This window comes from Stegostoma tigrinum, chromosome 10 (genome assembly GCF_030684315.1).
Source record: "Stegostoma tigrinum isolate sSteTig4 chromosome 10, sSteTig4.hap1, whole genome shotgun sequence".
Taxonomy (NCBI): Eukaryota; Metazoa; Chordata; class Chondrichthyes; order Orectolobiformes; family Stegostomatidae; genus Stegostoma; species Stegostoma tigrinum.
In genome coordinates, this window is record NC_081363.1 from 93,865,639 (window position 1) to 93,937,727 (window position 72,089).

Below are 72,089 nucleotides of genomic sequence, written 5' to 3' on the forward strand. Positions count from 1 at the left end.
AGGCAAGCTCTCATTCGACTGATTCTGGTAGATCCAGAGTGCGTGTTCTGTGCATAACCAGGAATTTACTTCATTCCTACAGTTAACAGGAAGAGATATAAATCATCATTTCCTGACTGGGAATTGTACCCCCGCCTGAGCGATGCAAACCCTGAAAGCCAACCAGCTTACATGACACTAATCCTTGCGACCTGACTTGTACACACTCCCGTGCCTGTTCCTACACCAGAAGCACCTTCACCAGTGAAGAGTCTCTCTCCAAGTTTCAAAATGATTCATATTATTGCCCTGTGTTTCAACATGGAGAAAGCTGGGCTGTGAGAAGTGTCTCGGTCTGAAACGTCAGCTTTTGTGCTCCTGAGATGCTGCTTGGCCTGCTGTGTTCATCCAGCTTCACAATTTGTTATCTTGGATTCTCCAGCATCTGCAGTTCCCATCATCTCTGTGATAAACTGATGTTGTTAAGTAGATATATTGCAGAAAGGCTGCTGTTAACAGGACATAGCAAGAACTGCAGATCCTTTTTTCATACGAAGGATGAGGGCGATATTTGGAGAGGCCAACATCTATCAGCCATTTCCAATTTCCAGAGAGGGCTGAAAAGAGTCAACCACATTGCTGTGGGTCTTGAGTCACATATAAGCCATACCAGGTAAAGATGGCAGTTTCCTTCCTGAAAAGATATCAGTGAACCAGGTAGGTTTTTCCCAACCATTGACTTGACTCCCAAAATGACTAAATGTCTGTCTATCTCAGCCTTGAACATACCTACGCCTTGACAGAACACAACCGGCCAAGCAGCATCAGAGGAACAGGAAACCTTGATGTTTCACGTCGGGACCCTTCTTCACAAATGGGGGAGGGGAAGGGGATTCTGAAATAAATAGGGAGACGGGGGAAGCAGATAGAAGATGGAGAAAAGAGATGATAGGGTGAGAGGAGACTGACAGGTCAAAGAGGCGGGGTGAGAGCCAGTGAAGGTGAATGTAGGTGGGGAGTTAAGGGGGGGAAATAGGTCAGTCCAGGGAGGATGGACAGGTCAGGGGGGCGGGATAAGGTTAGTGGGTAGGGGATGGGGTTGGGGCTTGAGGTGGGAAGAATGGTTAGGGAGGCAGGGACTAGCTGGGGTGGTTTTGGCGACATGTCCATCCTGGGCCTTCTGCAGTGCCACAATGACGCCACCCGAAAGATGCAGAAACAGCATCTCATAGTTCGTTAGGGAACTCTGCAGCCCAAGGGTATCAATATGGATTTCACAAGCTTCAAAATCTCCCCTCCCCTGACCACATGCCAGAATGTTCTGGGAACTGGAATCACAAGAGAATGAAGAGTGAACTTTCTGATTGAGCACAAACAGTCCAGACACTTGCCACTTCTTTCAGAGGCCGGGACATTGACTCGGGTGTTATTGGGACATGAACTGAGCTGAGACATGGAAAGAATTCTTGTTCCTGCACATCAGGAATTCAAATCTCATCTCAGCTTCGGGACAATGAGAAAACTGAGAAATAGACACGACACTGAAAGGGTCAAAGGGAGACGGGCCCGGTTGTAGAAGATCTGGTTCCCAGTGATGTGGATGGGTCTGCAGAGAGTAGGATCAGTCTGATCCCATGCCTCCTCAATGAATGTCCCAGGTTTTATGTTGGAAAAGTACAGCTGATACAAGACAATTGTCATTCCAAGCGAGGCAGTTAGAAGTTTGAATTCACTACAAGCCCGCTTTAAGGGCTGCAGCAAGAGCTCGCCATTTTCTGTGGTGCAATTTGCTGGTGCTTTCGACTGTGAAATGTGAAGTTGGTGGTTTGAGGCCACTGAGAAAGGAACAAGTGCTGTTCTCCCTCTACCAGTTCCCTTTTTAGTATACAGTTACTGGTTTTAATGCAGTCAGGAAAATGTTCACCAAATGGAAATCTTGTCTGGTGAGTGACCATAAAGTTATTTCCATGTTGCTTTAATAGTTTACAATAAAGAGCTGGGAATGCTTGGAATCAGAATCAAAAACCTAAACTGCATTACAGAAAGGAGAAAACAGAGTTCTGAAGAAGTTCTGAAATGTTGACTCAAATTCTCTGCCCACAGATGCTCCCAGATATGCTGAGGATTTTTTTCCCCGCAATGTATATTTTCATTTGCAAATGAACGTTTATTTTATCTATTGGAATTAAACAACCAGAATCACCATGTATTACGTTAAACACTTTTGAAATCTGTGAAGTGATTGGATTCAAACAAACCCAGCAATAATTCATCCACAGCGTGACTGGCCATGGAAAGTGACCTGAAAAGACAGACAGCAGAGCATTTCTCTCAGTCGGCATGGCCGAGTGGTCAAGGTGATGGATTTGAAATCCATTGCGTTACTCCAGCGCAGGTTCGAATCCTGCTGACTATGGATAAAAGCTGAGTACAAACTTAAAGGCTGTTTATGACAGGAGTCAAAGCAGGGCCAGCAAGGCGTTTTACTGAGATTGCCAATGGTAGGAAAAGGCAACTCTCTGCCGGTCATGTTCAAAGAAACCAAACCTTCATAAAAGTTGTGATCAGAGATAATGGGAACTGCGGATGCTGGAAAATCCAAGATAACAAAGTGTGAAGCTGGATGAACACAGCAGGCCAAGCAGCATCTCAGGAGCACAGAAGCTGACATTTTGGATCTGGACCCTTCATCAGAGAGTGGGATGGAAAAGGGTCTGGCTCCCCCTCTCTCCCTATTTATTTCAGAATCCTCTCCCCATCCCCCTCTCTGATGAAGGGTCTAGGCCCAAACATCAGCTTTTGTGCTCCTGAGATGCTGCTTGGCCTGCTGTGTTCATTCAGCTTCACACTTGGTTATCTTCATAAAAGTTAACGTGTTTTCGGATATAAACTTGCAGGGACAACCATGGTGACACGGTGAGCCATTTGCTGGAACTCCAGGCTAAACATTATCATGGCGTTGAAAGTGAAATAAGCTTTGAATTCTTGATCTGCAGGCAACGAAAGTCCTTTGAAGGTCTCACCGAGAACAGCAAAGGGGAGGGGAAGCTGAAATAGTCTGCAAGCTGCTCATGGGCATGTGCCAATTTACGAACCCCACTGTATCAGCGCCGCCTCTTGCTCCCCAGAGGAGCTCGAACAGTTCATCCACTTCACCAACACCTTCCACCCCAACCTTCAGTTCACCTGGGCCATCTCCAAAACATCCCGCACCTTCCTGGACCTCTCAGCATCCATCTCAGGCAACCAGCTTGTAACTGATGTCCATTTCAAGCCCAACGACTCCCACAGCTGCCTAGAATACACCTCCTCCCACCCACCTTCCTGCAAAAATTCCATCCCCTTTTCCCAATTCCTCCGCCTCCGCTGCATCTACTCCCAGGATGAGGCATTCCACTCCCGCACATCCCAGATGTCCAAGTTCTTCAAGGACTGCAACTTTCCCCCCACAGTGGTCGAGAACGCACTTGACCGCGTCTCACGCATTTCCCACAACACATCCCTCACACCCCACCCCCGCCAAAACCGCCCAAAGACGATCCCCCTCCTACTCACACATCACCGCACCAGCCTCCGGATACAACACATCATCCTCCGACACTTCCGCCATCTACAATCCGACCCCACCACCCAAGGCATTTTTCCATCCCCACACTTGTCTGCTTTCCAGAGAAACCACTCTCTCCGTGACTCCCTTGTTCGCTCCACACTGCCCTACAACCCCACCACACCCGACACCTTCCCCTGCAACGGCAAGAAGTGCTACACTTGCCCCCACACCTCCTCCCTCACCCCGATCCCAGGCCCCAAGATGACTTTCCATATTAAGCAGAGGTTCACCTGCACATCTGCCAATGTGGTATACTGTATCCATTGCACCTGGTGTGGCCTCCTCTACATTGGGGAAACCAAGTGGAGGCTTGGAGACCGCTTTGCAGAACACCTCCGCTCGGTTCGCAATAAACAACTGCAGCTCCCAGTCATGAACCATTTCCACTCCCCCTCCCATTCTTTAGATGACATGTCCATCATGGGCCTCCTGCAGTGCCACAATGATGCCACCCGAAGGTTGCAGGAACAGCAACTCACATTCCGCTTGGGAACCCTGCAGCCCAATGGTATCAATGTGGACTTCACCAGCTTAAAAATCTCCCCTTCCCCCACCCCATCCCAAAACCAGCCCAGTTCGTCCCCTCCCCCAACTGCATCACACAACCAGCTCAGCTCATCCCCTCCCCCCCACTGCATCCCAAAACAAGCCCAGCCTGTCTCTGCCTCCCTAACCTGTTCTTCCTCTCAACCACGCCTTCCTCCCACCCCAAGCCGCACCTCCATTTCCTACCTACTAACCTCATCCTGCCTCCTTGATCTGTCCATCTTCCCTGGACTGACCTATTCCCTCCCTACCTCCCCACCCATACTCTCCTCTCCACCTATCTTCTTTTCTCTCCATCTTCGATCCGCCTCCCCCTCTCTCCCTGTTTATTCCAGAACCCTCACCCCATCCCCCTGTCTGATGAAGGGTCCAGGCCCAAAATGTCAGCTTTTGTGCTCCTGAGATGCTGCTTGGCCTGCTGTGTTCATCCAGCTACACATTTTATTATTATGAACTTTGTCAACAATATCTGTTTTGTTTCTGATATACAACATCCACAGTTCTTTCAGCGCTTATTTTATACAGCTAAAGACCAGTGGAATGTGATGATTGTTTTCACCTCTCCCACATTTCCAGGCTGTGAGTTTCAGATTCCCACTATCTGAGTGAAAAAAAATCCTCACATCTCATCTAAAGTGTCTGTCCTTGTCCCCGCGATATTGCTCCCACCGCCAAGCACAAAGATTCATCTTGTTTACTCTGTCTGTTTCCCTCATAAATGTATACATCACACCCACTTCCTCACCACCCTCCCCTCTCCCCCGTCACTCGGTGTATAACAAAAACAGAAGTTTCTAGAAAATCTCAGCAGGTCTGGCTGCATCTGTGAAGAAGAAAAAAGTGTTAACCTTTTGTGGCTGGTGACCCTTGCTCAGTCTATTCTGCTCGAAAGAATCTAACCCCAGTCTCTGAGGGTGGAGAGATTCCCTGCTGATAGATTAGATTCTGCCCTGCTGGGTGTCTCTCACATTCACTTTTAGTCTTTCAGATTTGAACCATCAGCAGTGTTCTTTCATTCTGTCATCCTAACACATGGATGATACATGATCAATAATTCAATTCACGATTCTATATGTGTTTTGTAGTTTGCTTGAAACTGTGATAAATATTTGAGGCCTTTCTCAGTTGGGAGAGAGTTTAAATGTAGTTTCAATGTAACCAGCTCCCCCCGATTCGATCAGTTGCCGGCTCTGCAGACCTCCGATGCACTGGCTGATGTAAGCAGTAAAATTGGCGACAGTTCCTTAAACAGTGAAACCTCCAGTTGTACAAAGTCTCTTCAGATCTTCGCTGAGACCCTGCACGCAGAACAGACAAAGTGTTGATCGTGTCTCGTCAGCCAAATGAGAATTCCTTACGATCTGTAACAGAAATGACTGGGTTTATTGAAGCAATTTCCCAGATTTATTCAGCGTCTGACAGAGCAGTTAGCAGTCAGGTGGGCTGCTCAAGGATGAGGGCAATAACTTTAAAATATTCATTTAAAATCCTGGAATAAGTGCTCAAAATTGGTGTTAAAGTTCTGCAGGAAAAACAAAGTCATTTTGTTTCTCTCCAGCACCGTCTTTTTTTAATTTTCTTGTAATTATCTCTCTTCCTCCTCTACTTGGATTATAGGTCATCCCTTCCCTTGCTATTCAGCTGTAAACATTTTACTCACACCATCTAACACTTTTTGATCACCGACAGACTTATTTTTGGACAGAGCCTCACCAGTTCCGATGTGCCACAGCGAAAACCCACAATGGCCTCCTCAGAAGACAGACACAGGATGCGACCTATAGAGTACCCTTCATCATAAAGTAATTCCCCAGAGCGGAGAGACTGCACCATGTTCTCCACAGCCTTCAACATGTCATTGATGATGACCAGCATCTCACCAAGATGATCCGTACACCTCCACTTCTCACCTTCAAACAACCTTCAAACCTCAATCAGGCTGTTGTTCGCAGCGAGCTACCCAACCTTCAGGACAACATCGACCACAACACCACACAACCCTGTCACTGGTGCCTCTGAAAGGTGTCAGATCATTGACACATATACTACCATCACATATGGGCACATCACCCATCACGTAAAGGGAGATACTTATGTGGCTCGGCCAACACTATCGATCTCACACAGTGCAGGCAAGAATGCCCCAGGCATGGTACTTTAGTGAGATCATGACAACAAATGAATTGACTCTGTGCAACAATTGCCAGATAAGAATGTTCCCTCCCAGTTGGGGAACACTTCAGCAGAAAAGTACATTAAGCTTCTGATCTTTGGGTCAGCATGCAAGGTGGCCTTTGAGACACACAACAAAGCAGAATCACTGAACAGAAACTGATAGCCAAATTCCATGCCCATGAAGACAGCCTCAATCATGATCTTAAGTTCATGTCTACATGTGATCCCACTGTACTGTTCTGTATCTATAAAATCTTCCTTATTGTCCTATTTCGACACCATCACCTTGATAAATTGTTATGACCTCTCTCTCGATTAGTTTGTACAGTTTTGGATTATTTATTACTTTGTTTAGACTATCAGCAAGCGATTCTTATACCTATCACATAATTCCAGCCATAACAAGGTGTGGAGCTGGATGAACACAGCAGGCCAAGCAGCATCTTAGGAGCAGGAAAGCTGATGTTTCGGGCCTAGGCCCTTCATCAAAAATTGGTTTGTGCCGAGCACGACCTTATTTTTAGTTTGTTTTTGTAATTATCTCTCTGCCTCATTTAATTGGATTAAAGGTCATCCCTTCACCTGTTATTCAGCTGTTGACACTTTACTCACACCGTTTAACACTTTAGGTCACCTGCAGAGACTGTTTATTGGAGACTGCACTCAAACCATTTGTACGATCTTTTGATTTCTCTGTCCTTGATCTCTCTGCCCATAAAATCTGTCAATGGTGATTGGAGAGCGAGGTCAAACCCTGCTGCTTGTCCCAGTCTCACTCCGCGTGGAGCTGGGGAAGAGAGAATCATTGATGGATGTGTTTTGAATCCAATCTTGTTGTAGCTTTTTCATGGGTTAAATGCAGGTCAGTGGTCACTCAAATTGCTTGATCCAAAATAAATAAAGTTGTGTGCCTGGATGGTCTCAAACACCCAACTTTTCAGTTTACCACCTAATGCTGACCGGTTGAGCCATACAAACCGGCATCAACAAGCTATGCAAAATCCGCTAAAGCAGGGTGTTAGCGGAGTTCTGAAGGGCCGTTGTGAAGCCAGAGCTCTTGTTGTTTTCGGAGTCTGTTGCCCATTTTCCCACTTTCAGCACCGACAGTATCAGAGGCCCAAGGAGCCTCAATCACCCAGAAAAGGTGTAAACGTTGCAAACTTGAAGTTGCCCAGCTCCTTCGATGTGACTGCCTGAGGTAGATCACTCATGATTTTGGTTACCAGTAGGATTCAAACCCATGCCTCGACAGAGACTAGAGTTTAAATGCAGCGATTTTGTCTGCTCAGTCAAACTATCTACAAACAATTACTGCAGCCTGGCTGTGCAATCCCTTTCATATAGCTTCTTCATCAGATCCTCCTTGTCGATCTTGTCCAAAATCTTAAAGTTGTTTTTCATGGCCCGTTTTCCCTCAAATACTGTGAACTTATTGCTTTTATTTGCTTTACCTAAACCAATTATGAGCCTATAAGACCTGTCAGATCTCCCTCTAACTCCAGTTGGTCCATCACATCACAAATCCCTCAGTCCTGAAACTTTCTGGTTTATGAATGAATCTATATCCTCTGACGATCCTCCCCTCCTTCACAATGTATGATAATCTCTGTTCTGAGTATACCTGGTCATCCTCAGCCAGCAGGAGGGATGTTGTGAATTCCTGAAATAAAAGAGAGGTGTTAGAGCACCCAGTACGACTGAAAACCTCTAGGGAGAGAGAAACAGTGTCAATGTTTTGAACCAGTTATTATACTTTTATCTCTGCACTGATAGTGATGGATTTTTGAAGCTTCTTTCACTGAGGCTCATATGAGGACATACATATAAAATATTAAATCAAACAAAGGGAATAATTTGTGTGTCTGATTTCTAACCTAGACTGACACTGTCCTTACTAAACTTCTTTTACAGATTATATAAAAGAAATCACAGACAGGAAACTTGAAACAAACATCAAATCAAAATTTGGGATGATCAATCGATTATTCAGAAACTGGACATTGTTGGCCTTTTGAGTGGAAATACTGAGGTCCCTGTCATTACCGCTCACTGCATGTAATTTTTCCATTGTTACCTTCATGTTGATCTAAATCTGACATCTGTATCCCATGATCCATTTCTTTGCTGTGAATGTGAATCCCTTGTTTTGCCGACATTGCCTAAACCAACAGTAAACAGTACAGCTCTGCCAAATCTCCCTTCGGCTTCCGTTAATCCTGACATCCTAAATCTTTCAATGTTTAACCTTTCTGGCAAAGGAACAGGTCTGCTCCATCTCAGCGACCCTCTGTCCTTCCCAATGCGTGGGTGATCTCTGGTTTGCACAAACCCAGATGCTCTGTGTTCCCGTGTGTGATGTCATCATGCAGCAACAGTAGCACTGTGACATAACCTGTTCCTTAGGGATTTCCTCAACTGAGAGATTTTTATCAAACTCCAGTATTTCTGATATCTTTCCAGCTGCAGGTGCAACAGGAGAATCTCAAATTGTCAACAGTGACGTGGTTGAGTATTTTTGACCATTTGTCAATGTTGAGTTTTAGTGCTATGCCTGTTACCTGTGAGAGGTTCTGTAGCTCTAGGGCTGGTGTGTCTCCTTTAGTATGGATCTGAATCCATTTCAGCATATTGCTCTGTTTCACTTCTGCCTTCCCTCTGTCTCTAATAATGCGTGAGTACCTTTCTGTTTAATGCTTCTGTCACTCTATCAGATTACATCTAGATGAGGTATCCACCACATTCCTTTGATCAAACCCTATGGATTTAGCTCTGTCTTCCCAAAGTATGTTTCATAGTCAGGAATTATTCGTAATGCAGTCCTTTTCTGTTCTGTTTCTGAGCTTATATTACCCAATAAGTTCTGCACCATGTCATTCATTCAACATTTCCTGATGCATGAACTTTGGATCACTCTCCACAGCTATCGGTAACTATTGCCAATCCTCAATTACAACTGGAGAGTTTGATGTTTGGCATTTCTGAACCATTGCAGTCCGTGCGGTGAAGTCACACTTACAATGATATTAGGTAAGGAGTTACCAGATGATTGTGAAGGATTAGTGACGTTTTCCAAAAGAACAATTTAAATGTTTTCACATTTTTGATTCAATCCAACGATCTTTCATATTACACAAGGTTGTCACAAAACAATATTTAATACCAGGCACATATGAACATATGACAAGTGACCCAAAACTGGCCAAAGAACTAGGTTTCAAGGAATATCCTGAACAAACAAAGGGAATTTGAAAACCAGGGATGTTTAGGAGTAAATTCAAGAGCTTATGGCCTTGGAAACTGAAAACATGAAAAAGGTGGGAGAGTTAAAACCAGAAATCTACTGGAGGTTGGAAGTCAGGGAGAACAAATGTCTTGAAGGAAAAAGCAAAAGAACAGTAGATGCTTGAAAGTAGTAACATAAGCAGAAATTGATGAAAAACTCAGCTTAACTGGCAGTGCTAGTGGAGAGAGAGCAGCATTATTGTTTTGTGTCCAGAGAGCTTTCTTCAGATATATCTCAGAGGGTTTTGCAGCTGGAGGCACTATCAAAAGAAGGAGGTGTGATGACAAAATTTCAAAATAAGGATATGAATTTCAATACCTTGGTGCTTTGCCACCCAGAAAATGTGTATATTAATGAGCACAGGATGGCAAAACTTGAAGATGTCAAAATGGGTGGGTCTTTAAACACATGGGCAGCAGATTTTTGGATCATCTCAAGATTTCAGGGAAGTAGAATTAAGAAGCCAGCCGGGAGTGTGTTTGGGCGGGGGGGGGGGGGGTTAAGTCGAGAGGTAACAAAGGAATGGATGAGAGTTTCAGCAGCAGATGAACTGAGATGTTGTCGATGTTGAAATTGTATGTGGTCTTTGTGGTAATGGGCGTGGGGGTGAGTAATGTGGTTGAAAGCTCATCTTGAGGTGAAATATTGCACCATGACAGTGAGCAGTGTCTTACCAGCCAGTTACCAGGGGCAAGGATCAGTCAATTGTGACAGAGTGGAGTTTGGCTGCCAGCCTGGATTGACATTTAGCGTTGTTTATTTAAAGGTGATCTACACTCCTTTTCAAACAGGAATGGACTTGGCAGCAGAACTAATTTATGAAAAAACTGTCAGCTTTATTGATGCAAAGTGTGGAGAAGGTTATCTGTTAAGTAAACTACAGTGACAAACTCAGACAGCTATTTCCAGTTGAATGTGGATTATACTGCTTATGTCATGAAACAACTTATTGGAGTTTTTGCAGCCCCGTTCTTCAAACTGTTTCCTCCGTCTTGGGCTTTTATCTTCTGATTCTCATTGCTTTCCATTGCACAGACCTTTCTTGAGAATCTCTTTTCTGCTTGTTCTTTTTGATTAACCTCCCTCTCTGCCCAATCACAGTTCATATGAACAACACTCACCTCACTTCACCACGTGATGTTCTTCATATTCATAATTACTTCCTTTACATCTTACCTGAGGACTGCTAGACCTGTATTTATTACCCTTATTTCACCGCCATTTCTCTATTCGTTGACAGAGCGGTATCAAGAGCTATCTTTAGCTTTGAGCTGCAGGAAGCCCTTTCAATCGCGACTCATTAAAAAATAACAAAAGAACTGGGATGTTGTAAATCAGGAACATAAACAAAGTTGCTGGAAAAGCTCAGCAGGTCTGGCAGCATCTGTGAAGGTAAAAAGACAGAGTTAACGTTTCGGGTGCAGTGCCCCTTCCTCAGAGCGACTTATTAAAGCCCGAGGGTCGCTAATGTAACAATCTTTCTCATCCAGTTCTCAGTCTCATTTGTCTCAAAATGCAACATTGCGACGACGATCATTAGCTTCGAACAACGACAACACAAAGCACTGCGCATGCTCCAGCTCACAATGGTGTTCGGATGATTGATGTCAGCGCGGGACCAATAGGGGCACAGAGATAATAAAATGTGAGGCTGGATGAACACAGCAGGCCAAGCAGCATCTCAGGAGCACAAAAGCTGACGTTTCGGGCCTAGACCCTTCATCAGAGAGGGGGATGGGGGGAGGGAACTGGAATAAATAGGGAGAGAGGGGGAGGCGGACCGAAGATGGAGAGTAAAGAAGATAGGTGGAGAGAGTGTAGGTGGGGAGGTAGGGAGGGGATAGGTCAGTCCAGGGAAGACGGACAGGTCAAGGAGGTGGGATGAGGTTAGTAGGTAGCGGGGGGTGCGGCTTGGGGTGGGAGGAAGGGATGGGTGAGAGGAAGAACCGGTTAGGGAGGCAGAGACCGGTTGGACTGGTTTTGGGATGCAGTGGGTGGGGGGGGAAGAGCTGGGCTGGTTGTGTGGTGCAGTGGGGGGAGGGGACGAACTGGGCTGGTTGAGGGATGCAGTAGGGGAAGGGGAGATTTTGAAACTGGTGAAGTCCACATTGATACCATATGGCTGCAGGGTTCCCAGGCGGAATATGAGTTGCTGTTCCTGCAACCTTCGGGTGGCATCATGGTGGCAGTGCAGGAGGCCCATGATGGACATGTCATCAAGAGAATGGGAGGGGGAGTGGAAATGGTTTGCGACTGGGAGGTGCAGTTGTTTTTTGCGAACTGAGCGGAGGTGTTCTGCAAAGCGGTCCCCAAGCCTCCGCTTGGTTTCCCCAATGTAGAGGAAGCCGCACCGGGTACAGTGGATGCAGTATACCACATTGGTGGATGTGCAGGTGAACCTCTGCTTGATGTGGAATGTCATCTTGGGGCCTGGGATGGGGGTGAGGGAGGAGGTGTGGGGACAAGTGTAGCATTTCCTGCGGTTGCAGGGGAAGGTGCCGGGTGTGGTGGGGTTGGAGGGCAGTGTGGAGCGAACAAGGGAGTCGCGGAGAGAGTGGTCTCTCCGGAAAGCAGACAGGGGAGGGGATGGAAAAATGTCTTGGGTGGTGGGGTCGGATTGTAAATGGCGGAAGTGTCGGAGGATAATGCGTTGTATCCGGAGGTTGGTAGGGTGGTGTGTGAGAACGAGGGGGATCCTCTTGGGGCGGTTGTGGCGGGGGCGGGGTGTGAGGGATGTGTCGCGGGAAATGCGGGAGACGCGGTCAAGGGCGTTCTCGATCACCGTGGGGGGAAAGTTGCGGTCCTTAAAGAACTTGGACATCTGGGATGTGCGGGAGTGGAATGTCTTGTCGTGGGAGCAGATGCGGCGGAGGCGGAGGAATTGGGAATAGGGGATGGAATTTTTGCAGGAGGGTGGGTGGGAGGAGGTGTATTCTAGGTAGCTGTGGGAGTCGGTGGGCTTGAAGTGGACATCAGTTACAAGCTGGTTGCCTGAGATGGAGACTGAGAGGTCCAGGAAGGTGAGGGATGTGCTGGAGATGGCCCAGGTGAACTGAAGGTTGGGGTGGAAGGTGTTGGTGAAGTGGATGAACTGTTCGAGCTCCTCTGGGGAGCAAGAGGCGGCGCCGATACAGTCATCAATGTACCGGAGGAAGAGGTGGGGTTTGGGGCCTGTGTAGGTGCGGAAGAGGGACTGTTCCACGTAACCTACAAAGAGGCAGGCATAGCTGGGGCCCATGCGGGTGCCCATGGCCACCCCCTTAGTCTGTAGGAAGTGGGAGGAGTCAAAAGAGAAGTTGTTGAGTGTGAGGACGAGTTCAGCTAGGCGGATGAGAGTGTCGGTGGAGGGGGACTGGTCGGGCCTGCGGGACAGGAAGAAGCGGAGGGCCTTGAGGCCATCTCCATGCGGAATGCAGGTGTACAGGGACTGGACGTCCATGGTGAATATGAGGTGTTGGGGGCCAGGGAATTGGAAGTCCTGGAGGAGGTGGAGGGCGTGGGTGGTGTCACGGACGTAGGTGGGGAGTTCCTGGACCAAAGGGGAGAAAATGGAGTCCAGATAGGTGGAGATGAGTTCGGTGGGGCAGGAGCAGGCTGAGACGATGGGTCGACCAGGGCAGGCAGGTTTGTGGATTTTGGGAAGGAGATAGAAACAGGCCGTGCGGGGTTGGGGAACAATGAGGTTGGAGGCTGTGGGTGGGAGGTCCCCTGAGGTGATGAGGTCGTGAATGGTGTTGGAGATGATGGTTTGGTGCTCGGGTGTGGGGTCATGATCGAGGAGGCGGTAGGAGGTGGTGTCGGAGAGTTGGCGTCTGGCCTCGGCGATGTAGAGGTCAGTGCGCCATACTACCACTGCGCCACCCTTGTCTGCGGGTTTGATGGTGAGGTTGGGGTTGGAGCGGAGGGCTGCCCGTTCTGCGGGGGAGAGGTTGGAGAGGGTGAGAGGGGTGGAGAGGTTGAGGCGGTTGATGTCTCGACGGCAGTTGGAGATGAAGAGGTCGAGGGAGGGTAGGAGGCCTGGGGGTGGTGTCCAGGAGGAGGACTTGTGTTGGAAGCGGGTGAAGGGGTCAGTGGAAGGAGGGTTGGGTTCCCGGTTGAAGAAGTAGGCATGCAGGCGAAGACGGCGGAAAAACTGCTCTATGTCCGTCCGTGACTGGTATTCGTTGATGTGTGGTTGTAGGGCACAGAGATGCCATGCAAGACCGGGCGGAAGCCGCTGCCGTTCTAACAAATCAGAATGAGGAGGGGGCGGGATCGGTGAAAACCACGTGATCATCCCATAAAGGCGTACAGGGTCACTAAGGGAATACGAACCGCAGATGCTGGAGAATTCGAGATAACACGGTGTGCAGCTGGATGAACACAGCAGGTAAGCTGACGTTTCGGGCCTAGATCCTGCGCTCAGACCAAGATTTGTGCAATTGAGGTAAGAGCAGGACACGGTAAAGAAAGCAAAACGGCAGGAAGCCTGAGGGAAAAGATATGCGTATGGGTTTGGGAGTTTTAAAAACACTTACCGCACGTCGAAAAACACACAATTTGAATCTCCCAGACTCACGGTTGAAGAAAACAAATCAATGCTTCCGAGAGCGATAGGCGCGTGTGACCGCCACCATCTTTATTGGGGGCAATGGTCCGCGGGGCGCATGCGCGCTAGTTTTGAAACTTAAAAAGGCCATGTGAAGCTGCGCGCATGCGCAGGCGTCTTTGGCGGAAAGTGAGAGGACGAGATGTGGATAATAAAATGTGAGGCAGGATGAACACAGCAGGCCCAGCAGCATCTCAGGAGCACAAAAGCTGACGTTTCGGGCCTCGACACAAGATGTGGAGCTGGAGGAACACAACAGGCCAGGCAACATCAGAGGAGCAGGAAAGCTGACCTTTTCGGGCCCAGACCCTTCAGAAATGGGGGAGGGGGAGGGGAAGGGGATACTGAAATAAACAGGGAGAGAGGGGGAGACAGGTAGAGAGGAGACAGACAAGTTAAAGAGGTGGGGATGGAGCAGGTAAAGGTGAGTGTAGGTGGGGACGTAGGGAGAGGATAGGTCAGTCTAGGGAGGACGAACAGGTCAAGGGGTTGGGATGAAGTTAGCAGGTAGGAAATGGAGGTGCAGCTTGAGATGAGAGGAGGGGAAAGGTGAGAGGAAGAACAGGTTAGGGAGGTGGGGGATGAGCAGTTGTTTATTGCGAACTGAGTGTAGATGTTCTGTAAAGTGGCCCCAACCCTTTGCTTGGTTTCTGCGATGTAGAGGAGGCCTCAACGGGTACAGTGGATGCAGTATACCACATTAGCACCTGCATTCCCCACACAGATGGCCTAAATGCCCTACGCTATTTCCTGTCCTGTAGGTCTGATCAGTTCCCCTCCACTGACCCCCCATTATGTGCTTAGGTGAACTCATCCTCTCCCTCAACAACTTCTCTATCAACTCCTCCCACACCTGACAGACAAAGAGGGTGGCCATGGGTACCCGCATGGGCCCAAGCTATGCCTGCCTCTTTGTTGGAACAATCCCTTTTCCGTACCTACACTGGCCCTGAACCCCCCCTCTTCGTCCAGTACTTGGATTGCTGTATCAGCGTTGCCTTGTGCTCCCATGAGGAGCTCGAACAGTTCGTCCACTTCGCCAACACCTACCACCCCAACCTTAAATTCACCTGGACCATCTCTAACACCTCTCTCACCTTCCTGGATCTCTGTTTCCGTCTTGGGCAACTGTCTAGAAACCGATATCCATTTCAGGCCCACTGACTCCCACAGCTACCTAGAATACACCTCCTCCTGCCCACTGTCCTGCAAAAATGCCATCTCCTATTCCCAAATCCTTCACCTCCGCCGCATCTGCTCCCAGGATACCACTCTCGTACATCTCAGATGTCCTTGTTTTTCAAGGACCCAGCTTGTCTCTCTTCTCCTCTCCCCCCGCCCGCAGTGGTCGAGATCGCTCTTGACCGTGTCTCCTGCATTTCCCACAATTCCTCCCTCGCACCCCGCCCCTGCAATAACAACCGAAAAAGAATCCCCCCTCATCCTCACATACCACTGCACCAATGTCTGGATCCAAGGCATCATCCTCTGACACTTCTGCTATCAGCCATCCGACCCACCATCAAAGACATTTTCCCCTCCCTACCCTTGCCTGTTTTCTGGAGGGACCGCTCTCTCCGTGACTCCCTTGTCTGCTCCACACTCCCCTCCAGCCCCAGCGCACCCGGCACTTTTCCCAGCAACCGCAGGAAGTGCTACACTTGCCCCCACACCACCTCCCTCACCCCCATCCCAGGCCCCAAGTAGTCTTTTCACATCAAGCAGATGTTCACCTGCACATCTGCCAATGTGGTATACTGCATCTGCTGTTCCTGTTGTCGCCTCCTCTACATCGGGGGAACCAAGCAGAAGCTTGGGGACCGCTTTGCAGGACACCTACTCTCGGTTTGCAATAAACAACTGCACCTCCCAGTCGCGAACCATTTCAACTCCCTGTCCTGTTCCTCAGACGCATGTCTATTCTGGGCCACCTGCAGTGCCACAACGATGCCACCCAAGGGCTGCAGGAACAACAACTCACATTCCGCTTGGGAACCCTGCAGCCCAACGGTGTCAATGTGGATTTCACAAGCTTCAAAATCTCCCCTCCCCCAGCCGCATCCCAAAACTAGCCCAGCTTGTCCCTGCCTCCCTAACCTGTTCTTCCTCTCTCCTATCCCCTCCTCCCACCTCAAGTTGCGCCCCTATTTCCTGCCTCCTAACCTCATCCCACCCCAAAGACCTGTCCGTCCTCCCTGGACTGACCCATCACCTCCCTACCTACCCACCGATACTCGCCTTTACCTGCTCCATGCCCGCCTCTTTAACTTGTCTGTCTCCTCTCCACCTATCTTCTCTCTCCATCTTTTATCTGTCTCCCCCTCTCTCCCTATTTAGTTCAGAATCCTCTTGCCCTCCCCCATTCCAGGCCCGAAACGTCAGCTTTCCTGCTCCTAAGATGCTCCTTGGCCTGCTGTGTTCATCCAGCTCCACACCTTGTTATCTCGGATTCTCCAGCATCTACAGTTCCTATTATCACTTATCCAAGAAAAATGTTTGTTTCTTCTGGCATTTCTTTCCCAGAGTGTGGGATCATTGCAGCATGCACTGGTCATACTCATTTCTGTAATCCTTGATCACTTTTGTCGGTGTTTAATCTCTTCAGTCTCGAATGATGGATATATTTGATCTCTGTAGTATTTTACAGTTAGTTCCTTTTACCTTTTCTGTAAATAAATTTTCCACTGCTGTCCACACCCGACCATGTGCTGCTCTCTTACCAGATTAATTTTTGAATGGTATCTTTCACAGCCAGGAAATATTTTCCCAGAAAGAGACTGCATTTCTCTTCCATTTCAGACCACCAAATTCGACAGCATTTTTATTCTGTGTCATTCATTTTGCACTTCTGTAACATTTACTCTGTTTCTCCTTCCACAGATACCAGCGATCGTTGTCAAAGCCCTGTTGCCTGTGGAGAAGGTGTTGTTTAACTTTCGTGTCCTGCTGCAGTTTGTATGATGAAGGTGCTCCCACAATGCGGTCATTTGAGAAGTTACAGATCGTTCATCTGGCGATACTGAAGAGCTAATGGTGTATGTCCAAATCAACAAACAATTTGTATTTTTATCATGTTTTATAATTTCACAAAAATATTATCAAAACTTTTGGCATAAGGCCATATTAGGTCAGGTGACCAGAAAGTTACCAAATTTGCAGGTTTTCCTGACTCTCTCAAGGAAGGAAGGCAAACCTAAGAGGTTTATCATGGGAATTCCAGACCAGGTTGCCTGGCAACTGTAGAAACAGCCTCCCAAAGTGAAGCAATGATTAAACACACTGTTGGAGCCTGGAACTAAATGAGTTATTGAAGTCTTGAAGGTTGTGTGGTGCAGGGAGATAGGGCTCATCACAGCCAGGAATTAAATCAAGGGTGGGAATTTTAAATCGTTGCTTACAAATAGGAGCCTTTGTGGGTCAGGGAGCACAGCAGTGATGGGTGAACAGGTCTTGGTACAAATGAACTTGTGTGCAGCAGAATTTCAGGTTTTCTTGAGGTTTCAGGGATGTTGAATGTGGGAGGCCGACTGGCAGTGAGTTTGGATAGTTAAGTCTAGAGGTAACACAGGAATAGATGAGAGGTTCAGCGGATGAGCTGATACTAAGGTGTCACTGTCGGGTCATTGTCACTGAAGTGGAAATAAGTGGTTTTTGTGCAGGGCTCTGCTGTTTACCCTCACTTCACCTCAGGGATTCAGCTGCTTGTGAATTTGCGGATCAAGTCTGTAATAAGATCAGGAACCGAATGCCCGCCGTGGCCCAAACTGGATGTCGCTGAGCTGGTTACTGCTGAGTAAGTGCTGCTTAATAGTGCTGTTGACAACACCTTCCATCAGTTTACTGACGATAGAGAGTAGACTGCTTGAGGGGAAATTGGTTGGGTTGGATTTGCTGTGTTTTTGTGCTGAACAGACCTGGGCCATTTTCCAAATTGTCAGTAGATGCCAGCGCTGCAGCAGGACGAAACAGTTTGGCTTGGTGGCTAGCAAGCTCTAGAGCACTAGTCATCGGTACTATTGCCAGTGTTGTCTGGACCCATAACCTTTGCACAATTCTTCCATTTATTGATATTATTTGAAATGAATCAAATTGGATGAAAACTCACATCTCTGATGTTGGGGACCTCTGGAGAAGGCTGAGATGGATCATCCAGTTGACACTTATGGCTTAAGATTGCTGCACTCTTATCTTTTGCATGGATAGGTTGGGCTCCTCTCAGTAAGGATGGGGATTTTTGGCATGCTTCCTCCAGTGAGTTGTTTAATTGTTCATCACCGTTCACGACTGGGTGTGACAGAACTGCAGAGCTTGCATCTGATCTATTGGTTATGGGGTGGCTTAGCTCTAACTCTTGCTGCTTATGCTATTTGGCATGCAGATAGTCCTGTTTGCTAGTTTTACCAGGTTGGCACCTTATTTTTAAGTCTGCCTTGTACTGTTCTTGGCATGTACTCCGATACTATTCCATTCAACCAGTGTTTGTCTCCTGGGTCAATGGCAATGGCTGACTCTTGGGTATGCTGGGCCATGAGGTTACAGATTGTGCTGGAGAAGGTCTGCTACTGTTGTAGTCTCTCTCAAAGCCTCATAGATATCTGGTTTTGAGTTCGTGCGTCTGTTCCATGTCTGTTCCTTTCAGCCGAAGTTTGTGCCACCCAACGCAATGGAGGGTATTCTCAAGTTTAAGATGAGGCTTTGGCTCCACAGGACTGTGCAGCGGTTGCTGTTATCAATCCTGTCACGGACAGATGCCTCTGCAGCTGGGAAATTGGTGATGATGAGATCAGCTATGTTTTCCCTGTTTGGTGCATCACCACCTGCTGCAGTCCCAGCCAGGCAGCTTTGTCCTTTAGGACCCGACCAGCTTGATTGGCAATCCTCCTGCAAACTACTCCTGAAGGTGGGCATTGAGTACATTTAGTGCTATTCACACTCTCAGTGCTTTCTCCAAGAGCTGTTCAACATGGAGGAGTTTTTTTGTTGATTAAAATTCACTCTTGGGATGTGGAAATTGCTGGCTGGACCAGCATTTATTACTTGGAAGGCAATAAAGAGTCAACCACATCGCTATGTTTTGGAGTCACATGTCATCCAGACCAGGTAACGATGGCAAATTTCCTGAAAGGACATAAGTGAACCAGATGGGTCTTTCCTGATAATTGGCAATGGTTTCATGGTCATCATTAGACTCTTAATTTCAGATCATTATTTAATTCAATTTTCACCATCTGCCATGGCAGGATTCGAACCCAGGTCCCCAGAATGTTATCTCGGTCTTTGGATCAATAATCTAGCGATAATACTGATGCCTATTTATCAACAGAGGGAGATGGTACATCGTAATCAGCAGGAGCCATGAGACTTCCAGGCGTCAGAGTCAATGTTGAGTACTCCCAGGTCAAGTAATCTGGTCGGAATAGCACTGTGCTGCCACGTCTGCTGGGACAGGCCTTCACTAATGACAGTGGTGGTGACGTGTATCATTGTTTGTAAGGTGTTTCCATGAGCCTGACACTGTTTCTTGACTCGTCTTTGAGTCGGCTCTCCAAATTTTGCCACTAGCCCCCAGGTATTAGTAAGGAGGAGTTTGGGGAGTCGATCGGGCTGATTCTGCAGTTGTCTTTCCTAGTTCCTTGGTCGATGCCAAGTGCTCCACCCAGTTTCATTCCTTTGTTGAGACTTTGCAGTGATTTGCAACTGAGTGGCTTGCTGAGGTTGGCAAATTTCTTTCCCTGAAGGACATTAGATTTTTTTGTTTTATGCCATTAGCAATAGTTCCATGGCAACAGTTGATTCTTAATTCCATTTTTTTTCATTAAATTCGAATTCCACCTGCTGATTTCATGAATTCAAATTTCATCTGCTGAGATGGGATTCGAGGCCTGACTTCTGTTGTTCGTTTTAATATTCTGGATAAAAGTTTAATTCAGCAGGTTTGTTCACTCATTTTTAAATATCACTAACACTGGCATTTTTTGCAAAACACGCCCGTCATCCTGTCTCCTCCATCCTCCCCTCCAACAGCAAGTGAGGGAGACACATGGAGTTTCTATGTCACTAACATTGAGACAATCCAATCAGCTGCCTCCGTTGCTTCCCTCTCTTCCACGAGCCCACCAAACCAAATTGCCTGGCACGTTGCTCCTCATTTTAGGCTTAAACTTGCTTCTTTGTCCAGTCTGACGTCAAGCCTTATCAAAGTTCATCATAACCCTTTGCCCTATTCTCACTAAACTACAAATATTCCACCTCTTATTTCTCCTCCTCCTCCTTGCCTCTTCCCCCATGCCAGTTCACAGATATTGTTACTTGTTCTGTTTGTTTCTCTTTTCTGGTTATGTCCTTCTCACCTATTCTGTTTAAAACCAATGTTTGACCTCACCATCATTGGAAAATCCCACTCCATCTCCACTCTGTCTCTCTCTTTCCTGTCTGAAATCCATGTAGTCGATGTCCCTCAAGGATCTATCCCTGGCCCATGCTGTTTCTCACCAACATCCTGCCAGGAGGTGAGGTCTTCCACAAGCACTGTGTTAACTTTCACATGTATACTACAATGTTCAGATTTAACTCGTCTCCATCACTTTGCTCCACTGTTACTCAATTATAAAACTGCTTATCATGCTTCCACTACTTGATTAGTTGAAATTTCCTCCAATAACACTTTGTGATCTTTAAACACATTGCCTTCAGTTATTATTACAAATTATTTTTCCTTACTACTGTACTGAATCCATCCCTCTCATTGAGAGCTGTCTGAGGCTGAACTGCACCCTTCTCAACAATGCTCTCATATCTGCGCTCAAGATGAACATCTTAGCATACATTTCAATCACAAATGCCAGAAATGTCAATCTCTAAAATGCTCCTTCTGTCCACCTCATTTGCGACTGAAACCCCTTACCCATGTCTGTGTTGCCTTAAATTTGACTATTCCAAAAGAGAACGCTCTCTTCTCTGCCTTATCAAGAATCTGCTCCCACGATGAGAAATATTCCCTCAGCATTTATCCTGTCACTTGAGAATCCTGTATTTTTAATTAGATCATCTCTCATTCTTCAAAACAATCTAGTTAGTATATTCCAGTCCCGTTTAGTCTTAGCTTAAAAGATAATCCCTCCAAACCAGTGATCATCCTAGTCCATCTTTGAAATGCCTCCAGTGAAGTGATATACTTGCTCGAATAAGTGGACCAAAAAAAGCTGCTCGCATTCCTCCAGATGTGGTCTTGCCAGCAATTCGTACATTTTTCCTAAGACATGTATTCCAAACTCTTCTACTGCAAACACCTTGACATAAGGGATAACATCCCATGACCCTTCCCGATTACCTGTTGCAACTGTGTGCTTGCTTCATGCTTCCTGCACAATTATGCCTGAATCCCTTTGTGTCGCAGTTTTCCACAGTTTTTACATTTTTTAAATAACACTGTTCTTTGGTCATCTCGTCAAAAATAAACAACTTCACCTTTTCCCATATTATACTTCATTTGTCAACTTGTCGCCCATTTATCAATGTCTCTCCATAAACTCTAACCCTCATGGAACTTGACTGTTATCCCTTTTTATGAGATCCTCTCTCATTCTTCTCATCTTTTTGTTGGGAGCCCTGGGCAACATGACAGAGACGTAATTGCTGCCTTTTTAAGGGGCATTCTTTCAAATGACTGGGAGAAGCTTACTGCCCATTCCTCAGAATCGAGACAACTTGTTCATCAAGTTGCATTGGGCCGGCAAAGCTAATGTCTCATTGTGGCAGTGCAGCAGCACAGAAGGAAAGAAAAGGAAGCAAATCCTGCTGCCTGCATCTCACTAAATCTTGGCCATTCTTTGCCGTGTGTCAAACACCTGTTGTTCTGTTCAGTGACGTGAAGTCCCAATGTGGAAATTCCTAGAAACCCAAATAAATTTCCCCCGAATCAGCTGTGGACCCCCACAAGGAATAATGTGCAGCAGGAACAATGCACAGTTATCCTTGGCCAGGAGGAGGGGTTGTTGTGAATTTCTAACCGGACTGTCAGTGATGTATTTTATGAATTTGTGTTACAGGATATTACAAGTGGACTTTCAGGTGGGAAGCTCAATAATTGTAACGCGAAACTGACAGAATTACTGAATTCATCAGCACCTGGATATTGGCATTGTGTGTGAGTATTGTGTTCCTGCTCGTTCCCATTTGCGGTGTAAAATTTCTCTTTTATTACTCCATTCTCTCTATAGATCTTTCCTACGACTTTCAATATATGTCCTGTAGTCCTTTTTTATGGCCAGTTGAGTGTACGTTTTGCCGTCCTAATGTTTATCTTTTGGAAACACCGCCTATCAAAGGTCCCCTCAAAATCCTTTGTTCCAAGGAGATCAATCTTAGTTTCTCCAAGCACCTGATTCCCCAATGACGGTTTGTTTCCTGTGTGTAAGGCACTCATCCGGATTGTGTTGGAACATTTTCCACTTCCCTGCATGAGTACAACCCCAACAATATTAAAGAAAGGTAACATCCTCCAGGTGAAGCAGTGTCAGAGTGGTGTCCCATCCACCACATGCAACATTCCCCTCTACACCACCGAGGCACAGTGGCATCACTATGCCTAAGGTAAAGTCACCATTGTCCTACCTGACCATAGGGCTGGTTTAACCTGAAGATTACCGCACCCCAGGCGAGGGGAGAGGTTGAGAAGGAGAGTCCATCCGTTGTAGATGGATATTCTCAATATGTACCAGCAATGTCTAAGTCATATGAAATTATAATAAAAACAGCCCTAACCATGCAACTAAAAACCCTCTTCCTACAAACCATTCTGTTAAATCTCCTCTGCCCCCTATCAGGGACCCTCCCGTCCTTCACAGTGTGTGGGGGATCTTTGGTTTGCACAGACTCAGCTCGTCTCTGTTCCTGTCTGTGATGTCATCATGCTGTGACAATGGCACTGAACCTCACTCTCTCTGAGGGTGGTAGGCACAGAGATCCTCATAACATTTAAGGCATATTTAGATGTACACTTGTGATGCCAACACAGACAAGTCTATGGGCCAAGTTCTGGAAAATTAGATTAGAATGGTTAGGTGGTTTTTAACCGGCACTGGCTGGATGGGCCACAAAGCCTTTTTCTGTACTGTAGACTTCCGAGACTCTTCACATAGGAAGATACCCAGCAATATTTCAAGTCATTTCAGAATATGAGCTATTAGAATAAATGACTCATGATTGGTCAGTATTTTGGGAGAAAAGTGAGGTATAGACGTAATGCGGTTTACCTCAATTCTGGGGCCTGAAGCCCAGGAAATTGAAAGCACCGCCATCAAGTGGATGTATAAAAATTAGGATTGTATTAGAGGAAAGAAATTTCGTTCTTGTGTCATCCATTTGTGAGGCTGGACGATATTAGAGACAGGAAGGGTTCTGAGACTGGAGGAGACTACAAAAATAGGGAAAAGTGAGCTTGGAAGAGATTACAGAAATGAGGAAGATTGTGAGGCTGGAGGAGACCTCAGGCAAAGGGAGGTTTGTGAGGCTGAAGACAATTATAGAACTAAAGAAGTTTGTGATAATGGGAACTGCAGATGCTGGAGAATCCAAGATAATGAAATGTGAGGCTGGATGAACACGGCAGGCCCAGCAGCATCTCAGGATCACAAAAGCTGACGTTTTGGGCCCAGACCCTTCTTCAGAGAGGGGGATGGGGTGAGGGTTTTGGAATAAATAGGGAGAGAGGGGGAGGCAGACTGAAGATGGAGAGAAAAGAAGATAGGTAGGGAGGGGATAGGTCAGTCCAGGGAAGACGGACAGGTCAAGGAGGTGGGATGAGGTTGGTAGGTAGGAGATGGAGGTGCGGCTTGGGGTGGGAGGAAGGGATGGGTGAGGGGAAGAACAGGTTAGGGAGGCAGAGACAGGTTGGACTGGTTATGGGATGCAGTGGGTGGAGGGGAAGAGCTGGGCTGGTTGTGTGGTGCGGTGGGGGAAGGGGAGATTTTGAAGCTGGTGAAGTCCACATTGATACCATTGGGCTGCAGGGTTCCCAGGTGGAATATGAGTTGCTGTTCCTGCAACCTTTGGGTGGCATCATTGTGGCACTGCAGGAGGCCCGTGATGGACATGTCATCAAAAGAATAGGAGGGGGAGTGGAAATGGATCGTGACTGGGAGGTGCACTTGTTTGTTGCGAACTGAGCGGAGGTGATCTGCAAAGCGGTCCCCAAGCCTCCACTTGGTTTCCCCAATGTAGAGGAAGCCACACCGGGTACAGTGGATGCAGTATACCGCATTGGCAGATGTGCAGGTGAACCTCTGCTTAATGTGGAATATCATCTTGGGGCCTGGGATTGGGGTGAGGGAGGAGGTGCGGGGGCAAGTGTAGCCTTTCCTGCCGTTGCGGGGGAGGGTGCCAGGTGTGGTGGGGATGGAGGGCAGTGTGGAGCGAACAAGGGAGTCACAGAGAGAGTGGTCTCTCCGGAAAGCAGACAGGGGTGGGGAGGGAAAAATGTCTTGGGCAGTGGGGTCGGATTGTAGATAGCGGAAGTGTCGGAGGATGATGCGTTGTATCCGGAGGTTGGTGGGGTGGTGTGTGAGAATGAGGGGGATCCGGTTGTGGCGGGGGCGGGGTGTGAGGGATGTGTTGCGGGAAATGCGGGAGACGCGGTCAAGGGCGTTCTCGACCACTGTGGGGGGAAAGTTGCGGTCCTTGAAGAACTTGGATATCTGGGATGTGCAAGAGTGGAATGCTTCATCGTGGGAGCAGTTTGTGGGCTGGAGAAGATTAGGTGGTTTGTGAGACTGGGGGAATCTGAATAGATGGTGTGAGTTATGAGGCTAATGGGGGATTCTAACGATCGGCAGGGAGTGAGGCTGGAGAGGGATTCCAGAGATGTGAAGGGTGTTGAGGCTCGAGTGTGATGCCTGCAGTAATGCAGGTAGTGAGGCTCGAGGGCATGATCGGGTGGGTAGTGAGGTTTGAGATATGATTCCTGCAATAGTGAGGGTTGTGAGGCTCCAGGGCGGATTATCATCGAAACAGCACAGTGGTGCACTCAGAACACATGGAGTGCAGCAGTAATAGAAAGTACCACTTTCTCCAAATCGAATAAAAATGGGCAATCAATATTAGTCTGTGCAGCAAAGACCACACCCCATAAGTCAATTAAAATTATGGTGGGTCTCTGGTTTGGAGAGAGCTAACAGAAGCTGAGATAATTCTCCACTGTAGCAATGTTTGGTAACCGTAGAATACAACATTCAGCTAACTGGCAAATAATGCAGGGTGAAAATGTGAAGATTGTTTGTTTGACTCAGCAAGTTCCCAGGATCTGGAACAGTCTGAATGGCAGCTGGATGCAGATTTAGCAGTTATTCTCAGAAGAGAGTTGGGATTTAACTTTTCAAGGAATGATGGACAAATGGCGGGAGAATTGGGTCAGATTTGCAGCACCTCCCAGAGTGAGAGTGAAGCCTTTGACAGGGTTCCACATGGTCGACTAATGAGTAACTTTAGATCACACGTGATTCAGGAAGAGCTCGCTAATTGGAAGCGGAATTGGCTTAGTTGTCGGAGAGAATGTGGTGTTGGGGGATTTTTCAGAGTGGAGTTCTGTGACCAGCGTCTTCTGCAGAAATCGGTGCAGGGTCCACTTTTGTTTTTCATTTAGATTAATGATTTGGATGAGAATTTAAGGGACAAGATTAGTAAGTTTGCAGATGATACTAGAATTAGTGGTTAGTGAAGGTTATCTAAGATGACAGCGAGATCTTGATGAATTATGTCAATGAGTTGAGTGGAGGATGAAGTTCAATTTGAATAAATGTGAGATATTGTATTTTAGTAAAATGAACAAGGATAGGACTTGTACAATTGATGGTTGCACCCAGGGTAGAGTTGTGAAACAGAGAAATGCTGAGATTCAGGTACATAATTCTTTGAAGTTTATGTAGACAAGTAGACAGGGTGGTTAATATGTTGTTTAGCACACTTGCCTTCATTGCTCAGACCTCTGAGTCTCAGAGTTGGGATGTTGTGTTGAGGTTGTATAGGACATTGTTTAGGCTTCATTTGAGGTATTGTGTGCAGCTCTGGTTGCCCTGTTACAGGAAGGACATTATTATTAAACTGGAGACAGTTCAGAATAGACTCGCTGGGATGTTGCCAGGATTGGAGGGCTTGATTATCAAATAGACAGCCAAAGCTAGGACTTTTTTCACTGCAGCATAACGGGTTAAATAGTGACCTCAGAGATTCATAAAATCATGAGGGCACAGATTATGCGAATAGCAAGGGTTTATTCCCAAGGTTGGGTGATTTCAAGACAAGGGGACATGTGTATAAGGTGAGAGGAGAAAGACATATTGAAAAAGACATGAGGGATATTTTTATTCTTATGGAGTTGCCCATGTGTGGAACGAACTTTCAGGAGGTGGTAGATACAGGTACAGTCACATTGTTTAAAAGACATTTGAATAAAGACATAGATAAGAGAGGTTGAGAGGGCAATATGCCAGATGCAGGCAGATGTGATCAGTTTAAATATAAAACTTACATATTTAGAATTTTGAAATGTATATTAAATTGAAGTAAGGCTAACTTTGACATTATTGGGCAGGAACTTCCAAAAGATGATCGGGAGAGGTAATATGCAGGTCAAGGAATGCTTGGAAAGTGGGAGGCCTTCAAAACTAAAATAAGGAGAGCCCAGGCACAATATGTTTCAGTTCATGTGAAGGGCAAGGCTGGTAAATGTAGGGGATACTGGATGACTGGAGAAATTGAGGCTCTGGTCAAGAAAAAGAAGGCAGCACGTCGGGTATTGACAACAGGAATTGGGTCAATCCCTCGAAGTACAGGGGCAGTAGGAGTATACTCAAGAGAAATCAGGACGGCAAAAAGGAGACATGAGCTATCTTTGGCAAATTGAGTTAAGGGGAATCCCAAGAGATTCTGAAACTTCACTTGGACAAAAAAGCAACTAGAGAGAAAATAGGGCCCCTTTAAAGATCAACAAGGCTGTCTGTGAGGAACTGCAGGCTGAGATAGTGAATGAGTATTTCGCATTAGTATTTACTGCCAAGAAGGATATAGAACTGAGAGAACTTGGAAACACAAATAATGAGTCGTGAAAAGTGTCTATATTACAGAGATCTAGGTGCTGGATGTCTTAAAATGCATAAAGGTGTATAGGTTCCTGGCACCTGATCAGGTGTTACCCACAAACTCTGGGAGAAGCTGGGTAAGTAATTGCTGGCCCCCTTGCTGAGATATTTGTATCACTGACACTAGTGAAGTGCCAGAAGGCCGGGTGGCTAATGTGGTGCCATTCTTTAAGGAAAAGCCAGAGGACCATCGACCGTTGAGCCTGATGTCAGTGGTGGGTAAATTGCTGGAGGGGATTCTGAGGGACAGGATTTGCATGTGTTTAGAGGAGCAAAGACTGATTAGGGATAGTCAACATGGCTTTGTGAGTAGGAAGTCTTGTCTCACTTAATTGATTGAGTTTTTTGAAGAAGTGACAAAGAAGATTGAAGAAGGCAAAGCAGTGGACACTGTCTATTATGGGCTTCAGCAAGGCATTCACCAACGCTTCACATGATAGACTGGTTAGCAAGATTAGATCAAATGGGATCCAGGGAGAGTTAGCTATTTGAAACAAAATTGGCTTGAAGGTAGGAAACAGGATCATGGTGGGGCGGGGGGGAGCGGGTTCAGTCTTGAGGACTATGAACAGCAGTGTACTGCAAGGATCGGTGCTGGGTCCACTGCTTTTTTTATCATTGATGCAAATCTTGTGGAATGAATATTGGAGGAATGGTTAGTAAGTTTGCAGATGACACAAACTGTTTTTGTGGTAAACAGCAAAGGAGTTTACTTCCCAAGTACAATGGGAACGTAATCACATGGGTTGATGGGCCAAGGAGTGATAGAAATAAGTTTAGTTCAGATAAATGTGAGCGATTGCATTATGGTAATGAAAATCAGGGCAGGACTTAAACAGTTACTGATGAGGCCCTGGGGACTGTTATGCAACAGAGACTCCTTGGGGTGCATGTGCACAGTTCCTTGAAGGTGGATGGCAGGTACAGAAGGTAGTGAAGATGATATTTGCTATGCTTGCCTTTATTGGTCAGTGCATTGAGTGTAGGAGTTGGGAGGTCATGTTATAGGCTGAACAAGACATTGATTATGCTGCTTTTGGAATACTGTTCAATTCTGGTCTCCCTGCTATAGAAATGATGCTGTCAAAATTAGCAGGGTGCAGAAAAAATTTACAAGGATGTTGCAAGAGGTGGAAGTTTTGAGCTGTAGGGAGAGGTTGAATATGCTGGGGCTATTTTCCCTGGAGCATTGAAGGCTGACTGGTGACCTTATAGACGTTGTTAAAATTATGGTGGGCGTAGGGTGAATTGCCAAGATTGTTTTCCCAGGTTAGGGGAGACTAGAACTAATAACACTGGCTTAAGCTGAGAGGGAAAGTCTTAAAAGGGGACCAAAAGAACTGCAGATGCTGTAAATCTGAAAAAAAAACAAAGTTGCTGGAAAAGCTCAGCAGGTTTGGCACCATCTCTGGAGGAGAGAAGAGTTTCGGGTTCTGAGGAAGGGTCACCGGTCCCGAAATGTTAACTTTTTTTTTCCTCCTCCACAGATGCTACCAGGCCTGCTGAGCTTTTCTAGCAAATTTTGTTTTTTTTTAAAAAAGGGAAAGTGGGTGGTGCCTGTGTAGAATGAGCTGCCAGAGGAACTGGTGGGAGGTGGGACAATTATGACATTTAAGAGGCATCTGGATGGGTATGTGAATAGGAAGGGTGTAGCAGAATGTAGGTCAAATGCTTGCAAATGGGATTAGATTAATTTGGGATATCTGGTCAGCGTGGACAACTGGAACCAAAGGGGTTGTTTTGTGCTGTACAACTCTGACGAAGCATTTTTTTTTGTTTCAGATTTCCACAATTTTACTTGTGCACGATTCTTAGTCTTTCAGAGGGACCGAAAGGTTGAGTTACAGATCTATACAATGACTGTCCTTCCTCGCTGGCTCTCCCACTTCTCTCTTTTGGTAGTTTGATGCAAACACTGACTGGATCCCTTACCTGGAGGATATTTATGAATGAATTTGTTCTAATGGTGATCCAGCATATTCCCCAAGTGTTGCTCCACACATGTCCAGAGAATTTCTCAGTTTCACAATCTGTCCCCTTCTGGTTTCTTACTTGCTACACTTACTTTCTGTTTGAAAAATAGTCTGCAGTTGGAGAATTCAAACAGGTCCACATCCAGGTCTGACGGTCACTTTGTTTATCACAACCCAATTTTCTCAGGATTTTGAACATTGAAGGAAAAAGCAGCACTCACATTGGGGAGAAACACACATGGTGTGTGTGTTGAAGAGTCTGTGAAGATTCATCTGAAATGTCCGAACACCAGTGCAGTGACACTGGGGAGAGTGTGTGGAAATGTGCAGATTGCAGGAAGGAATTTCTTCATCCAACCCAGCTAGAAACTGACCACCAGAGTCACACTGGAGAGAGACCATTGACCTGTTCTGCGTGAGGGAAAGGCTTTGCTGACTGGAATTCCCCACTGATACACCAGCGAGTTCACTCTGGGGAGAGACCTTTCATGAGCTCTGAGTGTGGGAACGGATTCATTGTCATCCAAACTGTTAACACACCAGCGAGTTCTTAGACAACCACAGTTGAAGAACTTTGCTGTCACTCTCACTATCAAATGAACCATGGTTTTGGGCTGTTTGTACAGATGTTACCGATCCCTGCTCAATTAAAGGTGCTAGTATTGTGAATAAAATGTTACACTAACAGTTGTGTAAGGTAGAGCTTGGAAATAGTCACGTTGTCACAACACATCGACACATTCACACTGACAAAAGACTATCCACCTGCATGATATGTGAAAAGGGATTTCCTGGTTCATCAGGACTGGTTAACTACCAGCAAATTTCTGAATACGTTGATTGGTTTGAATATAGCTAACAGTAGAAGCAAAAATAGTATCCGTGATAATGGGAACTGCAGATGCTGGAGAATCCAAGACAACAATGTGTGGAGCTGGATGAACACATCAGGCCAAGCAGCATCTCAGGAGCACAAAAGCTGACGTTTCGGGCCTAGAGAAGGGTTAAGGCCTGAAACGTCAGCTTTTGTTGTCCTGAGATTCTGCTTGGCCTGCTGTGTTCATCCAACTCCACACATTGTTATAGTAGATTCAAAAACCATGTGTTTTGGGCTTGTTTCTGGAGATCATAGAATCCCTCCAGTGTGGGAGCAGACCACTTAGCCCATCAAGTCCGCACTGACCTGACGAAGAGTGTCTTACCCAGACACTGTCTGTGTGAGTTTCCTCCAGATGCTCTGGTTTCCTCCCACAGTCCAAAAATGTGCAAATTATGTAGATTGACTATGCTAAATTGCCCATAGTATCTTGTGTGCAAAATGCACAGGGTGAGAGACTGGGTGGGATGCTCTTTGGAGGGTTGGTATGGACCGAATGGCCATCTTCCACACTGTAGGAATTCTGTGATGATCTCGATGGCCCTTTATTTGTTAGGTAGGTCTGCGCATCTTTACAGTGATGGATTCTGTTGCTCTCCACAGACATTTGTTTATTGGAAACAATGTAATCTTTCATTTTGTGGATAAAAATCAAAGGAAAGTTTTAAATCCAAACATAGGATCGGGATGAGTCATGTCCTATACTCCCTGATTGCATTTTCCCAGTCGGCTATGAAACCTGGTGACTGCTGCAACTCTGGCTGGGGGCATTGCAGTCTCTTCAGCTCTTTACCTGGTATCCATAGCAGCGATGGATCTCACGATGGAAACATAAGCCAAGACATTGTGTGATTTCTAGTGTATATTTTCTATTTAGTCTTCTGTCCATTACTCCTTAGAGGCTGAGATACTGTTCGGGGGACCGAGGTTTGAATCCACCTGGAAATAAGAATCTGATGATGACCGTGAATCCATTGTCATTGTTGGAAAAAACCATCTGTTCACCAATATCCTTTAGGGAAGGAAATTGCCATTCTTATCCAGTGATGCGATCATCCCATGAATGAATTTTTTTTTAAAAATTAATTCAATAAAGAAAACTTGTGCAAATATATTTATCTCTGTCTTAATTTATTTGACAGCTGACAGTTCAAACGGCTTGATGGTCACTTTCTCTTTTGATCAAGTTGTGGCCATTTCATGGTTGAAACCATAGTTGCTCTCATAGGATCAGTGCATGCTCTGACATGCCACTTATGAGGCAGACATCCACGTTGACCATATCCTGATGCTGTGTACCATGAAAGCGAAATTCTTCACCATCTTATCCACTTGTGTTGCTATTTCAGGGAGCTTTGGACTTGAACCTCCCAAACACCTTTGAGAATTTCATCAAACTGACCCCCAATGGCAGGAACGGACAGGGTCAGCTTGGATTGATGATCATAATTCAGGCTCAACAAATCTACTGGAGCATTTTGAGAATGTAATTAGTAGTGAGTGTGGCCACCTCTCTGTCGCGTAGTGATAGAGATTCCCTGATCCTGATTGCCCCAAATCGCTGGCTGACTGACAGTGTCAAAGTCCCTGGGCTGATATCAAATGATTCCTTGGACATGCTGTGTCAGGATCTCCTGACTGAATCCTGTCTCCCTTGCCCTGGCTGAGAACTGTTTCCCTGAGAATTTGAGATGTGACCATTTGTTTGAAACAAATTCACTAGTTGCCGCAGCTGCTGACCAGCCCTTGACTGACTGCTGGTAATAAGTGATAAGCAGCCTGGCTTATGCCTGCAGTAAATAACCAGGCAAGACAGGAGCACTGTGAGACATTAGGTACTAGTTGAAACATCAAAGTGCAAAAATGCCGGGGAAAGGCAGAGATCTTGTGCCAGCCCCTGAGCAGAACATGTCTCAGGTGCTGAAAAGCATGTAGAGTTCTGACAGCAAGAATGTACTTTGTGGACAGGCAATTCTGTCTCTTGATGTACATTTTTATTTAACTCTGGCTCATTTTGCTAGATCTGCAAATATCTATTGGTCTGGCTAATGTGAGAATTGGCTTTTGGCATAATATGCCACTGACTTGGTCATTCACAATTGTGTCCCACATCAGTGAGTCAGTAATGTGATTAAACTCACAGGCCTCGATTTGAGAAAAATAAAGCAGTCACATGCACACCTGTTTGATTGGTTGCTCTTGCACTCAATTGAAAAACATACCTTGTGTCTGTGTCATAAACTTTCCGGGCTCACCCTGCCTGTTTCTTTGAAATGTGCATCTGCCTGCAGTGTCAATGTGCCTGCAGTTGTAAAAGGGTCTGATTTTGTTCTATTCTGCGCACTAAACAAACTGAACTGTTAGCAATGCCATAAATGCCTGCCTCTTCCCAAATCAAATCGAAGCAAATACCTGAAACAAATCCTAATTCTGATCAAGTAATATCCCTGTCAGCAAGTGCTGGGTCACAATTATAAACAGAATTTCTTAGACTGATCCATCTGACCTGGAGTACTATGAACTCTGGTCCCCAAACCACTCCAACATCCCAAACATCACTCCCATCCCTTCATGGAAATGAACAGCGTGATGGTGGATGTTAATGTCAGTACCTTGAATAAGTCACAAATGGTTTGGCTTTGGCTCCATACATTCCAATTACAATCTGCTAATTTAGAATTGCAAATTAAGATCCAAGAGCTGTAGAGATGTAAAGAATGGAAACAGACTGATTGCTGCAACTTGTCTATTCGAACCAGATATCCTAAATTATTTTAGTCCCATTTGCCAGTATTTGGCCCATATCCCTCTGCCCCCTTCCTATTCATTTCCCAATCCTGAAGGTGTTTAAGAGCTGGGATTGTACCACCTCCTCCATACATGCAGCATTCTGTACATGTACAACTGCCCCTCAGGTCCCTTTTAAATCTTTCGCCCCTCAACTTAAACCCATGCTCTCATGTTTGGATTCCTTTCCCTGAGGAAAATATATTGCCAATTCACCCCATGCAAGCCCCTCATGATTTTATAAACTTCTGTAAGGTCACGCCTCAGCTTACGACGTTCCGGGGAATCAGTCCCGGCCTGTTCAGCCTCCTCTCCCAATAGCTCAAACCATTCAATCCAAGCACTACCCTTGTAAATCTTTTTTTCCTGAAATCTTTCAATTTAACAACTTTCCTGTAGCAGGGATATTGTAACTGAGTGCAGTATTCTAAAAATGGCAATGTTCTGTACATCTGTATTGTAACGCCCAAACTCCGATACTCAATACATTGATCAATAAAAGCAAGCATGCCAAATGCCTTCTTCGCCACCCTGTCTAACTGTGACTCCGCTTTCAAGGAACTATGCATCTGCACCCCAATGTCTCTGTTTGGTGACACTCCCCAAGGCCCTTTTATTAACTTATAAGTCCTGCCCTAGTTTGCCTTTCCAAATCGCATCACCTCACATTTATCTGAACTCTATCTGCCACTCCTCGGCCCATTGGTCCATCTGATCAAGGTCCCGTTGTACTCTGAGATAACATTCCTCACTGTCCCCAACAACATGAATTTTGGGGCCATCTGCAAACTTACTAACCATCCGTCCTATGCTTCCATCTAAATGATTTATATAAAGTTATGGATAAGCAGTGTCCCAGCACTGATTCTTGTGATACACTACAGGCCACAGGTCTCCAGTCTGATATATAACACTCTACCATCACTCTGTGCCTCCTGCCTTCAAGCCAGTCTTGGATCCAAACCACTAGCTTCCACTGGATTCCGTGTGATCTAACCAGTCTACCATGAGAAACATTTTCAAACACCTTTCCGAAGTGCATCCAAACAATGTTTACCCTCTCTGTCTTCACCAACCTTCTTTGTCACCTCTGCAAAATACACAAGTTAGTGGGACTTGATTTACATCACACCAACACCAGAGTCAGATAACTGAGAACAGCACATGAAGCAAAATGTGGATGTGAGATAACAAAGCGTGGAGCTGGATGAACACAGTAGGCCAAACAGCCCACAGCCTCCACAGCCAGCAGCCCCAGAGGAGACAGCCACAGTGAGCCCTGCCGAATTTTCACTGACCCCCCAGACCTCCCACTGACTGAGGTCAAACGGTTAGTCCTCAGTCAGGGGCTCATCTTTGTCCCCATTCACCCACACATTCACGAATGGCAGTCACGTTAGGACATTGAGCAGTTTTTCTGCTGCCGTTGCCTCTCCAGCTCTCTTCTCCTCTATCCATCTTTGATCCGCCTCTCCCTCTCCCTATTTATTTCAGAACCCTCTCCCCGTCCATCTTTTCTGATGAAGGGTCTAATCCCGAAACGTCAGCTTTTGTGCTCCTAAGATGTTGCTTGGCCTGCTGCGTTCATCCAGCTCCACACCTTGTTACCTCGGATTCTCCAGAATCTGCAGTTCCTATTATCTCTAATACAAAATGTGTACATTACTGGTTAAAAATACTGAAATAATTTCATTGTCTTCAACTTTAACATCAAATGCTGGAGTCTGCAGTTCAAAGGATATCAGAAGCACTGGGGTGAGAGGAAACCCACAGTTCAGGAAATGCCCAGGAATCAGGGTGATGTCACTGAGCAATTGCCCATGTGTGATAACATCACCCACTTGAACACAGAGCATTCGGGTCTGCACAAACAGGTGGTGTGCACAAAGGATGTGAGGGTCTGTGGAGTGATTGAAAGGAGATTGATCAGAATGATTCAGGAACTGAGGGATGTTAGTTGTAAGGTCAGGTTGGAGAAACTGAAGTTGTTCTGCACAAAGCGATGGAGACTGATGATCTTTGACAAAGATGTCTCGGTCTATGATACTCCCAAACATCCCAGATGTCTTCTTTTTTCAAAAACCGCACCTTCTCCTCCACAGTGATCAGAAATGCCCTTGACCGTGTCTCCTGCATTTCCTGCAAGTCATCCCTCGTGCCCACAATTCACAATAATAACCAAAACAGGATCCCCCTGGTCCTCACGTACCACCCGACCAACCTCCAAATCCAACGCATCATCCTCCACCATTTCCGCCATCGGCAATCTGACTCCACCACCAAAAACATTTTTCCATTCCTTCCCTTAACTGCTTTCCAGAAGGACCACTCTCTCCGTGACTCCCTTGTCCGCTCCACACTCCCCTCCAGCCCCACCACCCCCGGCACTTTTCCCTGCAACCGAAGTAAGTGCCATACCTGCCTCTATATCTCACCCCCATCCCAGGCACGAGGTAAGACTTTTCACGTCAAACAGACGTTCACCTGCACATCTGTCAATGTTATATACTGTATCCGCTGTTCTCGTTGTGGCCTCCTCTACATCGGGGAAACCAAACGGAGGCTTGGGGACCACTTTGCAGAACACCTATGCTCTGTTTGCAACAAACAACTATACCTCCCAGTCGCGAACCATTTCAATTTCCACCCGCCCAACTCCTCCGATTGCATGTCCATCCTGGGCCTCCTGCATTGCCACAATGATGCCACCCGAAAGATGCAGGAACAGCATCTCATATTTCGCTTGGGAACCCTGCAGCCCAAGGGTATCGATGTGGATTTCACAAGCTTCAAAATCTCCCCTCCCTCGACCACGTGCCAAAACCAGCCCAGCTAGTCCCTACCTCCCTAACCATTCCTCCCATCTCAAGCCCCACCCCATCCCCTATCCACTAACCTCACCCATCACACTCCCCGACATATCCATCCTCCCTGGACTGACCTATCTCCCCTTAACTCCACACCTACATTCACCTTCACTGGTTCTAAACCCAACTCTTTGACCTGCCTGTCTCCTTTCACCCTATCTTCTCCTTTATCCATCTTCTATCCGCCTCCGCGTCTCCCTATTTATTTCAGAATCCCCTTCCCCTACCCCATTTTTGAATAAAGGTCCAGACCTGAAACGTCAAACTTTCCTGCTCCCCTGATGCTGCTTGTCCTGCTGTGTTCATCCAGCTTCACACCGTGTTATCTCGGATGTTTGGAGACTGCTTTGTGGAGCACCTACACTCCCCCATCACTGACCAACCCCGCCCACTTCCCACCTACACTAACCTCACCTCTACTAGTCTCATTCCTGCCTCCTCGACCTCTCCATCTTCCCTCCCACCATCCCGCTCCTCCCTCCTCACTGACCAACCCCGGCCAAATCTCCCGACCTACACTCACCTTTACTGGCTTTATCCCCAACTCCTTGACCTGTCCATCCTCTCTCCACCAATCTGCTCCATGATCTACCTTCTATCACTGCCTCTCCCTCGCTCTATTTATTTCAGTGCTCTGTTCCCCTACTTTTTTTCTGAAGAAGGGTCCAGACCTGAAACATCAGCTTTCCTGCTCCTCTGATGCTGCCTGGCCTGCTGTGTTCATCCAACTCCACAGCTTGTTATCTCAGCCTTCAGCATCAGCAGTTCCTGCTGCCCCCATTACCATTCATGACTGGCTCTAGCAGGATAGTTGGCCTGTTGATCTTGCAATCATTCCACCCTCTCTGTAATGCGTTAGTTCTGCTGTTTGTAATGCAAGCAGTCGAATGCAGTAGCTATAACGGGTTGCCATCAGTTTCAGGTACACATGGTTCTGACCCCGGCATGTTTGCCGGCACTCATCACTGAGCCATTGACTAGCTTCATGGGAATCATAGACTGAGGGATTATCTGGGACAAAGAGTCACAGATTCTGGTGGAATACAATTCTGCTGCTGCTGCTGCTGTGGTTTACATCAGCACATGGATGCCCAGTTTGGAGCTGCAATAAGTGCAATATAATGTTCCCCAGTTCAGACTGAGTCCCCATTGCTCTTGTACGCAGTGACCTACTCTATTTTCTGGTGTGGTAACACTTCCATTTTAATGTTCTCATTCTTCTGATAGTTTTTCCATGGTGTCATGTCTCCAACTTGTCACATTGCTCAAAACCCTCAAAACATATTCATCTGAACCTTTTCCTTTCCAGTAGGGACATCTTTGGGTGGCACAGTGGTTGCCTCACAGCCCCTGTGATGTCGGCTCAATTCTACCCTCAGGTGACTTTGCATATTCTCCGGTGTTTGCGTGGGTTTCCTCCAGGTGGTCCACTTTCCACCCACAGACCTAAGCTGTGCAGGCGAGGTGAATTGGCCATGTTAAATTGCCCATTGTGTGGATGAGGTGAGTAATAGGGGGCTGGGTCTGGATGGCATGCTGTGAGGGTCCGTGTGGATTTGATAGGCTGGAGGATTTGTTTCCACACTGTAGGAAGGTTTTTAAAGTGAATGTTTCTCTCCCTGACCATGATTAAGAGCTCTGTACTGTCAGTGAGGCTAGAGTTATGTAGTTTCAGAACCAAGTAATTTTTTCACCTTGCACTGCCATTCACTTCTCAGTGTTTGGTGATCCATGTTGGACAGGGTGTTTGAGCAGCTTTGACACACGTTTTTGGAATTTATTCGAAAACACAAATTGCTGAAACAACTAAACAGGCCTGGCAGCGTCTGTAGAGTGAAAGCAAAGTGAAGCTGTTGGATCCAGTGATGCCTTTTCAAAGCTCCCAGTTTCTCCAGCAATTTTTCATTTTTCAGATTTCCAGCATGCACGATTCTTTGTTTTGTTGAAAATTCAGTCAGTGCTGATTCATTTCTGGAGAAATTCAGCAGGTCTAGATGCATCTGTGGAGACAGAGAAACAGAGTTAAAGCTTTAAGTCCAGCGAGACCCTTCTTCCGAACTGAACAGGTTCGGAAAATGGCCTTTTTAATACCTTACCAGAGGTGGAGGAGGGCTAACAGAAAACAGAGGGTGTTGGGGTGCGGTGCAAAATACAAATTGGCTTTTAATTGGGTTGAAAGAGAAGCAGATGTACAATGGGAGTAAATAAAGTTGTGAATGGGGGAGATGGGTTCCCTCCACTGAATGCAATGTTAACAAGACACAAACAAGACAAGGTCACATCGTCTGTGCCATATTGTGTTCATCATATCTTCATTAATAACCCTGAGTGTGTTGAGCATATGTGAACAATCTTATATGTCTGCACACATACGCTGATTAAACAGTGTATGTAAAATTATTTCTCCTCTGTTCCATTGCAACCTGTCGTGTTTTGTTTACCTTGTCAGTCACCATTCCTTCAGCCAAATTTATTCTGTCTCTTTCTCTGTATTTTATTTTATTCTGTCTCTGAAGATGAAATTGCTTACTGGGCGATATCAAGTTCGTCCTGCCCAGTCTGCACAGCCACTGTCTCCCCTTCCTTACTGTTTCTTAATCATTCACATAGATATTGTCTCTGACCCTTTCCTGCCAATAAGCGAAGCTATTGGGAATTTAATGTTTACTTTTGGGCTCAGGTGAAAACATTGGTCAGGAAGGGCTGTATAAACTGCAAAAATTTGTTTGCAACTTTAGGAGCAAATTATTGAAAATATTGTGTAAAGATAAAATGTTGCTTTATTAGGACAGTGAGAGGAAAGTTCAGCAAAACCCACAATTCCTGCCTTTCTCCAGGCACTTGTGGCCAGAGACAGTGTTTGGACTGGCAGTTGTTGTGCTGGAGGAGAATTCGGTGAAATAGCAACCTCTCATTTGGCTTTTAGGAAAATGGTTACATATGTCATCACATGTGGATAACACAGCAGAATCATCGAGCCTATGCAGAGAAAGTATCAACTTTCTCCTCTGTCTCTATCATTGTGAGAGGAATTGGAGATGGGCATTGAGTCCAATAGCAGGCAATGTCACCCAGACCAGGTATTGTTGTTACATTAAAAGTGTCAGAGTGAAAGGGGTTAACGGGAACTGTTTGTTCAGTGAATCGAATTAATGTCAGTCTCCATGGATACTAACTGTGTCACTGGAGGGTTTCCGTCTTCTATTAATAAGGGTTTCTTCCAATGCGTTATCCATAGTATCCGTGGCTGTGGCATAGTCAACATAATTGGGAACAGCAGCTCCAGAGATGTGGAGAGATCAGAATCTGTGAACAGCAGATTGGGACTTTCCAATTATGGATCAGAATCTCAGAACTACACACGGGAATGTTACGACAATGTACCAGCATCTGAGAGGAATAGATTGGAATGTTCCAACAATGGACAGGAGTTTATCCTCTGGCCTTTACTATCTTTCTATCAATTGTGCACCGTTAACATTGTGGATAGAAGCTGTACTGATGATTATTCAGGCGGGTTACTATCCCATGCTCGCTATTGTTGGTGTTCCCGGTAAGTCTCTCTATCTCTGCCCATTCATTTATTCTGTAAGCCTTTGTGACCAGCGACTCAATTTCTAAGCTCTGTATTTTGCAAAGAAGGAAACTATTGTATTCATTTTCAATTACAAACTCAATTCTTATTCGAGGGCGTTTTTCACCTTCACTTACAAACACCCGAGGAGGAAGAATAGTGTTCATAACCACCATTGGCCCATTTTGTCCTGAGCTGATTTATATCTCAATATTCCCTTTATCAACAATAATATTCCCAGTTTTCACTTCTGCCTCAGTGCTGTTTCTGAATAAACTATAATATTCTCCTTTCCAGTTGCAGTTCTCTTCTGGCCACACTTGCAGTTACTAATATTTTGATTGTGTACTTATTCTTGTCTCTACCTGGACCTATGCCAGTTGCAAAGTGTGAAGCCAGTTTGATTCTAAAATGATGTGGTTACAGCTTTGTGTCAGTGGTTTCAGCATAATCCATCAATGGCCATCAAATGACAGTTTCATTGAACTGTTTTGATTCTAGAACTTTCCAAGTAGCAGTGGTGCCTTGTCCATTATCTCCTAAGTGCAGTGCTGTGATGTATTCACTTGGTGACAGAGGCCATCTCTCTTCATCTCACCCCCACTGACCCCCTGCCGAGTGGGATACATTACTCTGTCTCCACAGAATAAGATACAGGAAATCTGCCAGAAATTCTACAGGACAGTGACTGTAAAATGAGAAACTGTGGAGATTAGAAATAATAAAGAGGAATTGCTCAAAACTAATAGAACTGAAGTTTGGTACTTTGCTCTGGTACGTCCCAGAGTATACATGAAGGTGGCAATAGCGTTCTTCCATCTGAACAGTCCATGTCAAACATAATCCCAAACTACCCTAGTCCCACTTGCCTGGGCTTGGCCCATATCTCTCCAACTGTTTCCTGTTTATGAACTTGTCCAAATGTCATTTAAAACTTGTAACTACGAGGAAGAATTATTGATTACCATTCAAAATTCTTCAGATTCAGGAATTGCCAGTTCCTGCAGAATGGAAGTAGCTGTTGTAACCCACATTAAAAAAAAACAAATAAAAAAACTGGAGTGAGAGGGAAATCAAAATAAAATTAAATTTTGGACAACTTGATGTCTGTTATGAGGAAAATATGGAACTTTTTTGGGGGCTGTAAAAACTAGACACTTGGGAAATCATGATATGACTTGGCAGAGTCAACTTAGATTCAGGAAAGGGAAGTTATTTTTGGTAAACCTGTGCAGTTGATGTTAATTGAAACATCCAAAAATTTCAGATGTGTGTCCAAATTATCCCCAGAGACATCTTCCATTGTTACTCCACCATCTTCCCTGCTAAGATTCTATTCCTATTAACTCCAGCCAGTTCCTTCCTCATCATTTTTTTTTAGTTTCATCACTCAATTGTCATCGTGTCACATCCAAATGCAAACAATACATTTAAACGGAAAGAGGGAGCTTTGAGAGATAAAACTTGGAGAAAGATTGGAGTATTCATTAACTTGATTTTGTCATGTATGTTTGAAAGAGAGAAAGAGAGAGAATATGGGTGATGAGATGTAAAAATAGAGAAAACTGGATTATCGACTGAAGTTGATGTACTTTCGTATTTGTTCTGGCAATTCCTGTGTGTTGTGATCCTTTGCCCAGTGCATGTACGACTGAGTAATATGAATATAATAGTTGAAGCATCCACACATGAGGACCAGTGGGAGTGGTGTATTTGAATTTACAGAGTACTTTTGATATGGTTGCACGCAGGTGAGTGAATAAAATTAGAGTTGAGAGGTAAGGTGGAATATACTACATGGATTGAGAATTGTTTAGTTGAGACAATACAGAGAGTGGAGCCCTTTTCCAGGCTGAATGCTGCTACTTATGGGGTATCACATGAATCAGTGTTTGGACCACAGTAATTTAAAAGGCATACAAACAATTTGGATGTGGTCAGCAACAGCATACATCTCATTTTGTAATGGTTAAATGATGTGAGGTTGAGAAGTGTTGTGGTTACAAAAGGGCCTGCATGTCCTTGATCATAGGTCACCAAAATTAGTACATGCAGGGGTATCAGTCATGAGGGAAGTAAATGGTATGTTGTCCTTCATTGTAAGATGATTCATGTACATGAATAAAACCATATGTCTGCACATGTACAGTCTTGATGAAAGAGTGTTTATGGGCACTGTGCACAGGCTTGATCTCTTTTGTAAGGAAAGAACTCCTTGCCACAGACACAGTACAAATGGCCATCACCAGTCTAATCCCTGAGATGATGGTAACATGAGGAGTGAGTGAAGAAAGTGAGTGTTTAATATGTTGTGCTGTGAGAGAATCAGAGATTACTGCATTAAAATTTCAAAGTTGGTGATGAACTCTTATATCCATAAAAGAAATTGATAGGGTGAGAAATCCCATACGTGACCCATGTAAATATATGTGGATTTTACATGTAAAATGACATAGACCCCCACAGTGATTCAGAGAGAAGCGCAGGCTCTGAATGAACTCTCCCCACATTAATCTGTGATCCTACACTGAGCCCTATGTTGTTCACAATCCTGACAGCAGCCATAATACCCTCTTTGTGACATTAGCCAGAGCAACCAGATTCTGATCTCCATAGAAAACGCAAGCATGTCTTTTCAGAGGATGCCACTTGTGATTTTGCACAAAACATTAGTCTTCCCACCACACTACTGTAAAACTGCATTAAAGTACTGCATGTGTACCATGAACAACGGAGGCACGCTGAACAGTATGAAGCAGACTATCTGTACAGCCTAGCTCCATTTGCTTGTCACGTTACCTCAGTCTGTTTACATGTAAGTGACTGTAGGGTCTCAATGGCCTTCTCCTTTTCATATGTAGGGAGTCAAGGGGCTGTAGAGTAGGGCCAAATGCTGAATTGATCCACCCTGGGTTCCTGAGGAACAGTTCGATGTGTGAACTCATCTGACATTGCTGTAACTGTAAGAGATTATTTTATTTTGGTTTCTTTTAAGAGAAGGATTGAACGAGAGGCACAAAGCCGTCTAGTTAAGACCACTGAGTAAACAGTCTTGAGAGGCCTTGGGTTTTTGTTTAAATGCAGCCATAATGAGTGTGACGAGCTCTCACAGATCAGAATTTCTGAGTTTTGCTTTTCAGCTGCATCAGAAATTATTGGTGTCTCAATGGAGTTGGAAGCTTCAGTGAATGTTTCCTGGCTGCAGAATTTTCTTTGGATGATTGGTTCCTCATCCTGAATTGGAGAACTGCATGTGAGAACCTGTGTCTGAATTTTATTTCTTACCAAAGTGTCTGTTTATGGGCTGTTACTATGCTGGAACAATTAATTAGTAATATTTGCTGTAGCTATTATACTATTAGATAATCCACCAGAGCGAGGTTATTCTAAATTCCTCTTATTTGGTTCTACTTTGACTACAGTGTTTAAATAAATCATGTTTTGTTTAACATCTGTCAACTATTTCATTAACGTATCTCTGAATAAATGTCAACAGAAAGGCACCACAGACCTCTGGGGAAGAGATTTCCCACTCCAAATGCCCGTTTCGAATTTCTTCTCGTCCATCTGATGGAATCAGAAAGTCACACAACGCAGAAACAGATTATTTGCCCACACTGACTTGATATGTAATCTGATCTATTCCCATTTGCCAATATTTGGTCCATATCCCCCTCAACTTTTCCTATTCATGTACCAATCCAGATACATTTTTAGCTGTGTAATTGCACACACCTTCACCACTTCGGACAGCACTTTCTGATCACACATCTCTCTCTGCGTGAAAACTTTGCCCTAAGTTCCCTTCTAGGTCATTCCCCTCTCACATTCAACCTTAGCACTTTACTTTTGGCCTCCCCTCTCCTGGGAAACAGACCTTGGTTATTCAGACTATTCATGTCCCTCATGATTTTATAAACATCTGTCATGTCACCCTTCAGCCTCCAGCACTCCAGGGGAAAACACTTCAAACTGTTCAGCCTCTCCTGACAGTTCAAACCCTCCTGTCCTTGAACATCCTTGTAAATCTGTTTTTTCTGTGCCTCTCAAGGTTAACAATATCCTTCCTTTAGCAGAGACAACTGATATGTGCACAGTATTCTTAAAGTGGCCTCATCAACGTCCTGTACAGGAGCAACATGCCATCCCAACCCCTATACCCAATGCTCTGACTGATTAGGGCAACCATGACAAATGTGTCCTTCCCTACCCTGTCTCCCATGCTACTCCACATTCAAGGAACTATGTGTGTGCACTAAAGGTCTCTTTATTCAGCAACAGTCCCCAGGGCCCCAGCATTGACTGTATAATGATAGAAAGCAGTGAACTCAGCACTGATACTTGCGGCACACCACTGGTCACCGGTCTCCAGTCTGCAAAACAATCCTCTGCCTTCAAGCCAGTTTTGAATTCAATTGCCTAGCTACTCATCTGGATCCCATGTGAGCCACCATTACTAGTCTGTTTACAATTCCGAACATTACCGAACACCTTCCTGAAGCCCATATAGAAAATGTCTGCCACACTGCCTTCATCAACCTTCTTTATCACCTCTTCAAAATAATCAAGTTAGTGAGACACGATTTTCACTGCACAAAGCCATGCTTACTATCCCTAATCAATACTTACTTTTCCAAATGCTTGTAAACCCTATCCCTCAGAATCCCCTCCAACAACTTACCCAGCTCTCATGTCAGGCTCACTGGTCTATGGTTCCCTGGCTTGGCTGGTCATTGTTTCCTTTTCCAGTCCCATTTCTCCACTGGTCACAGCAAATTTTGAATGTAACCAGGTTGGTGATGTGGCCGATGATATATGTCTCAGGCTGGGTCAGGGTCGGTGTTAAGAACAAGACAGGCAGTTTTCTTTAATCTGCGAAAACAACATATTTATGATCAAAACAAATTTAGTCAAACTATGATGGAATGAAGAATGACACATGCAGTTCACACACAAACACACACACACACAGACACACACACACACACACACACACACACACACACACACACGCACGCACGCACACACACATACACACACACACACACACACGCACTCACACACACACACGCACTCACACACACACTCATACACACACACACTCACACACACACACACACACACACACACAAACACATAAACACCACTCACTCACACACACACACACACAAACACACACACACACACACAGACACACACAGACACACACACACACACACACTTACTCACACACACACACACACACACAGTCACACACACACTCAAGCACACAGTCACACACACACACACAAACACACACACACACACACACACACACAGACACACACACACACACACACACGCACTCACACACACACACACACAAACACATAAACACACACTCACTCACACACACACACACACAAACACACACACACGCACAGACACACACACACATAGACACACACACACACACACACACACACACACACACTCACACACACACACACACTCACACACACACACAAACACACACACATACACAGACACACACACACACACACACACACACACACACACACACACACACACGTATATTTGATGACAAGCTGAAATATTAATTTGAAAGAACTTTGTCCACGTAACAGTTGAACTCATGATAAAAGGAAAAATGTGAGAGATTGTCCCAACTATTATTCTGCTTCCAAAATTTATTCTGCTCGCACAAGTTGTTGGCAATGGGATTATTTGCTGGAACTATTAGATTTGGCTGAATTCCCTTCACTACAGGCAGTGGGAGATTCCAATTAATCCTCGTCATGAATCCTCCATGAGTGGTAAAGATGATTGGTGCGTTTTCAGCTCTCATACATTGATGTGATGAGGAACAAGGAAATAGAGAGGGAGCGATAGGCTGTTGCTTTTCAGGTAGGTTACTTTTTCCCCTCTGAGTTGATAGCAATAATGCTATCCAATCCCCAAACTGGAACATGTGAGGCCTCCTTGAACATTGTCTCCATTATATGCTTACATCACATTGCCTGCTCCATGTAGTTGTATCATTGCTGCTGTAATACACAGAGCAACATATGACTGCACTCGTTTTAAAGGTATGTTTACATGTGCCTGCATAATTTAAAAATATCATGTTTAATATATGTTTAATACATATATAATTTGTGTTGACAAGAATGTGTCTTATTCCTAAAGAAATACAAAAATTACTGGAAAAGCTCAGCAGCCTGGCGGCATCCATGAAGAGAAATGAGAATTAATGTTTTGGGCTCAGTGGTCCTTCCTCAGAACCTGTTTTATTTTTAAAATTATTTCCCCAGTTTTATTCTCCCGTACAAGAGGAAATATCAGTCAGGTCTTCACCATTTACACTCACCTCAAGTTCTTGCATAGTCAAGAGCATTTCTCGTTGTCAGGCCTAAACTGTTAATCCTCCAGAAACTGAATGCCTTCATCACAGGACGGTATATACAAGTTAGCCAGGAAGGAGCTGAAGAAAAGGCTTAGGAGACCTATAATGGGGCATGAGAAACCTTTGGTGGATAGCATCAAGGAAAACCCCAAGGCTTTTTTACACATATGTGCAGAACAAGAGAATGAACAGAGAAAGGGTAGGGCCGATCAAGAATTGTAAAGGGGATTTGTGCACAGAGCCTAAAGAGATAGGAGGGGTCCTTAATGAATACTTTTCTTCAGTATTCACACCTGAGAGGAATCTCGTTGTAGAGGAGGATGTTGTGAAATAGGTAGGCTAGAGGAGGCGGATGTTAGTAAAGAAGATGTACTACGAATTCTGAGGAAGTTGAAAGTAGATATGTCATCCAGCCCTGATGGGATTTATCCAAGGATTCTGTGGGAAGTGAAGGACAAGATTGCAGGGCCTGTGGCGATGATCTTTTCATCCTCACTCTCCACAGTTATATTGCTGGAAGATTGGAAAGAGGCACACATCATTCCTTTGTTCAAAAAAGGCAACAGGAATAACCCCAGAAATTACAGAACGCTTAGTCTTACTTCAGTGGTGGGCAAATTATTGGAAAGAGCTCTGAGAGATAGAGTTTATGATCACTTGGACAGGCACAGTTTGATTCATGATATGCAGCATGGATTTGTAAGGGTTAGATCATGCCTCACAAACCTTATTGAATTCTTTGAAGAGGTGACCAAACACATGGATGAAGGTGGAGCAGTGGATGTGGTATATGCAGACTTGACCCAGGCCTTTGATAAGGTTCCCCATGGTAGGCTCATGCAGAAGGTAAGGAGACATGGGATATGGGAAAATGTGGCAGATTGGCTGACCCTTCTAGGACAAAGGGTGGTCGTGGACGGGAAATATTCAACATGGTGCTCTGTTACGAGTGGTGTACTAGAAGGATCTGTTCTGGGTGTTCTTCTGTTTGTGATTTTTGTAAATGATTTGGATGAATGAGTGGAATGAGGGATTAGTAAGTTTGTGGATGGACGAGTGGAATGAGGGATTAGTAAGTTTGTGGATGATATAAAGGTGGGTAACTGTGGACAGTGTGGACCGCTGCTCTAGGTTACAAAGGAATATTGATAGAATGCAGAGTTGGGCTGAGAAGTGGTAAATGGAGTTTAACCCTGAAAAGTGTGAGGTGATTCATTTCTGAAGGACAAACTTGAAAACAGAATACAGGGTTAACGGAAAGATTCTTGGAAGTGCAGAGGAGCAGAGGGATCTTGAGGTTCATGCTCAAAGTTCCCTGAAAGCAGGCGGATAGAGTTGTGAAGAGGGCTTATGGTATTTTAGCTTTCATTAATAGAGGGATTGAGTTCAAGAGCCATGAAGTTATGCTTGAGCTGTACCAAAGCTTGGTTCAGCTACATCTGGAGTATTGTGTTCAGTTCTGATCACCTCATTACAGGAAAGATCTGGAAGCATTGTAAAAGGTGCAGAGGAAATTTTCCAGGATGTTGCCTGGAATGGAGGGAAGCCCTTCTGAGGAAAGGTTGAGAGAGCTAGGGCTTTCCTCTCTAGAATGACAAAGGATGAGAGGTGACTTGATAGAAGTGTACAAAACGATCGGAGGTATATATAGAGTGGAGAGCCAGAGACGTTTCCTAGGGTGGCGGTAGCTTTAATGAGGGGACAAATTTTTAATGTGAGTGGAAGTAGATATAGCGGAGACGTCAGAGGTAGGTTCTTTACTCAGAGAGTGGTAGAGGCGTGGAATGCATTGCTGGAGAGGGTAGTGGAGTCAGCCTCATTAGGGACATTTAAGTGGCGATGAGACATGTAACAATGTGATAGTATAAGGTAGGGGTGGAGGTTAGATAGACCTTAGGTTTAGGGTAAAGGTCTGGCACAACATCGTGGGCTTAAGACCCGGAACTGTGCTGCACTGTTCTGTTCTATACAGAGACCCATCTTTGAAAAGATTCAAAGGCCATCGTTTTTTTTTATTAGTTTAGGGCATGATACCTACGGACAGTGCATTAGATAGAATCTCAGCAATGTCCTGTAGAAATGCAGGGAAATATGCCAAAGATCATACCCAGCACCCTTTGCAGGAAACAGCACCATTCCATTTCCTTTCCAAATCACTTGTGACATCTTCAGATTAACTTTATCTGATTTATGTACCAGGACCCACAACTCCTTCTTTCGCACCGAGCTCTGCATTCTCCCTCCAGTTAAATAATTTACCGCCATTTTACCCTTTCCCCAAAACACAAACTTCCCATAACACACACTGTACTGGTGTATTTGCAATGCTGAAAGTTTGCTCATTATCATCCCCTGTCTACAGCCCGTTATAGATGCTCTTCCTCAACTTGACATCTTATTGAATGACTGTACTGGTGTACTAGCAAATTGAGCTCCAATCTTGTCAGACCTTCATCCAAATCATTAATCTAGATTGTGAACTGGTGATGACCTCACTCTCATATCCGAGGAATTCCAGTCGTTGCAGCTTTCCAAACTGAAAATAAATAATTATCGTTACTCTGAATTTCCTGTTAGCAAACCAGGGCTCGCTGTGTAGCAGCCAAGAAAGGTTGCAGGGCCTCTACTGCGGTGTGTAACTGGTAGACGAGGTGTACTTGAGCACAGCAACACACCATTAGGGCTGTTTGTTGTCGGATCATCAGGTAGACGTTGTACTGTCAATGATTCCGATTCTTGAATGTTTAAAGAACAAGCACAGAATATAGACTGACTTGTGAGTGGAATGCTGCACAGTCAAGAATGCTGTCTTTCAGATGCAGCAATAAATCTAGTTTGCCCTCTCAATCAGGTGCTCAATTTTCCCCGGACACATATTGAGGAAGAGGGAAGATTTCCTATCAGCCTGGTTAACATTCGCCCCTTTCCAAAGACCACAAATACAGGTAATCTTAATAATTAATTTCATTTTTGGCTGTAGGTGCTGTGTGGAAAATTTGCCACAATAAAATAGAACAAAGTCTTTGACGAGTGACCTTACAGATGTCTCTAAAGTCATAAGGGGCACAGATGTGCAAACAGCCAAGGTCTTTTCCCTGGGGTGGGAGAGTCCAAAATGAGAGGGCACAGCTTTAAGGAAGGAGGGGAAATGTTTAAAAGGGACTTAAGGGGCAACATTTTCATGTAGAGGGTGGTGTGTTTATGGAATGAGCTGCCAGAGGAAGAGGTGGAGGCTTTTACAATTACAACATTTAAAATTATCAGGATGAGTATATGTTCCAGAACAGTTTAAAGATGTATGAACCAAATGCTGCCAAATGGGCCTAGATTTGTTTAGGATATCTGTACGGCATGGTCGAGTCGGACCAAAGAGTCTGCTTGGATGCTGTATATCTCTCTGTCTCTCTGAATCCATGTTTGACTGCTCCATTTGTGTAACTTCTGACAGGGGAAGAATGATCCCCTATCTCATTATAACTTCCTTTCCCTCTGTAACATCTTTGAGGGGTGGAATGAGAGAACAACACACAGGAAGGAACTGCAGTTGGCCATTCGGACCCTCGAGCTTGCTGCTTAATTTAGAAAGATCATGGCTGATCTGTTTGTGGCTGAACACACTTTTCCTGTTTATTCTCAATAATGGTCTCTCTTGTCCATTAAAGGTCAGTTGAGCTCCGCCTTGAATATCTTCACTGACCCAGTCTTCACTGTTCCCCGCGGATGAGAACACCACAGACAGCACAATATTAAAGAGAAAGATAAATTCTTATCTCAATCTTAATTGGGAGACTCCTTAAAGTGGGTTACATCACAGTAAGTTACCTCCTATTTAAAGAGCAGAACACTTAGGAGCAGATGTAGGCCATTCATCCCCTCAAACCTATTCCATATTCCAACTGACTCTGTTCAGTAAAGTATTTATCAATCTCAGCCATCACCGTTCTCTTGGGAAAACATTTCCGATACCTTCAGACCAGACAGCATAAGAAGTTGGAGCAGAATTAGCAATATGGCCATCAAGTCTGCACTGCTGTTCGATTATGCTTGACAGGTTTCTCAAAAAAAAAGTTATCTCGCCTTCTCACCATAACCCTTCATCTGCTTATTAATTGAAGGGCATCTGTCTCTCTCTTAAAGACATGGCTGTGTGTGCGTGTGCGTGTGTTGTGTGTGTGTGTGTGTGTGTGTGTGTGTGTGTGTGTGTGTGTGTGTGTGTGTGTGTGTGTTTCTGCTTAATGGCAGGAGACAGGGTGTTCATGGAGGATTGTCCTTCAGACTGGAAGCCTGTGATTAGCGGTGATCCACAGGGATCGGTGCTGGATTTACATCTGTTTTTCATTTAAATAAATGATTTAGATGAAAATTATAGAAGGTATGGTTAGCAAGTTTATGGATGACAGTGAGGTTATTTCAGCCATAGACAGGGAAGGTTATCCAAGATTACAAAGAGATCCTGATCAAGTGGATGAATGAATCATAAAAATGTACAGTATGAAAACAAATCATTTGGCCCAACATGTCCATGCTGACCAGATATCCAAAATTAATATAGTTCCATTTACCAGCGTTTGGCCTACATTCCTCTGAACCCGTCCAATGTATATAACCATCCAGGTACCTTTAAAATGGTGTTTTCACAAGCCTCCAGCATTTCATCTGGCAGTTCATTCAAATGTTTTTTTAAATCTTTCCCGTTGCAACTTAAACCTGTCCCTTCTAATGCTTGACTCCCCATACACTGAGAAAAAGACCCTGACTATTCACCCTATCCATGCCCTTCATGATTTTATCAACATATATAAGGTGCACATTTTGCTCCAATCAACACGAATGGCTGTGCTTTCTGTTATCCTGGGCCTGAATTCTGAAATTCAACACTCATACCGCTTCCATCTCAATCAAGTCACATTTCTGGAAAAAGTTTAACCAACTTGTTCAGACATTTTATGAAACGCATCTGTAGGATTTGATTCTAGACCTTTGGGCCCAAAGGTGGAGACATTACCACCACACTGCGATGGCCCCTGAATCTGCAACATTACTCTCTTGTATATTTGCTCATCAGCCTGTTCTGACAGGCTGTGACACACCTCTGCGACTGGCAGGAGTTGAATCCAGAACTTCTGGCCCAGAGCTAGTGACATTGCCAAAGATTCAAGGATGGAAATCGAATCCAGAACTCTGGCACAGAGGCATTTTATCCATTACACAAGACCTAAGTCATGCCCAGATTTTGAGTCACATTTTGCCTGCCAACTGAGTTTTGGTTTATCAAATTCTGGTTAACTTTACTGAAGTACACAGGGAAGATTTTTCAGTGTTGACCAAATGCAAGGTACTTGCCTCAACTATAGCATGTTGAGTGCATTTCTGTGCCATTGAGATCAACTAATAACATCTTGAATTGCTTGGCTGTGATTTCCAACCTTAATGGTTATTATCTGAAACCCTCCCTCGACTGACCCCTTCTCTCCCCTCTCCTGGACGCCACCCCAAGGCCTCTTACTCTCCCTTGACCTCTACATTTCCAACTGCCATTGAGACATCAAACACCTCAACCTCTCCAGCCTCTCACCCACTCCAACCTCTCCCCCACAGAGCATGCAGCCCTTTGCTCCCTCCGCTCCGATCCTAACCTCGGTATAAAACACACGGCCAAGGGAGGTGCAGTTGTAATATGGTGCACTGACCTCTCCATCGCCAAGGCCAGGACCAGCTCTCTGAAATCTCCTCCTACCGCCCCCTGGATCATGACCCCACCCCCAACCGCCAAAGCATAATCCCCCAGATCATCCAAAACCTCATCACTTCAGGTGGCCTCCCACCCACAGCCTCCAACTTCATCGTTCCCCAACCCCGCACCACCCGCTTCTATCTCCTACCCAAAATCCACAAACCTGACTGACCTAGTCGACCAATTGTCTCTGCCTGATCCAGCCCCACCGAAGTTATCTCCACCCATGTAGACTCAATTTTCTCCCCCTTGGTCCGGGAACTCCCTACCAACGTCTGTGACACCACCCACGCCTTCCACTGCCTCCAAAACTTCCGAATCCCTGGTCCCCAACACCTCATCTTCAGAATGGACGTACAATCCCTACATACTTGCAGTCCCCATGCAGACAGCCTGCAGACCCTCTGCTCCTTCATGTCCCGCAGGCCTGACCAGTCCCCCTCCACTGACAGCCTTGTCCATTTAGCTGAACTCATCCTCAACCTTAACGACTTCTCCTTCAATTTCTCCCACTTCCTACAGACAATGGGGGTGGCCATGGGTAGCCGCATGGGCCAAAACTATGCCTGCCTCTTTGTAGGGTACGTGGAACAGTCCCTCTTCTGAAGCTACACTGGCCCTATCTGCCATCTCTTCCTCCATTACATTGATGACTGTATCGGTGCAGCCTCATGCTCCCACGAGGAACTCGAACAGTTCATCCATTTCACCAACTCCTTCCACTCCAACATTAAGTTTATCTGGACCATCTCTGACAACTCTCTCTCCATCCAGGACCTCTCTGTTTCCATCTCTGGCAACCACCTGGAAACCAATATCCATTTCAAGCCTACTGACTCCCACAGCTACCTAGAATGCACCTCCTCCCACCCACCTTCCTTGCAAAAATGCCATCCCCTATTCCCAATTCCTTCGCCTCCGCTGCATCTGCTCCCGAGATGAGGCATTCCACTCCCATACATCTCAGATGTCCTCGTTTTTCAAGGGCTGCAACTTCCCCTCCAAGTGGTCGAAAACACTGTCGACCAGACCTCCCGTGTTTCCCACAACTCATCCCTCACACCCCCTCCACGCAATAACAACAAAAACAGAATCCCCCTTCTCCTCACATTCCACACCATGAACATCCGGACCCATTGCATCATCCTCCGGCACTTCCGCCACCTGCAATCGGACCCCGCTACCAAATCTGCTTTCCGGAGGGACCACGTTGCCCGTGGCTCCCTTGTCCGCTCCACACTCCCCACCAGCCCCACCATCCCTGGCACTTTTCCCTGCAACCGCAGGAAGTGCTACAGCTGCCCCCACACCTCCCCCCTCACCCCCATCCCAGGCCTCATAGAAACCTTCCACATCAAATAGATGTTCACCTGCACATCTGCTAATGTGGTATATTGTATCCCCTGTTCCTGATGGGGCCTCCTCTACATTGGGAAACCAAGCGGAGGCTTAGAAACCACTTTGTGGAACACCTACGCTCTGTCTGCAACAAACGATAGCACCTCCCAGCTGCAAACCACTTCAACTCCCCCTCCCACTCTTTGGACAACATGTGCATCCTGGGCCTCCTCCAGCGCCACAATGATGCCACCTGAAGGCTGCAGGAACAGCACCTCATATTTCGCTTGGGAACCCTGCAGCCTAATGGTATCAATGTGGACTTCATAAGCTTCAAAATCTCCCCTCACGCAACTGCAACCCAAAACCAGCCCAGCTCGTCCCTGCCCCCGTAAACTGTCTGCCCATTCTCCCACCTATCCACTCCTCCCACCTCAACTCCTACCCTCACCTCACACCTACCAGCCTCATCCCTGTCTCCTTGAACTGTCCTTCTCCTCTCCACCTATCTGATCCTTTATCTATCTTCTATCTGACTTCCCCTCTCTCTCTATTTATTCTAGAATCCCCTTCACCTCTCCCATTTCTGAAGAAGGGCCCAGACCTGAAACGTCAGCTTTCCTGCTCTTCTGATGCTGCTTGGCCTGCTGTGTTCATCCAGCTCAATACTTTGTTATCTCAGATTCTGCATCAGCAGCAGTTCCTGCTATATCTGGAGACTGCAATGTTAGGGAAAGAAATTCTGCAGACATATTCTGCACTATGAAGAACATCAATTAGACATTACTGAACACCAGACATGAGAAAAGAGCATAATTTCCAACCCCAAAAGATCATATTGCAGATCACTATTTCTTGCCTCTAAGGTGTGAGTGCCCTCCCCTAAAACCATTAAATGTTACACAGCAACAAATTATATTCGAGGAATAAAAGCAAAGTTGCTGGAAAAGCTCAGCAGGTCTGGCAGCATCTGTGAAGGAAAAAAAACAGAGTTAATGTTTGGGGTCCAGTGACCCTTCCTCAGAGTTATGGTCACTGGAAAAATGTCAGTTTGTCTGCCTAAGATAGGGAGGTTGGTGGGTTCGGGAGTAAACAATATGATAGGGCCCAAAGAGCGACAAAGAAGTTGGACAGTCAAAGGTGTTAATAACGATCAGGCTGGGAGGGTGAGGAGTTGTTAATAGGGACTGTTAGTGACTAACAACAGGGAGTGTGTAATGGCAGGGTATGTGGTAACAAGGCCTGGTGTGTGCAGTGGGGTGTGGGACATGGGAGAGTTTAGGCCCTAAAATTATTGAACTCAATATTGAGTCCGGAGCGCTCTAGGGTCCCAAGCGGAAAATGAGATGTTGTTCCTCCAGCTTGCGTTGGACTTCGCTGGAACACTGCAGCAAGCCAGAGACAGAGGTGTTGGCCAGGGAGCAGGGTGGTGCGTTAAAGTGGCAGGCAACAGGTCGCTCAGGGTCTTTTCTTGGGAGCAAAATGTAAATGTTCTACAAAGCGGTCGCCAAGTCTATGTTTCGTTTCCCCAATGTAGAGGAGACCACATTGTGAGCAGCAAATGCAGCAGACTAAATTCTGGTGTTGCTTCACCTGGAAGGTATGTTTGTGCACTTGGATACTGGGGAGGGAGGGAGTAAATGGGCAGGTGTTGCATCTTCACTGGTTCCTGGGGAAGGTGCCGTAGGGCTGTGGGGAAGTTGGGGGTTTGGACCAGGGTGTCCCAGAGGGAACGGCCCTGCAGAAGGCAGACAAGGAAAGGGAGGGGAATATGAGTTTGATGCTGGCAGCTCGCAGAAAGTGGCGGAAATGGTTTCTGATGATCTACTGGATGTGGATGCTGGTGGGTTGGTCGTTGAGTATAAGGGGAACCCTATCACTGTTGCGGGAGGGAAGAGAAGGAGTGAGGGCAGAAGTGTGGGAGATGGGTCAGACCTAGTTGAGGGCCCTGTTGAGAACGGAGCTGGGGAATCCTCGATTGAGGAAGGAGGAGAACATGTTGGAGGCTCCCTTGTTGAAGTTGGCCTCATCTGAACATATGCGACGGAGACGGGGGGCCTGAGAGAATGAGATGGAGTCTTTACAGGAAGTGGGTTTGAGGATGTATTGTCCAGGGAGCTTTGGGAGTCTGTGGGTTTGTAATGGACATTAGTGGCCAGTCTATCCCCAGGAATGGAAACAGAAATGTTAAAGAAGGGAAGGGAAGGGACAGAGGTAGACCAGATGAAAGTGAGGGCAGGTTGGAAATTGGAAGCAAAATATTTGAAGTTTTCTACTTCCAGATGAGAGAGAGAAGCAGTACCGATGATATCATTGATGCATTGGAGAAAGATTAGTGGGTGGAGGCTAGAATAGGGCTAGAAAAAGTTCCACGTGTCCCATGAAGAGGCAGGCATAGCTTGGGCCCATCTGAGTACCCATGGCAACCCTTCTTTCCTGAAGAAAATAAGTCTCCTCATTTGGTCTGCAGTCCATCCCCCATCTGGCTCCTCCTGCCCGCACAAGGCAAACCAAGCACAGAGACTTTGTGAAAATAAAGACCGGAGTTTTTAGGCCTTCTGGAGATGGGAGGGCCTTTCAAAACATGTCAGGGTTGTTGGGGGGTATGGGTGGTGTGGAAATATGCCTCACTGGGCTGTGGTGTGGCAGATCTTGTTTAATTTGCATAAATGTGAGACATTGCCTTTGGTAAAACAAACAAGGGCAGGATTTATACAATTTAAATTAGGGCCTTTGGTAGTGTTGCAGAACAGAGACTCGGCCGTCAGGTATAATTCTTCGAAGTCTGTGTCACATACAGACAGGCTGGTTAAGAAGGCATTTAGTTCGCGGCCTGCTTTGCTCAGACCTTTGAGTTTAGGAGTTGGGATGTCATTTTCACGTTGTACAGGATGTAGGGGAGGCATCTTCTGAAGTACTGTGTCCAGTTCTGGTCGCGCTGTTATAGTAAGGATAACATTAATCTGGAGAGGGTTTAGCAGAGATTTACCGGGATGTCGCTGGGAATTGATAGTTTGAGTCATAATGACAGGCTGGACTGGCTGGGACTTTTCTCAGTTGTGCATCGGAGATTGAGGAGTGACCTGATTGAGGTTTACAAAGCTTGAGGGGCACAGATAATTTGAAAGTCAGTAATCTTTTCTTGGGGTTGGTGGTTTTAAAGACAATGGGGGTATTTAAATTTTTGAGGAACAAATATCTTAAAAGTCATGAGGAACAATTATTTTACAGAGAGTTGTTTGTGTATGGAACAAACTTCCAGACAAAATGGTGAATGTGCCGACAGTTACAACGTTTAAAAGACATTTAGATAAGTACATGAAGAAGAAATCAGTTTGGATGGTGTTGTGAGTTGCTGCCCTCCCAGTCCCTCTCTGAATAAATCCCTAATGGTTCCCCATCATCTGCTGCTGCCTGTGCAGTGGCGTGTGGGGACCAGCAGAGGGTGGCATTGCATCACATCAAACAGCACAGAGACTGTCAGACCTGCCCCACACAGAGACACACAGATACACACACAAATACACCGATACTTACACAAATAAGGGGAGCCTATCAGAATTTCTCTGGTTCTGTGGTTTGTCAATATTTCATTCATTCCATCTGGTGTGTGTCAGGATTTCTGTTATTCCGTGGACAGCATTTCATTATTTGAATCACTCCATGAGAGTACATCACTATTTGCTCTCTCCAGTGTGTGACAGTATTTCAGTTGTTCCATGGGGACTGTGAGTCTGTGAGATTTTCAATGCTTGATTATTGAAGATGTGAGGACAAGTTGGGAGACGAGTAAATATTACAGGTTAGTTTCAGTATCTGAGCTGTCTGAAGGAGAAGGTGTCGGAGGGAGACTCCGTGCTCCCTTCCTGGGAGCTGGTGGAGACGATGTGTTGTGAGCCCACCCTCCTGCCCACCGAGACCGTGGGGATTCCATTTGTACCGGCTCGATATAAAGGGGAGATGGCATCAGGGGCACGGTTTCTAAGCTGTGCCAGGTGGGAATGGAACTGACAGTGGGGTTAAAGTGAGAATTACCCTTCACTGAACATTGCTCCTTACTCGGTCGGTGGGACGTGTATATTTTGAAATCTCCACACGGGTCGTCCTGGTTCTCTCTGGCTCATTCCAGAGCCCTCCCCATGCGGCGAGGGAAGGTGGGTGAGGGAACTGATGTGGGGAACACCACCGCCCTGCTTGGCCCTTTCTGTCCTCTTTCAGGCTGTTTCTCCTGGACTGAGGGAAAGGGAGGGAGGGAATGAAGGTGAATGTGCGTGGCCCTGCTGTTAGTGATGGTGTAGGTGAGGGGGAAGTGGTGAGGAATCCGGATTGAATCAGTCGACAGTGTTGGATCCAGGCAGTGTTTTCAGTGTAGGGGAGTAGCGGAGGTGAGAGAGAGAGAGTGAGAGATAGACAGGGAGAGTGAGTGATGGAGCAGGGAGAATATGGTGATACTTATCCTGACAGAGCGGGGAAGGTTATTGTTGCTTGTCCTGTGATGCTGGACATTTCTTCAGACTGCAGGCACTGCACTGAGCTGGGTGCTGAGCTCAGGCCATGCTCGGTGGGTCTGGTGGTGTGATTTCCTCTGCTAAAAGAATGGCCCTCCTTTGTACTAGCCCATCCACCAGGACCTCCGTGTCCCTTTCGATAAATCTTGGTGCAATTGCCCCTTATCTGCCAGGCTCAGGGTAAATGGTGCAGGCTGGCTCCGAACTGAGAAAGTTCAAATGTGTGCCCATTGGCTTTTTAAAGTTGGCACCTGCGCCAGGGATCATGGGAAACCTGGGCCATCCAGGCGATGGGAACTATTACCAGCCATGATGGTTGGGAGAATCGGGCTGGCATTGAATGAGAGGAATGGCATGTGCTGGGGTAGGTCGATAATAAGGGGAGATAACATCAGAAAACTAGCTCAGCCTCCTGCAGACTATCCCTCTGTCACACTCAATTAAGATATCACTGAGACAAATTATCGTTAGATTCAGCCCAATGAGCCAAAGACTGTGCTCACCACACTCTCAAGTCACAAATGTAGAACAAAGGCTCATTCAAAACTCTCCATCATCTGGACTCACCATAATGTCCTATTCACGCATCATTCCTGAAAAACTGACCCATGTTGCAAGATGCTATCAAAATGTCTACATGTCGGCATTCTAAAACTTGTGAACGCATCCTTCCATGACACAGTCTCTCCATTCCTCCCTCCCTGTCTCTTTGTCCAACCATCCCATTTGTTTGTATTTAAAAGGATGCCCCGCCATCTCTCTCTGGCAGTGATTTGCACACCCATGGCACCCCTTGTCATGGCACATTGGAGATATGGAGCTGTAAATGGATGGGAGCCACACATCCTGTCACTTCCAGCATAGGCTGCAAGTTACCCCAGGCTGGGCAGCGATTTAACACAGCGTTACCGAGCACTGCACTGGGGTGGTCTGTACAGATCTACACGCTGGGAGGGTAACTGCTCCGGGTTTACAGATCAGTTCAGTGGTGTTCACTTCACAGCGCCCCCCCCCCGTGCTGGAGAGATACCTGGCTCCATGCTGAACAGATGTTCCATCTGGGTTTGTGGTGTCTGGGCTGATTCTGTGAGGTGGATTGAGAATGTGAGATAACTGACCACTTCAGCTGATCTGGCAATGCCTTTAGTTTGTGTTTGCCAGTTGTGTTGAGTTTGGGCAGAGATTCCCACCGCGAGGCTGAGTGGGTCTCACCAAAACTGATGGACAGAAGGGCCTTTGTGATGTGGATCTTTATGACTCCATCATATTCTGTAACCGACATTCCCCGGAACATTCTGTATCCGACATTCCCCGGAATATTCCGTATCCGACATTATTTGTGAACAGTTGGATGCCAGTTAATTGAACAAAAGATAAGTTCCCGAGGGAAAAGATCCCATTCCAGACAGAAGGAGACAACGTTTCAAAATCCCCTCAGGCAGTTAAAGGGGTGAATACGTTTTCGCTGTTTTCATGTTTCTTCACAACGGAAAATTACCGCAATTTAGACTAAATGACAAAAATTTCCAACCTCCGTTTGTCTTCAAGAAACTGGGAGAGAATCCTTCAGAACGGCAACGTCTTCATCCTCTGTATCAGGAACTGTAAAGAAGTGACCTGTGCCTGTTCTCGAGTGCTCGAGTGTGTAGGAATGTTCCAGAAGCCATCTGTTCTTATGGATGTGCGTTTGTATCTTTAGGGAGGGAGAGATTCTTGTCTTTTATGTTACATTTCAAAAAAAAGGTCCATTACTATTTTTTACTTCAGCCTCATTTATTTTCAATAAATCAGTGATACATTTGAAAATGTCACTGGGTCCTCAATCAAACTGGTAACTTTGCCTCCAGGCTGATGGAATGCTTTATTTATTTTCCTTCCTCACAGTTAACGTAGTGACGAACTTCGTCCTGCTTTATAAAGATTGTGGATTGTCTCCATGTGTCAGACGTTACCTGGGGGCCATGGCAGTAGCGGATCTACTGGTCATTATCCTCGACCTGATATTGAGACACATTCCCATTATTTATTGGGAACAGTTTTATTTCCTGAAGTCCATTCCCGTGTGTAATATCCACGCCGTCCTGCTTTATGCAGCCACTGACTGTTCTGTCTGGTTCACCTTTGACTGATTTGTGGCCATTTGTTGCCAGAAGCTGAAAAGTAAATATTGCAGTGAGAAAACGGCGGCTGTGGTTCTGGGAACAGTGACTGTGCTGAGCTGTTTAAAGAACATTTTCTGGTATTTTATGCTCACTGTTCACTATTGGCTGGGGAACGCCCCCTGGTTTTGTGATGTAACAGACGGTGTTTATGACTCTCGTGTCTGGGTCACAATCGAGTTCCTCCACCACATTCTAACCCCGACTCTCCCATTTCTCCTGATTCTGCTGCTCAATGTTTTCACCGTCAGACACATTTTAGTGACCAGCAGAGCCCGCAGGAGACTCCGGGCTCACACCAATGGGGACAGTCAGTGTGACACAGAAATGCAAAATCGAAAAAAATCCATCATTTTACTGTTTGTGATCTCAGCCAATTTCATCCTGTTATGGCCAATATTAATGGTATATTCTGTATGGAACCAGATGTTTAATTTGGGGTATGACACTGTATTTATATCAGTTTGTGCAGGAACTGGGCTTCATGCTGCAGCTCCTCAGTTGCTGCACAAACACCGCGATTTATGCCGTGACCCAGACTAAGTTCAGGCAGCAGCTGAAGAATGTGCTGAAATATCCCTTTACCCAAATTCATCAATCAGTCAAAATCACTCATTCATCAATCCATCCAGGATTTTCTCATTTCAGTTCAATGTTTCAGCAATGAAGCAGCCTGTCGCTATGGTAACAGGCTGAGGGTAGTGCTGGTTTATCCAAACTTATCCCACAGGGGGTTACAGGGAAACATGTCAATGTTTCTCTCAACTCACAGGCCAAAGAGAAAAGGCGCCATTCCACTGACTGCATCCATAACTTCAATTTGTAATTAACGTTCATTAAAAAGTGCCAAGCAGCTCAGCAAACTATATTGTTGTTTGTCTCTGTGTTGAAGAAGATCAGCTGGAGAGAGACAGACTTGGTCCCAAGGGAATGGGAGGATTGCGGGACTGAGCTCAGGGTTTGGGTTGAAGTCACTCTGTCCTTGCGTTCACATCTGATATATCTGTCACTTTCTCTCTTCACGTCCCTCCTCGCTCACTCTCTCCCACTGTGACCCACATTTCTCTGTACCGCCCTGCTCCCCATCCCTCTCTCCTTGCCCTTCTTTCTCTCTTTCCACCCAACCTCTCCAAACCACTCCCTCTCTCACTGTGTCCTGTCTCTCTCTCCCTCTTCCTCAAATGCCCGCACCCCCTTCTCTCACCCTTTGCCTGCGTGAACCCCATCTCCCACTCTGTATTTTTCCCTCTGACCCCACCTTTCCCTCATCTCCTGTCACACTCTTTCCCTCTCTCTGTCCCCCTCGCCCTTTCTGTCTCTCTCTCCATCCCCTCTGTTCCCTTTGTCTCTCTCCTCCCCCCACACTCTCAGCTCTCACTCTGCTTCTGTTTTCTTGTCTCCCTCTCTCCCTCTTCCTCTCCCTCACCCCCTCCACCTCTCTCCCCCTCTCTCCCTCTCCCTCCCCCCTCTCTCTCCCTCTCCCTCCCCCCTCTCTCTCCCTCTTCCTTCCCCCTCTCTCTCCTTCTCCCTCTCCCTCTCTCTCCCCCCCCCTCTCCCTCTCTCTCTCCCTCTCCCCTCTTCCTTGTCTCCTCTCTCCCTTCAAGTCCCTCACTTACCTCTGTAACTGTCGTAGAAAATCATTCGGAGACGCGGAGAGTTCCTCAAGAAGATGAACTTTTATTTGCAAATAAAAGCCGTCACAATCTGGAAGTATCCTTCAAGAATGCCCCCGAGCCTCTCGGGGTTACAGTACTTGTACCTTCTTGTGATCACATTTCTTGTCTGGCTTTAATTTGATTACTTGACTCAACTAAAGTTAATCTGCCTGACTAATTTCCCGGTTTTAATTAGATTACTTGGCTAAATTAGTTTAGTATCTGCCTGACTGATTGATTAAATTCAGTTGTTCTGTCTTTATTTAGTATAATCAATTGTTCTGAACTGATTTACGAGCCCTGTTCTAATCCCCTGTTGTTGTATTATGCTTTTATTAATATATGGCTGTTTAATTGAGGTGGTCTTGTGTAATACCTTGTCAAGTTTCACATTTTATTTTCCATATGCCGCACTTTGAGACCTATAGGTCTCATCCAAAAGAGGAAACCAACAGGCTTAGATCTCTAGATGCAAATTAGAACACACCAGGTCTCAATGTGGACCAAATAATTTCGGAATCTGCTCCTTATTGGGTTCTTCCTCTGGCCTGGGATCTCCTGAGCCAAAAAACCTGTCCTGTAAAGTTTGGGACAGGGGAAAAGACTCAAGACCCCTTACATTCTACTGCCCGTGCACTCTTCGATGGCAGGAGGTACTGTTGGAAATGTCTCCTGCACTGAAGCGGATCTTCGTTTGTAGTAGTACCAAGGCGATTCGCAGTCATTAGAAAAGGGGTGTCCAGCCATTGAAGAGATTGCCACCAGCTGTCGCGTAGTAATACGTACTAAAAAAGACTTAAGAAGTTGAAAAGAACAACAGAACCTTAAAGCAAATAACCAGCAACACTGCCCCTATGATAATTCCTATCCTAAGGAACCATGCTTCCCATGCACCCACCATAGTATGAAGCCAGTCAAAAGCCTCATGACCAAACCCTGCATTATTCTTCAGTTCCTGCCTTAAGTTCTTCAGCTTCTCCATTGCTTTACTGAATGATCCCCTAGGACCAGTATTGTTCGGGATAAAAGTGCAATAGTGTTCCCCAAACATTACACACACACCGCCTTTCTCAGCTACTATCCAATCAAGAGCCTGTCTTTTCTGCCAAGTCATTCTAGTAGTGGCATCCAACTGTTCCCCCAAGGCTTCAAGATCATCACAGCTGTATAGTTTGCCCATTGATACCAGTGGTTATTACGGGCTTGCATCCATGTTGAGGCAGATAGATCCGCCATGCTACTTCTCCGGTACCCCTCAACCTGTTCGACCCCATCACTCCCACACCAGGTCATTCAGGTTGATTGTTCCAAGTTCTGGTTATCCCCCGAAGTGGGGGTCGCTAAGGGCCTCCCCCATCTCCTTCATCCCTACCGTTAGGAGAAAAGTTGCTCCCCACATCCCCAGACTCGTCATCTCCTGAATGATCAGTCCCCTCAGTATCTAATTCCGTATCTTGATCGGGACTCTGTTGTGGAACCTTGTTCCCCTGCACTAATTCAAAGTCCTTTTGTGGGGTGCCGTCCCCCGTACTGATTCAAATTCCTGCTTGGGGGGGTACTATCAACCTGTGCTGAATTAGATTCAGATTCTTGCGGTGGAGGACTATTCCCCTGAACAGGCTCAGGAACTGGTGGTGTGGGACTGCCTTCCTGTGCTAAGTCAGAACTCCCCCCTTGTCCACTTTCTTCAGCATCCTCCTCACTTACCTCCTCCCCGAGTCAATATGTCTTGGTGAGACAGCTTTGGTGCAGTGATTAAGATGGTACCACATAGCCCTTCCTTCCACGTGGACAGCAGTGGGTGATGCCTTGGTCACCGTGAAAGGCCCCTCTCTCCTTGGCTCATTCCACTGCCTGCAGAACACTTGCACATACACCAAGTCTCCGGGCTTAATTGGTCCCTCCTCAGTGTGGAGCTCTGGTTCTTTCTGTTTTTCCTGCACGTGGATAGACTCATGTATCATGGTTAATTGCTGCATGTATCTCCTAAGTTCTAAGACTCAAGCGCTCCAGACTGGGCCCTTCAGTCTGGGTACTGGCATTGGTCGTCCTGTAACATCTCATGCGGTGTTAGGTTGGTCATGCGGTTAGCCTGCATGCAATAACTCATTAGTGCCAGTGGCAGCGCATCAATCCAATTAAGGTTGGTACTTGCACAGATTTTATTCAATTTAGCTTTCAATGTCTCATTAATCCTTTCTACCATTCCCTGTGACTGTGTATGATATTCACAACCAAATCTCTGCTTAATCGTCAGTGCCTGTAACACCAATTTTACCACTTTCTGGACGAAAGCAGATCCATTGCCTGAGCTAATTTCTGAAGGAATTCCAAATTTTGGGATCACCTCATTTGTTAGGAATTTCACCACTGTTGCTGCTCCCACATCCTTAGATGGAACTGCTTCCACCCACACGCTAAACCTATCAATTATCACCAGCATGTATCTCTTCCCTTTGACCCTTTTTATCATGCCTACATAATCGATCACCAAGTGCTTAAACGGTCCTTCAGGCACTGGTATGTCTCCTATCGGGGTAGTTAATCCTTTCCTGATGTTATACTGTGCACAGACCTCATACTGTGACAGATAATAATCAACTGAAGCCTGTAGATAAGGTGACCAAAAACCATCACGCTTTATCTGGCTGCATGCTGTTTCCTAGTGCCACTGGCATGCTCTTTTGAGGGGTCACAGTAACCTCCTTCGGGCTTCTTATCATCTCACAACATACTATAATATTAATGTACCTGCCATCTTTTGATTCCCACAATTCTGGTGTGAGTACATACCACTCCCATTCCTGAACTGATTCCACTTGTTTAGCCATAACCTCTCGGTCCTTAGACTGCTACCTTTCATTTACCGATATTGACATATGAGGCGCAACATCTGACACACTATACCATTCATTCAAAAACTCATTCCTTTTTATCTGTAGAATCGCTCCCTGCTCTCCTATTATTATTGCCTCACCACTCAGTTGCTGTGGAGCAACAACTTTCTGCTGCCACCTTCTTGCTAAATCTTTATCCTGAGTTTCATTGAATATCACTGCACAATGCAACTCAGACCTAGGCGACTTTGCCTTAGGCAGTATTGTTACCACTTCCGTTTCCCAATCTTCTGCACATCATCTGTTGTATCACCTATCCAGTATACATTGGCATCCCTATCCTCCAGCACTACTAGTTGCGTGTTAGCTTTTTCTACACTCAGACCTTGCTGCATGCATTCTAGTCTTATTTCGAGTTTCAGCAAAGCATCTCTACCTAACAAATTTATTGGCGTTTCTTTAGATACTAATAATGGCAAGACTACCTCCCTGCCATCCATTTCCAAAATTACTGGAGCTGTAAATTGAGTTAACTGTGATTTCCCCAAGAACCCTATTGTTTTAACGAATTTACTGGACATGGGAAGGTGAGAGGCATAATGCGGTTGTAAACATGTATATGTTGCCTCAGTATCTATCATCACTGGCATCTGTGGCCTTTCTATTTTAACTTGTATAATTGGTTCTTGGTTAGCCTCACACGTCATCACAGGGTAGTGACCTCTCCCATTCTGGGTCCTCCGGGCACCCCTAACACATTCTACACGGGTTACCAGGCCCTGCTGGGCCCGGGGTTGTCTGTTGTGGGGCTGCCTGAGGTTCCCGTTGTTGGGGTCCATTGCAAGGTGACACAAAACAATTTGGACAATTTCTTCTGAAATGCCCTGTTTGGTTGCACCCCCAGCACACTACTTCTACCCACCCCTGTGACTGATTCTTTGTTGCATTTCTCATCCCCCCTTCTCTGCGCCCCTGCCCTTGGGGGGCCCAGTTCTGTCTGGGCTGTTGTGTCGCCCTGCCCTGCCCTGGGGGTGGTGCTTGTGGACGACCTCCCCCAGAGACCCCTGTTGTTGGCATGGGACTGTCCGGCCCTTGACCGGCTGGCTGATAGAACACCCCTTGTGGTGCCGACTGAGCTCCAAAGTCCGATCTTACAGGCATGACTTTCTTAGCCTTTTCTTTGTCTTTCTTTCTGAGCTCTTGAAGTTGCATTTGTGTTAACTTTCTCTGCACCTCTTCCTGCTGCACATTCAAACTGTATTTATCTTCTCGATATCTTTCAACCGTGTGCACCATGTGATTTTTAAATTCTTGGTAGGTCATTGTATCAGTTAAGCCCATTATCTCCCTCAGTCTTGCTTTAACTTGTGGGGGCATTGCTTCAATGATAGCATTGCGGATCATTACAGGCAACTGTGATTTCCCCGCGAACCCTATTGTTTTAACGAATTTACTGGACATGGGAAGGTGAGAGGCATAACGCGGTTGTAAACATGTATATGTTGCCCCAGTATCTACCATCACTGGCGTTTTCTATGTCCTGTTGTGTTTTCAGCTGCTTCTCTATATATTCGGCTGGGGGCTCCTTTTCGCCCAGTGGACCCCCTTTCAGCGCCTGTGTGTCCAGCTTAGGTGGATAGTGTTGTCTCAGGGCTTGCCATACTCTCAGTCTCACTTGTTCAAACCCAGCCCCGTCAATCGTCGGGCTGCTGCATTTTTCAGCCCTGCTTGTTCCAGCACTTCTCTCAGTTATGGGAGCCCCACCAGCCTCACCAGCAGGGCCTTCACATCTCCCAAAGCCAGCAACCGGCCCATCGTCTCATCCTCAAAGGCTCTAATCCACTTCCCCGCTCCCTCATATATAGTAGGCAGTATATTTTTCAGTCCTTCCAGATCCTGAATCCCCCAAGGAGCATACTGGGGTCGCCTTCCTTCCTTTATGAGGAGTGGCAGCATTTTTCCTCGTTGGGATCCCTTTCCCTTTCCATGGCCGCGTCTAGGTGATTCCTCCTCTGACTCTGATTCTGTTTCTATTTCTAACTCTTCCCACTCTCTTTGGGCCTCTTTCGTTACTCGCTTCTCCTCTTCTGGTTCTATTTTTACTCGAACCTCTTCCACCTGTTCCGGCTCCGCTTTCCTTTTAGCCCCTACACGTACAAGTTCCTCATACTCCTCCTTCCGCTCTTTTAATTCACGCAACAAATCAATTCAACGCCTCAATTCTTGTTGCTGACGTTGTATTCTTTCTATTGCTTCCTGCCCCTCTCTATCTGCCTGCTCTCTCTATTCCCTTAACCGATTTCTCTCCTCCATTTTCATCCCAGTCCAAATGTCCATCTATTTCCACTGTCCCTCTTATCACTGGGCACTGTCCTGCGGACTCCTTAGATGCATAGGGTGGGCGTCTTTCTAATTCCCTCAGTGCTGGGTACAAAGAGGGTGTTCATCCCTTTGCTGTGCCTGTTTAGCCTGTTATCTGGCAGCTTGTCTGGTAACAACCGGTGCCTGATACGGTCCCCTCAGTCCTTCTCCTTCCTCTCTAAACAGCTTTAATATTTCCTTTTCCTGTTCTCTAATCTTGTGCCTCTTTTTAGGCTTGTCCCCAGGTTTATGATTATTAATTAGCACCTCCATTTCCCCACATACATCCCCACATCAAAAGTGCCATCCTTTGGCCATTTGGTTACCACCTTTTCAGTTCTCTTTTTCCATTTTTCTGACATTTTTATAATATCATCTTTAATACGAGGGAATATTTACCCAATATCTCTACTGCAGTCATTTTTTCCATTGTCAAGTCACGCTAGTTCACATGTCCTATAGTCCTTTTACCACGCGTGGTTAATGGTCTATTGTCCTGTACTAAGCCGTTCACTTATTCTCTGTTACTTCGCGACTATTCTGCAAGCTTTTTACTCTCGATGGTTTGCTAGCACTTCCTGGTTATCACACACACTTTCTCTTGCCACACACTCTTAAGCCTAATAATTCATCTTTTTCTGTCCGTACAGACCCCTGTTTCTCTCAGAGCGGTAACGACAGAACACTCTGCCTTGCCCATTCAGCCCCTCGCCTCTCGCGACATGGTATCCACATGGACTTACTTATTATCATGTACAAACACCCTCTCCCCTTTGCATCACTTTACACTTACTCACCCCGCTCCCCGCTGCGCAGCCTTCTTGAACAGTCCTCCGTGTCTCCTTTAATTACAATTTGCACCCCCCCACCTCCTGGATCTTTGGATCGGAGATACCTTCCAGCAGTTTCCCACACCTCCGAGTCCACGAGGCCACCCCGAGCCAACAGAAAACAGTCCAAATTTTAGCAACAAAGGTGCTTACCTTTTTGGTAGGTACCCCTTATTCTGTCTGCCTCGGGAGCGTCTCCGGCAGACCAAGAAGCGTCCTGTTGCTGCCACCTGTTTCCAGGTGGTCTATTCCCGATCCTGCTGACTATGCCAATTTCTGTGGTAGAAAATCACTCGGAGACGAGGAGATTTCCTCAAGAAGATGAACTTTTATTTGCAGATAAAGGCCGTGACAATCCGGAAGTATCCTTCAAGATTGCCCCCGAGCCTTTCGGGCTTACAGTTCTGAGACCTTTTCGTTATCACATTTCTTGTCTGCCTTATCAGCACATCCAACTGTGTTAGCCAGGGTTATCTTTCGGTAACCCAATGACGTTAGTCCTGTTACCTTTCCCGCTCCTCCACTATGGTTTTTTTCTCCCTCTACTTAATTCATATTATAATGATTATGCATCTCTATTTCTGCCACAATGTTTTTTTTTCTACTCTACGTGGTCTCAGTCACCTCATACTAATATTTGTTTATCTACTTATTCTAAAACATGCTGATATGAGTGTCTGGTTTTAATTAGATTACTTGGCTAAACTAAAGTTAGTATCTGCCTGACTAATTGATCAAATTCAGTTGTTCTGTCTTTATTTAATACAATCAATTGTGCTGAACTGATTTACGAGCTCTTGTTCCCCGTTCTAATCCCCTGTTGTTGTAGTATGATTTTATTAATAGATGTCTGTTTAATTGAGGTGGTCTTGTGTAACACCTTGTCAAGTTTCACATTTCATTTTCCATAGAATGTGACCATCCACAGACAAATGACAAGTAAGGAATGTAACAGTTGGGACAACCTTTATTGAGAAGAACAACAACAACCTTCTGACATTTTCTATCAATTCGCTTTATTCAGGTTTCAGATTTTCAGCGTCCACAGTTCTTTGTTCCATGTTCGCGTGATTATCGCTTGGGATAAAATGCATTACCCTACAGCACCTTTCCTGCTTCTAAAAATCGGTCAGCAGTGCTGTGTTCATGAAAACCTAGAAAAGAGCATACTAAGTTCCCTGGCCAGGAATCAAACCCAGGCCACACGAGTTAGAGCGCCAAATCCTAACCACTGGACCACCAGGGAAAGCATTCCAGCTTTTGTTATCTTTTCTTAATGATACTGCTTTGGCCTTTTCATTCAATTGCTTATTTTGGCTGCAGATCAGTTTGTCCCCATCTTCGAGTTTTCAATAGTGTGGAAAAGGACCTTTTGGTCATCTTGTCTGCCCGTGCCTTCAGGCATCCATCTATTCTCGTCCCAGTTTCCACCGTTTCTCCCACTGCCTTTGGTGTTCTTAATTTTAGAGTACAAATTTCAATGAGATTATCCCTGTAATCAATGAACGGGACTGAAGTTTGAGACGATAAAACTATGTTGAAGCCCCTTGAAGTAATCATTTTCATGTTAAGCCACAAAGGGAAATACACAGATATATCCCCCGAGAGTGACAAAGGCGACAGGACTATATGTGCTCTGTATCCATCATGCCCACGCTCTGTCGCCATACACACGGCTCCCTGGCAAAAGGCAGCTTTATGTGGAACTCAAGCAGTTTCTCCGACGATGGGAGTCGTTGTCATGAACTGAGATATGAAATGGACAGGTGAGTTAAAATAGTCCCACACTGACGTTGCTCATGAGCAACTTTCAATGTCCAAAATCAAGCGACCCAATCACTTCAGCTGTTGGGGATTTGACAAATAAAACAGCGCTGGGCACACATTCCGCTTCGGAAAAAAAAACCTGTCAATTTGCAAATGTAGGAAAGCTGTCCAGTTAATTCCAGAGAGGGAAGATGTAACATTTCAATCTTCCAATCCAAAGCCAGATGCAGTATCAATTTCACCACTGGCTCCACACGTATTGCTGCATCTTTCATCTGGTCTACCTGTGATGATCAGCAGGGATATCAGCAGAAAGAGCATTCACAAGGGGAACAACCAGCAAAGATAATCGCTGTCACTGCTGCACGTCAATGCTCTCCACTTGGTGAAGCGAAAATCTCACTGGCAGATGAAACACTTTTGTCCTCACATGTCTGCTTCACTGTCACCCGTTTCTCTGCCACATGTTTGTCTGCTGGAACTTGCCATTGTTTTATTCGCAGTCATTGCAAATGTCTGCCTCTTGTATACTTTTTTTCCTTACAACTAAAATAAAAATGTCCCCTAGTCTTCAAATCCCCCATACCAAGTAAAAGAGAACTATCATTATTACCATCTACACATCTCGTTATTTTATAAACTTCTGTCAGGTCGCCTCTCCTCAGCGCCAGTGAAAAAGTCCAAGTCTATCGAAACTTTCTTTAAAACTCAAAACTTCCAAACCAGGTAACATCCTGGTAAACCTCTTCTGATACTCACCAGCTTAATTATATGTCCCCTACAATTGTGCAACCGAAACTGCATGCAGTATTCCAGTTTAGGCCTCACCAGTGACCCGCACAAGCTCAGCATTACTTCCCAGTTCCTGAATTCAAACCACTGAGCAATGTAGACAAACGCACCAGAAGTCTTTTTAACCACCCTGTCCGCACGAGATGTAAAATTCAAAGAAGAATGTACCTGCACCCCTCGGGCCCCAAAGGAGTCCGTGAGCGGGTGCAGAATAGTTTATAATTTCTTTAACTTCGCTTGCAAAGAAATTTGTTGTCCACATGCAGCTGAATAAGATTGGCAGTTCATTCTCCATGGAGCATTATAAATGGAGGTGAACATTTTTTTTAATATATAAAAAGTAAAGTTATACCCTCTCGAGTCGGAAGGAAACCATCGCTCAGAGACACAATTCCCACTTTAAACTGGTATCTTAAAGATTTGACCACACTCTGATGATTTGAGGTACATTTCAAATCTCCGTCCAAGAAATTCACAAACAAGACTTTGTCCTTTTCGCATATTTAACAATTCTTTCTTCTCAGCAGCTCTTTTGTTTTAAGTTGATAAAAAATCTGAACAAAGTTCAATGTAACATCCACACGGTTGAACGAGATAAATCTAATTTCTGTTTGATCATTTCATTGAACTGTGCAAGTTTTCAGCAAAATGAATACATTGGAATAAGTAAAACAGCTTTTTTTCCTCCAACTTAACTCAGTGCAGTCAGTCATGTGAGAAACATCTTCGAGCTGAAAAAGATCACCTTTTTTTCTCTGTGCAGATGTTTATTCGCATGTTGAATACTTGCAGGGAGTTTGTCGATTGTTGAGTCATTTCCCAATTCACAGAAACTGGCGTTTTCCCATAAACTCAAAATTGCCACTCCTCATTCCCCTCGACAAACCAAAACTGCAACCAGGCGAGGCACAAACTCACAACTCAGCAGTGCACACGCCTATCAACTGATATAAAAGTACCCCGCACTGACCGCTTGCACCATTGAAGCAACATGTATGGTACTGGCTCCGTATTTCTGGTTATTACTGTAACGGTTGGCAAACTGCCTGTGACTGGGATTTTATGATCATCTTTGCTGGAGGTTCTGAAGTTATTCAAGAAACTTGCTTAATGGCACAGTGCTAAACTGCATTGCTAATTGAAATGTATATTTTCAACACTTTCCTCCACTCCCCTGAGTCCTTAATGTTTTTACTCTGTTGAAATATTTTAGTCTCATTTCTGAACAGACTCAATAACTAACTTCCACAGTTCCTATGGCAACAAATTCCAAGCTTCACCTCACTCTGATTTCTCTCACATCAGTCTGCTGTTTGCGAAGTGTTCCTGTTGCAGGAAATTAACTTCACCGTGTATCTGATGCTGCCCCTGGTATGAACTCAGGCCCTGCACTCATTTCCCTTTTTGCACATGCTCACGTGTTGCCCTGATTGTGGCATCAGGCTCAGGAAAAGAACACAGACCAATGTCCAGCGAGATGCATTTTATTGTTTGAAAAGCTGTTCATGAGGCTTTTTGCACAGTTCAGCTTCTTTGTGAGTTTTGCACCATTTAGCATTTTGAAACTGAGCACTTTGTACACAAATGTGTTTCATTAATATCTGTCCAGAGGAGAGGGTGGTGTAAATACTTACTCCTGGGAACAGCACCGCACACTCTCCTCTAGTCTGGAGAACAATTCCTCTCAGGAAATATTCCAGCCCCACTGTCACAAGGCTTTTGCAACATCGTGCAAATTCTTCACAGAATTTGATTCAGCAAAACTTCACCACCTTCCTCTGAAAGGTTCACACAGACAACAGGATCTACACTGCGTACATTGTCATCAACCTTTACCATTACTTTATTCAAGGACACATTCCAAGCCTTTAAGGACGACCGAATGCATAAGAATGGAACACAAAGGTAAATTGAATTTCACAGTAAAAGTTGTTAAATAAAAAGACTCCAGAACTGGATTTAAGATATCAGATGATCATGTGCAGCACCGCAGCCAAAACTCCGTTCCGGCAAATGAGATGTCTACCCCGAATTACCAATATTCACACGGCCATGCGTTCCATGTAGCCAGTTGGAAACGTGTGTGAAGATGCACATAGACTGATGGAGCGCATTTGAGAATCCTCCACTGTCTGATCGAAAGTTGCATCAGGAACTGCCCACTGCAGCTGTGAGAGGAATGGGGTAAAAATAATGAACATGATATTCAGCGGGTTTAATTCACCATTGTCTTCATCATGATAGCAACGTTTGAGAGGCATTTAGACAGACTCATGAGCAGGCAGGGAACTGGATGAATATGTAACCATG

General features: G+C 45.6%; 2 long non-coding RNA genes across 4 annotated transcripts; one reads left to right on the top strand and one right to left on the bottom strand.

Moving 5' to 3' along the window:
- Window positions 1-4,558: 4,558 nt before the first annotated feature.
- LOC125449877 (uncharacterized) lies at window positions 4,559-14,220 on the bottom strand. Of its 2 annotated transcripts, XR_009446271.1 has the most exons (3): window positions 14,111-14,220; window positions 7,932-7,970; window positions 4,559-5,496 (listed from the first exon to the last, which is right to left on the bottom strand). It is a non-coding gene; the product is annotated as an uncharacterized LOC125449877 (long non-coding RNA). The 2 variants fall into 2 exon arrangements; XR_009446270.1 differs by lacking the exon at window positions 7,932-7,970.
- Window positions 13,859-31,276, top strand: LOC125450220 (uncharacterized). 2 transcript variants are annotated; one of them, XR_007247051.2, is made up of 4 exons: window positions 13,859-13,962; window positions 17,062-17,216; window positions 22,230-22,327; window positions 29,097-31,276. It is a non-coding gene; the product is annotated as an uncharacterized LOC125450220 (long non-coding RNA). The 2 variants fall into 2 exon arrangements; XR_007247052.2 differs by lacking the exon at window positions 13,859-13,962 and adding an exon at window positions 16,699-16,827.
- The last annotated feature ends 40,813 nt before the right edge of the window (window positions 31,277-72,089 follow it).